The sequence below is a fragment of the Mercenaria mercenaria genome, chromosome 13 (assembly GCF_021730395.1).
Source record: "Mercenaria mercenaria strain notata chromosome 13, MADL_Memer_1, whole genome shotgun sequence".
In the NCBI taxonomy this organism is placed as follows: Eukaryota; Metazoa; Mollusca; class Bivalvia; order Venerida; family Veneridae; genus Mercenaria; species Mercenaria mercenaria.
In genome coordinates this window covers 31,203,814-31,262,292 of record NC_069373.1, presented here as the reverse complement: position 1 = coordinate 31,262,292, position 58,479 = coordinate 31,203,814, and the positions used below count along the sequence as shown (strand labels likewise).

The window sequence follows — 58,479 nt, the reverse complement described above, 5'->3', positions numbered from 1 at the left end:
ATAAGTAGATACAACTGATTATGAAGCAAGACAAATATTGGAGTAATTCGTCACTCCCGAGGAAGATTTAGAATGCACTCTTACACACAGGTCGCAACCAGTGTTTTTGCAAATTTCTGACTCCTGGGAGGAAATAACAATATGAGCCGTGCCATGGGAAAACCAACATAGTGGGTATGCGACCAGCATGGATCCAGACCAGCCTGCGCATCCGCGCAGTCTGGTCAGGCTCCATGCTGTTCGCTAATAGTTTCTCCAATGCCAATAGGCTTTAAAAGCGAACAGCATGGAGCCTGACCAGACTGCGCAGATGCGCAGGCTGGTCTGGATCCATGCTGGTCGCATACCCACTATGTTGGTTTTCTCATGGCACGGCTCATATGTTGTTGATCTAAACCTTAAATTAGCATATTATAGTGTGAACAGCAAGCACCTAAACAATACGTACGTACCCTCGCACGGACACAAACATCTATAAAGAACAAACAAGGAGATTGTGTGTCATCAAAGTGTTTTGCAAACACTACAAATTATTTTGAAACGTTTTTTTTTTTTATAAAGTTGCGACATAGTTTTACCATATTCTACTTCAACGTTTGCTGTTTGGTGTTCTACAAAAACCACACATTGTCTAATTCGAAATTGTTGTTATCTTTCAAGAACTTTTAATTTGTGGCGGTGCACTGTTATTTCGTTTTTCGCTTTATCTTTATCCGAATAAGAGAATTTTTATATTTGGGTGAGACCAGCAAATACTCCGTCTTTCCCCCCACCCCCACCCTCAACCAAAAAAAAAAACAAAAAAAAAACAAAAAACGTTTGAACGTAACTACATTTTGTACTATTGTTTATTCACTTTTATCAAATAAATTACTAACAATTGCTTTCAGGATTCTGATATAGTTATGTAACACTTTTCATGACGGCGGTAATTTTAACGGGAAAAGGAACTAATTTCTAATTCAAGGCTTTTTAAATCTTAACTGCATTTTGAGTTTTTTTACTGAAAATGATTTGATACCAGGCCGCAAAAAGATTAATACTGTACACTCAAAATTCACAGGGAATTACTGGGAAAACAATTATAAAACATTTCGTGTCCATGAAGCTTTAAACATTAGTTTAAATTAATTTGCATTTGTTTAGACTCTGCTATTGACTTTATAAATATAAATCCAAAATATTTGATTTTGAAACAGTTGGACTGAGACTTTCGTTTATCGTATACCGCATACCGTTCGTTTTTTTAATGATATGCCGTTGAACTGGTGTTTCTGTTCATTCAAGTATCGGATAAAAAAATGATCTCAACTTGGAAAATTCGGAAGATTCTGCTATGGGTATCAAATATGCATTGATTTAACCCTTATCATGCTGGACATGACTTTTTCTGCCTTTGCGACCAGTGTAAATCACGAATGTGCAGGCTGATCATGATCTGCACTGATCGCCATTCAGCCTGTATATTTTGGTAAGCACCCCTTTTAACAGTTAATGGTACTATCCAAATTGAAAGATGGACAAGTTCATAAAAGAAATTTAGCAAGATAAGGGTTAACATAGTCGATGAATATATATTTTTCTTTTTTATTAGTTTGTGTATTCTTATAGAAAGGATTGTGTATCATTTTTACAGTCATCAATCCTATACTCACAAAGTAGTTGCAAACAACAACTTTTTAAAATTTTGTTTCGACTGCAAAATAAATGTGTCATTCTGTCTTATCATTTCCTGTCAGCTTGTCTATCAATTTGTGCCTTCTAAATAAATCTCTTATATACATATTTACAATTATGTAATTAACTATCTCTTATTACATAATGATAACTGTGTCAGAAGATAACATCGCTTATAGTATTTGCTGACTTATTAACAGCCTAATGGGCTTATCAGACGCGATAAATCTGCCAAGATCTCCCCGAGGGATCCTTCAGTTTATTCGCGTTATAAGTGGCAGAAATGCAAACATCAAAGTGAAACAAGTCTAATTCTTCTACATATCCTAGAAAGAAATCTTCTAATTTTCTGAGGTTATGTGGTATAATTCTAAGCTAAAAAACCTATATAAATTGTCGGGTTTATTTCATGTTAGGTATATTTTAACTCGTATAATAATCATCACTATTATATTACATGGGAGTATATTATCTCCAAGATTTGAAATAGAATTAACCCTTCCAGTCCTCCAGCACTCTGTAATATAACAGTTTTGATTGATTAACGATATATAAATATTAGTGAAAGGTCTCTTAAAGAGATGAAAGTACATCGCAGTTTTATTTCAACAGACTCATGATAAATCATTATTAACAGTATAGTATGAAATTAAACAGAATATAATAATTTAGTGTAAAGTAGATTTAACAATACGTAGATTTGGTAAAGCAATTGGATGATTTTTATTTCAACAGATCATGACGAGTTACATAATAATCTACCTGTTTAATTGCGAAATGTAATCCATAGGAAACACGACACGAATAGTTCCAGTATATTCATTTTTATATAAATATCACAATTTTTTCCTTATAATACACTATACCGTTAAACCGGCTAAGACCAAATATTAAAAACTTTAAAAGTGAACTATTCAGTTGATTTCAAACCCAGCAGTCGCAACTGAAAGCGATTTTTAAACAAATTTGATATTAACACTATTTATATACATGTCGCCGCTCTGATGAACAATCCGCAAGATCACATGTTTCTCTATGACATAAATCTTATCCTATGTTAATTAAATGTGAATAATCTCTTGAAACAGGATCTAGTTCGCCAAGCCTCATGTATTTAATATTTATTTTAGGAATAAAATTTTATGATTCGTCTGTAAACAACGATGTCCCTGGATATAACTAAGAACAATTGGAAGAATACTCTGAAAAAGTCTGATAACGTTGTCTGGTGTATTCAGCGTGGTATGTCAACATCCGATGTAAGTCAAAACACATGAAAGTATAGGAGTTGTCAAGACCAGCAATGACCTTTGATATTGAGAATCATAGGTCAAAGGTCAACGGTCCGGCCCGGAATGTATAACCGTTCTGACGATAACTGAGTAATTCTTGCGTATGATCACGAAATTAATAGAGCTTAGATCATACAGCAATTACCTATGATTTGAGATAAATACGATCAAAGGTCAATTCATTGAACCAGGACAGTAAATTTTTGCCGAATAACTAAGAATGTTTAGTCTAAGATCACATTGATAACAACGGATGTCAAATAAACAATTAAATGACTCGGAAAGAATTATGATTCAAGTTGGTCGGTTGTTTCTGTGGATGGTAGTATGACATCATTTCGGATGATAAGCTGCAAAGAACTGATCATGAAGTTGATAGGAGGTTGGTCATGACCAGCAATGACCCCTATTGTATTGAGATCAGTAGGTCAAAGGTCAAGTCTCAGTGACCGGAACAGTTAAACCGTTTCTGGACGATAACTTGAGAATTCTTGGGCGTATGATCACGAAACTTAATAGATAGGTTGATCATAACCAGCAGATGACCCCTATTGATTTTGAGATCAGTAGGTCAAAGGTCAAGGTCAAATTAATCCAGAACAGTAGAATTGTTTTTGCCAAATAACTAGAGAATGCCTTTAGTCTAAGATCACATTTGATACGGAGGTCACTTATGACTGGTAAATGACCCATTATTGATTTGAGGTCAGTACGTTAGGTGGGTAAATACATTCCTTTGTTTTTGCAACCCATGCGCAAGCTAACTGGATTAAAATGGTTCCAAGCAGAATTAGCTCGTATTGTATAAATTCCGTGAGGCCGTTCCTCCCACTTTCTGTCATAAATTTCGCTACTGCTACGTAAGCATAGCTTGTATTTAGGACCAGTCACGGGAGAATTCAACAAAACATAAAATGTGGTTAAATGGTCATGAAACGACCTTGTTCATTTTTACATCAGAAAAGTAGAAAATCTTATAACATAATTATGTTTATTGTTTAAAAGAAACAGGTTTCTGAATATTTTTTTACAAAGCAAACTAAATTTATAAAAGTATATAAAGTGTGGAGGTTTCTTTAGAAATGGCGAAAAAAGATAGGACTTGAAAGAGAGAACTATCTTCCCCCACATTATCTCTAGATCGAATGGCAGTAATATCTCCGCTCCACTCCATGTTTTACAGTATACCAAAGAGAGCATGCCAAATGCTGGTTATAATCACAATGATAGACAATAAACAAATGAATGTAAATGTTGTAGGAAGTTAAATGGGTACAAAAAGAAATACATTAAATGTTGAAACAATTTATCTTTCATTCCTACTACAACTGAAACATATTAAAACATGGAAAATGATAAAGTACAAATTTAAGAGGAAATTACACCTTGTTTCAAATGGAAGTCATACCGGTGCACATCCCTTCGCGTATGAAGAAATTTAAACACTGTTTCATTATTCGGTGTTTTCCGGCTTCGATTTTATCTTTGTAAGCAGCTGTTCATCCAATTTACAGTCGATCCAACCATGTCTATATTAAAAATACAATATTTTCTTTTTAGATTTATGCATCCTGCCATAATATTTTTCACTTTTTTTTGTTATCGCATAATAGCCCTCATTTGATACGGTTCGCAAACCATAGACAACACAAATTTTGCTTTGACTTCCGGAAATTGTCCGTCTGTCGCAGGAAGGAATTTAAAATTTTGCACTAAAACAGTTAAAAACTGAAACAGTTCAATCCTTGCGATTGTTTCTCCTACACAAGAACGTGGCCCTTTGGAAAATGGCATAAACTCTCTTGGAACAGAAAGTTCAGTCTGGTCAGCGTTCAGAAATCTTTCAGGTTTGAATTCGTGTGGGTCTTTCCATACAGTCGGGTCTTTCATAAGCGACTCGATATTAACGAGGACAGTACAGTTTTTTGGAATAAGGTGACCGCGAAATTCAACGTCAGAAGTTACCGAGCGTGGTAATCCAAACGGGGCCACGTGAAGTATGCGGATACCTTCGTGGATTACCGCCTGGACGTATGGCAATTTCTTTCTGTCTCTAAGCATAGGTGGATCTTTGCCAATTAATTCAGATATTTCTGAGTACATTTTCTCTTGTATTTCTGGATTTCTGATGAGGTACAGTAGGATCACTTTCAGCGTTTCTGCAACTGTACTACTTCCGGCCGATACCAAATCCACTGCGGAACCTTTTAAATTACCTTCGCAAAATGTGCTTGTAACGTTGCCCTTGGCGCTCTGCTCAATTTTTCTGAGGTACATTCCAGTAAAAGTATCCCAGTAGCTTTCAGTACCCATACTGTACTTCTGTTTGATATTATTTATATATTGGGTAGGCCATTCAAACAGCCCGTGAAACGCTTTACGAGATTTAGAAATGCCCAATAAGTCCACAGGTAATTTTGTTAAAAATGGTAAACAGTTTACATATATCTCTTTTATGACAAATTCCTCCCCTGATCTCCTTACCAAATCTAAGAGAGCATGAGCTTTTTCGTCTTCAAACGCAAACCTGCAATCAAACAATATCGTTGAAACAATATTCGCCGATGATATGTTGAAAAGAGTTTCTATGTCAAAAGGCCTTTGAAACGTTTTTAGCTTATCTACAAGGTGAAGGATTTCGCGATTGAGAATTTCCTGTATGTGCATGCCATTGTTGTGGAAACAGAGTTGTCGTAGAGACGACTGGGTGAAATTTCGTTGTTCCTTCCACTGCCGACCATTGTGCATGAGAAAACCGTGATGTATAAAAGTCAACTCGTTCAGTCTCGAGACTGGTCTCCATGTAAAAAGTGACCCTCTCTTTACAAGTGCTTCATGTATAGCGTCATATCCATTTAAAAATACAGTTAGTTCACCACCAATGTATATGCCAAAAATGTCGCCATAAGCTTTTCTCAGATCACAAAGTTTCCCGATCACATCCTTTGTTGCCAAGCAGTGGAGGTTCCCAATCAACGGGAGCAGAGGTGGGCCCGGTGGGACACCTGTTCGGCGGCGGGTATTCCAATACACCAGAAGAAATGTGGAAAGAAACACAAGAAAGGATTTCACATCGATTTCATCAACATAATTTAACAGTGTCTGTAAAATGTCTAAAATCCTCCTCATACTTCTATAAATTTAATCCATTTTAATATGGCATACTGGTACAGTTGTTAACAAACGGTACACATATTTTATGTAGTTCAAGGACACTTAAATATATCAACGAAAATCGATATCAAAATTATGTAGCCTAACATTTTCTGCTTCACCGAACAATGCTCACTTGGGCTTCCAGTACCGGTAAGAGGACCACGAGAACATTTTTATACAATCTCGCCAGGCACACGTAGATCTATGTTTTTGACAACAGAAAGTAATGTCAGACGACCTTCAGCTTTTACCGGAAGTAAAAATGAAAATAAAAAATGAAAGTCGCAATCGTCGGTCACGCGCAGGGGTTAGCCCGTCTAAATGTATGCGCGTGGACCTTTTTTTTGCTAATGCGGAGTTAAATTTTCAGCACTTTCCAACAATTTGAAAATACCCGGGCTTTAGCACGACATGTCAGCTTTCAATCTACGAAAAAATATTCAGTGAACTCGGAATAAACACAAATTCCACAGGGGTCAGTAACGGAGCAAGGGTATATGGAGATTTTTGGAACTTCAAATCGTTCAAAAGGTCCTTTTTGATGTTTTATAAAAGTGTCAGTATATGCCTCGGATGTTAGATATTTCCGTATTTGAGACATTTTAAAAATACTTTCAAGACGAATTAAGTGTATTAAATGTTGACTCTATGGAAGCGTGAAGGGGCCACCAGACGCTAGTACGTTTTATTAAGTTACATGCGCGGAAAGGTGTTAAATGTTTGCATTAATCTCTTTCTGGGTTGGTACTCAACTTATAGATAGACCCTAAAATTTTCTGTGATAGAAATACAAGAAATAAAGTCTAGAAATTGATTTCCATGTCCTTGAAATAACAAAAATGATTTCACAAATGTGAAGTTTATGATAGTTTTATTAATATCAATAACAGAAGTTTTAATATTTAATTTAAAATTGTGATCCGCGAAGAATGACAACTCTTGCATTGGGCTAGCCTAGTACTTATAAGCAGAGATATCTGTTAGTTTACCTCCCTTGGCGTTGCAATATTACACAATTGAGTGGAAAATTGTTTAGGACACAGTATCATACATTTTTGCACAACAAAAACATTTAGAATTTATTCATATGTGTTTGATTTACCCCTCTAAACCTGCTTCGTATGATTTTGTCAACTTACTTATGGTAAAAAGCCGATAATAAAATGAAATACCAGTAAGAATTTTATAGTGCAGATAATACAGTTTTGCTTGTATCAAAATGTCACAATAGAAGCACTTTTGTAATACGCAACACCTGGTAGTATTATTAAAGGTGCAGTTATATTGATCTCTATTTCCTATGCCTACAACTTATTACATATATTATACTTATTAAGTAAAATCGACAGGGGTCACATGACTTGCCAGCTAAGTGATCTCAAACCCGGGTGTACACCTTGGTAGAACCACTGATCTCAAAATTCAGCTGGATGAGGCTGCCGTAGGGATCAAACCTATATAATGACGGGGGTCGAGCGATCCCAAGTCAGCCACTGAGGCCTTCTACCAGTTTAAAGGCCCTAATAATGGGGTAAGCCAGTTGCTATACTGTACACTTCCGGTGGACTGTTTTTATGGGTTTAATTTGACACCGACACAATCACAATGGAGTGTAACTTTTGGGAATTCATAATTATCGTATTTGGAGGTGTTTATACAGTGCATTATTCTTGGTAATAGGCATCGTAAGTTCGATCATATATTTTGTCTTTTTTCTTTCCACAGTTTTTAATGCAGTTACGGAACACCAAACCTCCGTTCAAGGCGTTTGATAGTCAGGAAAAAGAAATCGCTTCATGGAAATGAAATTTAGTGTTAAATTACAACTTATGCAGACTTTTAAAACAGTTGATAATTAAGCAGACAAGTATTGTAATGGTGTTTACATATATAAATAGATTTTACCATACATGGTCAAATGTACATAAACTTAATGCATTATTTTCTACGACAAAAAAGACTATACTCATGAAACTTGCAAAATTTGTTTATTTAGCTATGAAAAAAGAGAGAATCATGAGCCATTATCTTTGGCCAAATGTACATAAACTTAATGCATTATTTTCTACGACAAAAAAGACTATACTCATGAAACTTGCAAAATTTGTTTATTTAGCTATGAAAAAAGAGAGAATCATGAGCCATTATCTTTGAAATTCACTATAAATGTAATAATGTTAAATGTGTGTATAATTTACGTACTGTATGTAGACATTAATTTCTTTGTATTATGTATAATTTGCCACGTTATATTTATCATACTTTTCTGTAAATATTGAATCATTGTATTTGTTGTAAATGGCAAAAAACATGTATATGTTTATGCTAATAAACTTTTGAAACAAACTTGAAACTTGGTGATAATGAACAGAAAATTTGATTTCATTTGAAACACAGACGTACAAAATGACTTATTTTCATGATTTCAAAATGAATTTGTATACTAGTAATACTAGGATTTTTGGGCTGCTGAAACAATGAGAACACAATGCAAACAAGAGTCATCTGTAAAATATAGGCCCAACATGATGACCGGATTGACGAAATTGAGGCCCAACATGGTGGCCTGTTGGATGAAACTGAGTATGTAAAATTACCGTCTTGGACATGGTGTGGCCCCATGTGGTTCTGGGACGATCTATGTATGAAAAGAATTGGAACCACTGCCTTACCCTTGCATGATCGTAAGAGGCGACTAATAGGGTCTTAACACTTGGATTTGCTGTAACTCTGTGATTCCAGCAGGTATACAAATTTTGATTCCATACCTCATGTTTTCATTTCGATGTAAATGAGATGTGAAACCAAAATTTGTAGTCCTGTTTGGCGCCATATTTCATTTGAAACACAGACGTACAAAACGATTTATTTTCATGATTTCAAAATGAGTTTGTATACTAGTAATACTAGGATTTTTGGGCTACTGAAACAATGAGAACACAATACAAACAAGAGTCTTCTGTAAAATATAGGCCCAACATGATGACCGGATTGACGAAATTGAGGCCCAACATGATGGCCTGTTGGATGAAACCGAGTATGTAAAATTACCGTCTTGGACATGGTGTGGCCCCATGTGGTTCTGGGACGATCTATGTATGAATAGAATTGGAACCACTGCCTTACCCTTGCATGATCGTAAGAGGCGACTAATAGGGTCTTAACACTTGGTTTTGCTGTAACTCTGTGATTCCAGCAGGTATACAAATTTTGATTCCATACCTCATGTTTTCATTTCGATGTAAATGAGATGTGAAACCAAAATTTGTAGTCCTGTTTGGCGCCATATAACCTATACTGTGTTGGTGCGCCGTAAAACCCAAATAAATAAATGGACATGGTGTGACCTTGAACTTTGACAATATGACTACAGCGACAAAGCGGTAAACTACTGGCCATTGAAAATCCAGATAGAATATCCAAACCCATTCAATATCTAAAGGTCATCATGTCCTTTAGCATGCCGTCCATCAAAACATAATATCGTCTACTGATAACAGCATGCATGCATGGCGATCTATGTATGAATAGAATTGGAAACCACTGCCTTACCCTTGCATGATCGTAAGAGGCAATAATAGGGTCTTAACACTTGGTTTGCTGTAACTCTGTGATTCCAGCAGGTATACAAATTTTGATTCCATACCTCATGTTTTCATTTCGATGTAAATGAGATGTGAAACCAAAATTTGTAGTCCTGTTTGGCGCCATATAACCTATACTGTGTTGGTGCGCCGTAAAACCCAAATAAATAAATGGACATGGTGTGACCTTGAACTTTGACAATATGACTACAGCGACAAAAGCGGTAAACTACTGGCCATTGAAAATCCAGATAGAATATCCAAACCCATTCAATATCTAAAGGTCATCATGTCCTTTAGCATGCCGTCCATCAAAACATGAATAGTCGTCTACTGATAACAGACAATCATGCATGCTATGATAGTTAGTACAGCAGAGTTATAAAGTTAAGGAAATTGGAGACCATGGTTGATAATAAGCCAATACTTTGGCTTAATCAGGTACATTACCTATCTATTATACAGGATGTTATTAAATCCATTTCAATACTGACTAGAAACTTTTCTTCTTCATTTATTTGTGTTCATTTACACAATATCTGATCTCCACATAAACAACCATGCAAGAATAAGACTATTACAATATCTTGTCAATGTTGTGTGTAGATATATATATATAGCATATGTATAGAAATCTGGCAATATATGTATATATTAACTTAAAAATGCCACAAAATATCAAAGAAAAGCTGTTTAGGTAACAAAAATCTGGAGACAATAGACAGATAATCGAACTGCAGGCTCCAATAATTTGTAAAACGTATCAATACAAGGTAAAACTTAGCAGAATAGATTGATTATTTATATATACATTTTGTGAATAAATGTCTACTAACAGATTCAGTCACAAAAGAATAACAAATAGATATCATATTTCAACAATTTTGCAGTATTCTCCTATTTGTCTCCAGATTTCTGGACAGCAGTGTATACATTATACAAGATTTATATATATCAATTTTTCCATAACAAATACCTTCTTTTCTTTATACACAAAGCAATCTGATTACAGGGAGAAAGCAAGACTAATATGTCTGGTTAATTTAGCCTAGCTCTCTGCAAAAGGACAGCCTGGTTCTTTAATGTGCCTGGTATATAGTACCAATACATGCATAGCTCTGTTCTGTGGGAAACAGTACTGGCCTAAATCTGGTGGGAGACACACTAAGCATCACAAAAATTTCCAATGCCTGGCCTGGGATTTCAACCCTGGTCATTTGGAAGAACAGTCAAGTGTGCTACCATTAGATTTCAGAGAGTTTCTCAAAGTCTTTCACCTTAACTGATAGGCCAGTATTGGCTATTTGCAGTAAAGATGGCTTCATGTGTATCAGTGCTACATATTGGGCAGGTTAAATAACCAGATTGTAAATTTGCAAAGAGCTAGGCTAATTTAAGTTAGCTGGACAGGCTTGTATCTAATGGATTTCTAATGGGTTTCTCTCCCTCTGTCCCTCTTGTCAGATTGCTCTGTGTCTATGCTTGCAGATGATAAATTGACACCCTCTGTTGCTGTCTTTTTCTGTAAAGCTCCTTTTAACATGTTTATCATGACAATGGCACTATATAAATCTGGAAAAATATAATATATATAATATTATTATATATAAATATTGCATTATGTTGCAATTCTATTGCAACTGTTAAAGACAGAGAGCACAGCAAGACTGTGGCGAATTTTCTGTAGCAATATGATAGGTTTAGCTGGAACATGTCTTTACTAGAGAGCACACCAAAATCGAGGCAAATTTCTGTAGTAATATGATAGGTTTAGATGAAACATGTCTTTACTAGAATGCACACCAAAACTGAGCCAAATTTTCTGTAGTAATACGATAGGTTTAGCCGAAAAGTGTCTTTGTTAGAATGCACTCCAACACTGTGGCAAATTTTCAGTAGTAATATGATAGGTTTAGATGAAACATGTCTTTACTAGAATGCACACCAAAACTGAGCCAAATTTTCTGTAGTAATACGATAGGTTTAGCCGAAAAGTGTCTTTGTTAGAATGCACTCCAACACTGTGGCAAATTTTCAGTAGTAATATGATAGGTTTAGCCGAAATGTGTCTTTGTTAGAATGCACACCAAAATTGAGGCAAATTTTCTGTAGTAATACGATAGGTTTAGCTGAAATGTGTCTTTACTAGAATGCACACCAACACTGTGGCAAATTTTCAGTAGTAATATGATAGGTTTAGCCGAAACGTGTCTTTGTTAGAATGCACACCAACACTGTGGCAAATTTTCAGTAGTAATATGATAGGTTTAGCCGAAATGTGTCTTTACTAGAGAGCACACCAAAATTGTAGCGTATTTTCTGTAGTAATATGATAGGTTTAGCCGAAATGTGTCTTTACTAGAGAGCACACCAAAATTGTAGCGTATTTTCTGTAGTAATATGCTAGGTTTAGCAGAAACGTTCACTTATCAATAAATCCCTATATTTATGCCCATATTTCAGCCAGTTGTGTCAGTGCTGAAACCGACAGCAATAACATTCGAAAAACATGGATAACTGTCTTATTTCTAAATGAAACATAAGTGTGAGCACTGATTTTCTTAGTTAGATCATTTCCTATCTCATGATCATATATATAACGATTCACAATTTGATAAAAAAACATTCTTTTTCAAATTTTTGGCAGGGTGAGCAAATCATTAAAAAAAGAAGAAAAAAATCAGCAGGGTTCACACACACATCAATACTAAAACAAAATTGAATCCTATAATACAGCTGAACCTGCCTGAGCGGTCACCTCTATTAAGCAGCCACTTGCCTTAAGCAGCCAGTCAACTTATTTCAGCACTGACTTTCTTATTCCAACCTCTCTTAAGCAGCCACCTGCCTTAAGAAGCCAGATTATGCTGCTCCCTTGGCTGGCTGCTTAACACAGGTTTGACTGTATATATAAGCGCCTCTTCAAAATTGATTGTTGCAGTATTTTATCAATGCGAAAATACTGTATTACCCAATGGGAGATAGGAAAATTAATATCACACATGCAGAAAAACCAAAATAGTGCTGTTGCGCATGTGATATTAGATTTCGGATCATATCACATAATTATGCTGAAAAGAAAATGATGATTTTGTGCATGACATCTTACATGTAAATCACTGGGGAATATGAAATATCATTCAAGTTAAACTAACAGGAAATTTGTATTCGGCATTTATTTGAGGTTTAATAAATGTAATATATTATAAATACCATCATACCCTGTAAATAAACATAGTCAAAGATAACAGTCTTATTACTAAAGAAGTTTTACAACACAGATTGGTTATAATACTTGTAAAGGTATAAACAGTTTGGGGACCTGGTGAGTCACAGAAAACAGAGTGGCAACCAGTCTGTTTTAAGAATACATTCAAAATCAACCATTCAGATTCTGAAGTTTGTAGACTGGTCTGCAAACTTTGTTTTGTAACCTTGAACCCTGACCTTTGAATGTAGATCAAAGTACTAAGTAACAGTAACCTTTCTAGTAGAAACAGCCTACAACAGGAAAGAATGGTGGAATAATTCTTCCTTTTAGTTATTTTGCAAAACATTTCATATTCTCTGTAACATATATTTGAGCTGCGCCATGAGAAAACCAACATAGTGCATTTGCGTCCAGCATGGATCCAGACCAGCCTGCGCATCCGAGCAGTCTGGTCAGGATCCATGCTGTTTGCTAACGGTTTCTCTTATTGCAATAGGCTTTGAAAGCGAACAGCATGGATCCTGACCAGATTGCACGGATGCGCAGGCTGGTCTGGATCCATTCTGGTCGCAAATGCACTATGTTGGTTTTCTCATGGTGCGGCTCATTTTCATATTTTCACACTGACAATAACATACAGTTTCAAAACAACACAAATTCTTAATTAAGTGGCAAGTCTTTGGCACACAGAAATTTTACAAATTTTCTAAAATAAACAAGAGCTGTCTCCATAGGATGACATATGCCCCCGATGGCACTTTGAATGAGTAGTTATGGCCGATGTTAGAGTTAAGGACCTTTGACCTACGGAGCTGGGTCTTGCGCGCGACACGTCGTCTTACTGTGTCACACATTCATGCGTAGTTATTTTAAAATCCATGCATGAATGACAAAGATATGGACCGGACACGCCCATCAATGCACTATCATGAAAAATGACCTTTAACGTCTAAGTGTGACCTTGACCTTTGAGCTACGGACCTGGGTCTTGCGCGCGACACGTCGTCTTACTGTGGTACACATTAATGCCAAGTAATTTGAAAATCCATCCATGGTTGACAAAAATATGGACCGGACACGCCCATCAATGCACTATCCTTTAATGTCTAAGTGTGACCTTGACCTTTGAGCTACGGACCTGGGTCTTGCGCGCGACACGTCGTCTTACTGTGGTACACATTCATGCCAATTTATTTGAAAATCCATCCATCGATGACAAAGATATGGACCGGACACGCCCATCAATGCACTATCCTTTAATGTCTAAGTGTGACCTTGACCTTTGAGCTATGGACCTGGGTCTTGCGCGCGACACGTCGTCTTACTGTAGTACACATTCATGCCAAGTTATTTGAAAATCCATCCATCGATGACAAAGATATGGACTGGACACGCCCATCAATGCACTCTCCTTTAATGTCTAAGTGTGACCTTGACCTTTGAGCTACGGACCTGGGTCTTGCGCGCGACACGTCGTCTTACTGTGGTACACATTCATGCCAAGTTATTTGAAAATCCATCCATCGATGACAAAGATATGGACTGGACACGAAAATTGCGGACAGACTGACAGACCGACAGATGGACAGACGGTTCAAAAACTATATGCCTCCCTTCGGGGGCATAAAAAAGCATATATCTATATCCATAATAGATAGGTCATCTCACAACCAGGAGAAACAGACATATAACGTAGAACTGATCCTAGTATGTAATGCCTCTCCCTCCTAACTAAATAACATGTACCCTTAAGCAGACCAGGGTAAACTGGTGTTTGCATCCTAGTTTATCAAGTCCTGATCAGTTATCCATAAGGATTTCATCTTCAGAAATCCTTTTAATGATGCTAAAATCCTGCACATGTGTCCTGTGAAGATCCAATCCCTGGAACATTACCTGCACTGTTTGATTACCTGTTCGATAACAAGAGGTTTTGATCAACTTCTTTTTTTTTTAAATATTTGTTGAAAATATATTTTCCTTAGATATGGAAGTGTGGCAATGTACAGATTACTACTGAAATCAGTATCATTATCAAAAAACAGCTTTTTGATGTGCTATCTTACATTGTAAAAAACAATCATGTACTTAGTACATTAATTAGCATGCAAATGTAAAGAATTATAGCAAAAATGTTTTTCAAAGTCTTCATGGACCAAATCTGAAAAAATAAACTGGAGACTATCAAAATCACAGAATGAAAATTATCCTCAAAAGGTAAAAAAAAGTTCCAAATACCACTTCTATAAACTTTTGGCACTGTAGGCTATTTTGTTTTAAAAAAAATTTAAAGAATATTTAAAAAAAAACAAAACGTTTTATAAATGGAAGTGTAACATTTACATATAGCAGGTGGTTTATTTAGTAATGAAAGTAAATAATATTTCCTGCATGCTTTCTGTATTTCATAGGTTTACACATTTTGAAATTTTTCTGCATTATCATGCTGAACTTTTTATAGAGAAATTCATTTAAAGGAAATAATACCTCATTAAGTGCAGCTGCTTTGTGTGTTATGGATTCAATGCCATTTTTCAAAACGTTACTTAATATAACAATATTCCTAGATTCTGTACCAGTACCAACTCGTTCTCCCCAAGCAGTCAGTAACTTCCCCACATAAACCAGACGGAGAACAAACAAAATAAGAAATACTGTCTCCTGTAAAATTGTCATGGAAAACTTCTCTTGTGCTCAATATACATTTACTAAGCTAACGGGGCTGGAATCCTGCTACAACATATTCATAGAAAACCATCTCTTTGACTCCACATACTAAGCTACATTTGTAATAATGCCAGAATCCAGCTGCTAAATATTCATGGAGAACCATCTCTTTGGCTCCACATACTAAGCTGATGAGGCCGGTCTCCAGCTGCTGAATATTCATGGAGAACCATCTCTTTGGCTCCACATACTAAGCTGATGAGGCCGGTCTCCAGCTGCTGAATAGTCATGGAGAACCATCTCTTCGACTCTACACACTAAGCTGATGAGGATGGTCTCCAGCTGCTGAATATTCATGGAGAACCATCTCTTTGGCTCCACACACTAAGCTGATGAGGCCGGTCTCCAGCTGCTGAATAGTCATGGAGAACCATCTCTTTGGCTCCACATACTAAGCTGATGAGGCCGGTCTCTAGCTGCTGAATAGTCATGGAGAACCCTCTCTTTCACTCTACATACTAAGCTGATGAGGCCGGTCTCCAACTGCTGAATAGTCATGGAGAACCATCTCTTTGGCTCCACATACTAAGCTGATGAGGCTGGTCTCCAGCTGCTGAATAGTCATGGAGAACCATCTCTTTGACTCCACATACTAAGCTGATGAGGCCGGTCTCCAACTGCTGAATATTCATGGAGAACCATCTCTTTGGCTCCACATACTAAGCTGATGAGGCTGGTCTCCAGCTGCTGAATAGTCATGGAGAACCATCTCTTTGACTCTACATACTAAGCTGATGAGGCCGGTCTCCAACTGCTGAATATTCATGGAGAACTGTCTCTTTGACTACACATACTGAGCTGATGAGGCCGGTCTAAAGCTGCTGAATATTCATGGCGAACCCTCTCTTTCACTCTACATACTAAGCTGATGAGGCCGGTCTCCAGCTGCTGAATATTCATGCAGAACCATCTCTTTCACTCTACATACTAATCTCATATGGACTGAATCAAGCTGCTGAATATCCATACAGAACTGCCTCTTTGACTACATAATGAGCTATCTGTGCCAGCCTCAAGTGCTGCATATTCATGGAGAACCAACTATGACTCTACATGCTAAGCTAATTGTGTCGACTTTAGGCTTCTGAATATTATGGAGAACTGTCTCTTTGACTCTACATACTAAGCTAATTGTGCCACCCTCGGGCTTCTGAATATTCATAGAGAACCAACTCTTTGACTCTGCATACTAAGCTAGTTATGCCAGCCTCAAGCTGCTGAATATTCATGGAGAACCATCTCTTTGACTCTACATACTAAGCTGATTGTACCAGCCTCAGGCTTCTGAATATCCATAGAGAACCAACTCTTTGGCTCTACATACTAAGCTAATTGTGCCAGCCTCAGGCTTTGGAATATTCATGGAAAAACAACTCTTTGACTCTACATACTACGCTAATTATGCCAGCCTCAGGCTGCTGAATATTCATGGAGAACTATCTCTTTGACCCTACATACTAAGCTACCGGTAATTGTGCCGGCCTCAGGCTTCCGAATATTCATGGAGAACCAACTCTCTGACTCTACATACTATGTTAATTGTGCCAGCCTCAAGCTGCTGAATATTCATGGAGAACCATCTCTTTGACTCTACACATTCAGCTAATGAGGCTGGTCTCCAGCTGCTGAAATTTATAGTTATTACTATAATCTTCAAAAAGTTTCTTACCAGCTCAATTTCAAGCATGTTTTTCAAGCTAATACAGGTATCATGAAGTATTTTCTTTTTTTTTCCCACATATATTTAGTAAATACTGATATTGGAAAGCCTGTGCTTAAATGTATATGTAACACAAAATTAATATGCATGTTGCTATTTCTTTCTTGAAAGGATACAAGTATAGGTAGTTTTGTTCATCACTAAATTCATATACAAGTAACCTTCCATTAAAACAATGTTAAACTGTGTACTGCAACACTAAGTAAAAGCAAGATTACACTGTTTCTATCAAACATGCAACATAAAACTACTGGCATATACACAATACTATTACTACCTCTCTAACTGTATATTACATATTTCATTTTCAAATATATATACATAAAATTTGAAAGAACAAGCCTAATAATTCAAAAATGAAATAGGTGTAAACTGTAATATACATATATCATGTACATTTTTGTTCAAACATCTTTAAAGTCGGAAGATAAGAAGATCACTGACAACTCTTCTGTTAGTGCCTGCTGGAAGGCAATAAGCAAGAAAAGAGTTATGAACCCCAGCCTCCATATTCAATTCTTGATGATAAATAAATGTTTAAAGTTTAAAATCTATAGCTCTTATTCAAGGAAAGTGGACGAAAACAAAAGTTTAGCAAAGAAAGTCCAATACTCTTAGTATAAAAAGTGCCATACTTCTGAATTTCTGAGAAACAAGTTTTTGACTCTAGTACTACAAAAAAGATTAAATATTCTTGCATGCCAGACAGGATTTTTCAAAGATTTTGTTGGTACTAGGAAAACGAGTCTTACACCCCAGGGCTCTCGTGCTGCAATTTATGAATTATTTATGAATAAATGCGTCAATTTATATACTTCTATCATAAAGTAGTGCTCCAAAGAAAAGCATTCATTTTACTTCATTTATTCTATAAATTAAAGAATACAGCATGCAAGAAAAAGAATCCATCACTAGTTGAAGGTGCAGATGGAAATATCTGGCTCTCGGGGGTAACTGTTTTGTTGTAACTTGGCAGAGCCTCGTAACTGCCTATACAGTTACCCTCAAGCCAGATATTTCTATTCGCACCTTCAACCAATGAAAGACCCTTATAGTAAACAGACTGACAGAATATACCACAAAACACTGTAAATAGGTCTGTGCATAAACAAATCTAACAACAGATAAACTCTAGCACTTGTCTATAACTGTAGAAATATATAACGGTAAATAATGCTATAGAGATAAAATATTCTCAGTAATAGTAAATACAGTTTAACAATAGCACAAAATATAGTTTCTGTGAAACACTTAAGAAACAGTGCAAATAGTATCAAAATATCAAAAAAAGTATTTCAACAGAAACTAGAGGTGCTTTTTAGAAAAGCGCATGTCCCCCACAACTGCCTAATCATCTGAGTACTAGGTCTGTCTTTGTATACTGTTTGTGGCCTAATGGTATTCACATGTTGGAGTAATCAGTTTACAATGCTGTACTGGTAGTGTTGGAGTAACCGGTCTATAATGCTGCACCGGGCTCGGTCTACAATGCTGTATCGGTAGTGGTGTAACCGGCCTACAATGCTGCACCGGTAGTTGTTGGTAATTATGTTTAAGGGCCATAATTCTGAAGTTCCTTGGCCAATTTGGCTAGTTATCAAACTTAGCTGAGGTTTTATAGTCAAACACATTTTGTTCAAGTTTGGTGAAGATCCGATGAGAAATGTTCGACTTAGAGTGCAGACTAGCTTTGTGACAGACAGACACACAGACAGGAGTAAATCAATATGTCTCCCACACCACTGTGTGGTGGGAGACATAATTAATCCAATAAACATTTTGTACACATGAACACTTACATCACATACATTTATAAAGTGTCACATTTACATCACACGATACAAATTTTGAGACATTCACTCAATGAGAAAACAGAAGTGATGGCCATATCATAAAAAGTCTACCCTATAAACTTACACCAGAGGTGAAAATAAGGTAAGTTTATGTATTCAATCACATTATGCAGAGGAGAGATCACATGATACCAGTCAGTTCTAGCCAATCACATCAATACACACAGAAGAAGAGTAAGTATAGTCTGCAGATCTTAAGTTGGACAAAACAGAAGGTCAAAAATTTTGTGTTCAATCAAACAACAGACAAAGTCACAACTTTTATCAAATCCAATTATATCATGAGATGAAATAGGTATGTTCCGAGTATCACCCAGTGACTAAGATAGTTGAGAGAAGACCACTTGTCTAGCGTATGTTCCATACTGTAACCCTGAAAATAAAGGAAAACATCATTTCTGTATAAAATTTACTAGCAACATAAAAACTCTCTACCTTCCTTTAACATTAAGGACAACTATTCATTATATGAGCCGGGCCATGAGAAAATCAACATAGTGGGTTTGCGACCAGCATGGATCCAGACCAGCCTGCACATCCGCGCAGTCTGGTCAGGATCCATGCTGTTCACTAAAGGTTTCTCTAATTGCAATAGGCTTTAAAAGCGAACAGCATGGATCCTGACCAGACTGCGTAGATGCGCAGGCTGGTCTGGATCCATGCTGGTCACAAACCCACTATGTTGGTTTTCTCATGGCACGGCTCATATATAAAAATTCACTGCAAAAACAAACTTGACAATTCACATAGTCAATTTTGATTTCTAATATTATTTCTGACTCTTTAAGAGTATATCATCTGGAATTTTCTTCACGACTCAAAGACAAATTTTTATAGGTACACAACTCTTGCCTAAGGGCAACTTGTACAGGTACACAACTCTTGCCAAATGGCATCTTGTACAGATACACAACTCTTGCCTAAGGGCAACTTGTACAGATACACAACTCTTGCCTAATGGCAACTTGTATAGGTACATGACTCTTGCCAATTGGCATCTTGTACAGATACACAACTCTTGCCTAATGGCAACTTGTATAGGTACATGACTCTTGCCAAATGGCATCTTGTACAGATACACAACTCTTGCCTAATGGCATCTTGTACAGATACACAACTCTTGCCTAAGGGCAACTTGTACAGGTACACAACTCTTGCCTAAGGGCATCTTGTACAGGTACATGACTCTTGCCAAATGGCATCTTGTACAGATACACAACTCTTGCCTAATGGCAACTTGTATAGGTACATGACTCTTGCCAAATGGCATCTTGTACAGATACACAACTCTTGCCTAATGGCAACTTGTACAGATACACAACTCTTGCCTAAGGGCAACTTGTACAGGTACACAACTCTTGCCTAAGGGCATCTTGTACAGATACACAACTCTTGCCTAAGGGCAACTTGTACAGATACACAACTCTTGCTTAAGGGCATCTTGTACAGATACACAACTCTTGCCTAAGGGCAACTTGTACAGGTACACAACTCTTGCCTAAGGGCATCTTGTACAGATACACAACTCTTGCCTAATGGCAACTTGTATAGGTACATGACTCTTGCCAAATGGCAACTTGTACATGTACATGACTCTTTCCTCAGAGTAACTTGTATATAGGTACATGACTCTTGCCTAAGGGCAACTTGTATAGGTACATGACTTGCCCAAGGGCAACTTGTATAGATACATGACTCTTGCCTAAGGCCAACTTGCATATAGGAAAATGACTCTTTCCTCAGGGTGACTTGTATAGGAACATGCCTCTTTCATCAAGTCAACTTGTGTAGGTACATGACTCTTGCATCAGAGCAATTTGTATAGGTACACTTCTTTTGCACCAGGGCAACTTGTATAGGTACATGTCTCTTGAATCAAGATAACTTGTATATGTACATGACTCTAGCATCAGGGCAATTTGTGTAGGTACACTACTTTTGCATCAGGGCAACTCATATAGGTAAATGACTCGTGCTCAGGACAGCTTGCACAGGAGCATTACTCTTGCATCACAGTAACTTGTATACATACACATTTCTTGTCTTAGGACAACTTGCGCAGGTACAGGACTCTTTTATTACGATAATATGAATAGGTTCATGACTCTTGTCTCAGGACAACTTGTATACGTGCATGACTCTTGCATTTATTCTTGAATTCTAGCTCAGTCATTCTTTAAAAAGAGATCAAATGTGTCAACACTGACACAGAAAGGAACCATTTGTAACTACAGCTATCAATTAAGGTGATTAACCAAAAATGCCCCTTTGATACAAAGAAAGTAAAATGTTGTGATCATGACATTTGACATTAAGGACGTACGCTAGAACTTTGTGCGAAAATTTTCCCAATAACAGAATTTCTTCAAACTTTGGATATTGAAGGACAATCATCTAAGAAACAAAAAAATGCAATAAAAATCATAGGTCACCGATATCGAAAGAGTTATCTGCCCTTGAAAACGGCATTTCCTCTCTGCACATCGTTCTGATGTGGTAAATATGATATTAGTTTATGAAAATCTTCCAAATGATTTAGAACATACAGACTGGACACAATTTTAACTATTTAGATTCTGAGTTCCAAACAAGACCCTGACCTTAGATCCAGTGACGAGGGATGTATGCTTTGCATGATATCTTGATGAGGTAAACAATTCATGTGTTTTAATAAAATCTTCTAAGTGGTTAAGACAATATAGAGTGGACATGGAGTTAAGCTATTGACCTTTGACCTCCAAGTGTGACCTTGACCTTACTTCTAGTGTCCTGTACGCTCAACATTATCTAGATGAGGTTACTAACTGAAGCAAGTTTTATGAAAATCTTCACAGCGGCTAGGTAGATATGGAGCGAACACAACTACAGACTGATGGACAAACAAACAGACATGTGTGACACCAATACAGCACTCCCATACTTTGTGTCTGGGTTTAGGATATAACAAGTTCATTAAATATATTTTAAATTAATATATAGTAAAATCCTATAAATTAGGAATGAGATTGTGTATAAACAAGTACTTATACTTACAGTTTCTTCGCTAGAACTGTGGTCAAACATAAGGCCAAGATAGGCTAAATGAAAAACTGCAGCACTTCCAAATATTAAGTTAGCTGTGATTACATATGGATGACTCTGCAAAGAGAAAGAACAACCTCAAAATGTGCAGGAAATAACAAAAAGTTTTCATTCTGTAATATAAGGAATAAAAGGGTAGTTCTGAAGTGCCAAATGTGATCATTATAACCATCTTTGGTTACATTGCCCAGGTATCATGTGTTCTGTGTATCTATCATCTACCACTATAAAATATTTGTTCAGGCACATTTTATAAATGTATACAACATATTTTGCTGTATCAGGATCATTTTTTTTACTTCACATAAATAGTATATCAGAAAACATGAAATTAGAACTTATGAAATATAACTTTCATTTATAACATTTATCTTTCTTAACCCTTACCCTTGCAACCAGTGTAGATCATGATCAGCCTGCACATCCGTGCAGTCTGATCATGATCTGCACTGTTCGCCATTCAGTATCTTTTTGGTATGCACCCCTTTTAACAGTTAATGGTACTGTCCTAATTGAAAGATGGACAAGTTCATGATAGAAATTCAGCAGGGTCAGGGTAAAGAAATGCAGCAAACATTTTCAGTGAACATTTTATGATTGTATTCTTGTAGAAGTAGGAAAACAACTTACATATTTATATGCATGTCCACACCCTTCTTTACAACGTCTCGCTTTTATACATGCATCGAATATAACAGATAATTTATTTCTAAATACTGAAAAGGAAAGGTGCATACATTTTCAGTTTCCAAAGCAACCAGATAGTTATGGCAATGGTTAAAAATTCTATTTTCAGTCCACTTATCATCTGATATACCCGGGTTCAGCCATGGTTGTTAAATATCAAAGAATGTCAATGATGTACCATGGAATCAGACCACAAGCAGGCATTGATTATTTTTTATTTTAACATGCTCATAAAAATAGTACGATAAATAAGAGCTGTTCAAAAAAAGTGCACTCATCAAATATTAAGGCTTAACACATGAAAATATTCTGCAGCAAATCTCAGCACTTAACACACAACAACTTTACGTGTTGTTTTATTCATACTTCAACACAGTTTTTTTTTAATGTCAGACTGTCACAATTACAGATAATTCTATATTAAACTGCAATATGAGATATAAATGTACTTACCATATTCTACATAAGTATATACACCTAATGATAGTAAAACCGCTGCTAGTTGAAAATTTAAACCCTGAAAAGAAATAATTTAGAAGTTTTGTTAACTAATTTATGCCATGGACACATTCTGTGGTAGTTTTGTTAACTAATTTATGCCATGGACACATTCTGTGGTGGAAAATAAATTAACAAAAGCTCCACAAAGGAAGGCAATAAAGGCATGAAAGCCTAGATCGGAGGAGGAAGTAGAAATTTTTTTATGAGTGTGTGTGTCGAATGGGGGATGTAAAATGGTGGTCATGGGGTTGGGAAGAGGGTTTGGGGGGAGAGGGGGGATTAATATGTGTTGGAAGGAGTAGAATTGTTGCACTCCTCAAATCAACTCATCACCACCAAATAATAGAGATGAACTAAATTTGTGACCTTGACCTTTGACCTACCGACAAGTTTGCCACCTATCTATCAGCTAAGTTGGATGTCAATAGCTTGAATCTTTATTTAGCTATACTTTGGACACATAATATGATGGACAGATTTAACATGCTGTGACCTTGACATCTGTCTTACAGACCTGGTTCATGGGCTCTGCACTTTGTCTCATCTCCATCTACCTATATGCCAAGATTATAGTCAATACCTTGAATGTTTATTAAGTTATGATCCAGACACAAAATATTAAGGGCAAATCTGACCTTTGAGCTCCATCTGTGACCTTTACCTTCATCCTACCAACCAGTTTTATGCGCTCTGCATATTGTCTCATCACCACCTATCTATATGCAAGTTCAAAGTCAATACCTTGAACAGTTATTAAGTTATGTTCCGGACATGAAATACGAGCGCAAAATTTGACCTTTAAGCTCAATTTGTTACCTTAACCTTTCATCCCAAGACCTAGTTCATGCACTCTGCATATTGTCTCATCGCCACTTACCTATATGCCTAATTTAAAGTCAATGCCTTCGATGGTTATTGAGTTATGCTCCGGACACAAAATGTGATAGACCGGCAGACGCAGGCACCATCACTAATATGCCCATGTTCTTATTCAAAACGGGCATATAAAAATAGCACATAACTATATAATGAAGAAAGGCAGCCTGCTAGAAATTATAAGCTAAAAAAAAGAGGCCTTATCGAAAAAAATGTAAACAAGCAAAATAACAGCAGGTTTTATTGAAATGAATCTGTTCCTAACAGGTAAGAACTAGAAAATGTAAGACACTGAACTTACTTTGCATATTCCTGTCTACAAGTATATTAAAGATATCACAACAAGACAGATTTTTAGCTGAGCTAAAATGTGAAGAAAACAGAAAAAAAACGCTTGAAAAATCTTGTCTTATTGTTTACAAATTGAACATTAGTAAATATAACATTCTAACATGGCATGATTTGTTTTGTCTGTTAAACAAAAAGGGAAGTCAAGAATTGTATATTTTGTGATAAAAAACAGTTTACATGAGGACCGGTGAGAGAACGTTATGACATTTAATAGCCACATGACACCCTTTTTACTACTCAAGACATGATTTTCATGTTGAATGAGGACGTTAAATTGAAAATGAATAATGTCTTCTTGTGATTTATTGACTGATTTACCATGGTTTGTTATTAGATGCTTGGATATTTAACCACTCATGCTAACACCCTTGTGAATCAATTCCTGGGCATCTGAACTATGGTAATTCACATGAAGGCCTTGATTATTTTATAACTACTGACCATCTTGCTTTGGATTTAACTGAAAGACTCGTGGATGTCATTTCAAGCTGAGGCTGAGCCTAGCAGGCCAACCTGAACCTTATAAATTTACCTACTTACGAGCAAATATAAGCAAATCAAAGAATATAATAGTTCACTTACATGTAAAAGTGCACTTGCAATATATGTAAGAAAAACTGCTACAAAATTTCCTAGTGGACGAGCTGATTTAAAAACATCTGCAATGTAAAACAGTATTTACGTAAACATCTGCAATGTAAAACAGTATTTACATAAACATCTGCAATGTAAAACAGTATTTACGTAAACATCTGCAATGAAAAACAGTATTTACGTAAACATCTGCAATGTAAAACAGTATTTACATAAACATCTGCAATGTAAAACAGTATTTACATAAACATCTGCAATGAAAAACAGTATTTACGTAAACATCTGCAATGTAAAACAGTATTTACATAAACATCTGCAATGTAAAACAGTATTTACGTAAACATCTGCAATGAAAAACAGTATTTACGTAAACATCAGCAATGTAAAACAATATTTACGTGTAAAAAAGATAATAAGTAACTAAGTTACTACAAACTGTAAACCTAAATTCCGGTCATTAACACTCAAACGAACTTACAATGTCAGTAAAGAATATCCACATAACATTTAAAGGTTGTAGTCATTGAATGCTTACAGATATGAAGTACAGAACTGTCAACTGTCAAAAACAAAATCATAATTTCTAACACTGTTTAACCTTAATACCATACAAGAGAAAAATGCATTAAGAATCACGTCAACATTGTATGACACATGTCCACTGAGAATGCTTGATATAACAATAAATAAAATCCTCAAAAGGGCCACAAATCCTGAACAAATTATAGGACACGTAATTCCCTGTAATATGTGCATATCAACTTCATGTTCACAACTTGATGACGTATACAAAGTTTCATTTCAATTGGATGGAAACTGTAGGAATTGAGTACAGATTAAATGTTGATGGATGCATGAAATTGATGGCTGGACAGTTCAAGCGGGTGACTGACACTGGATGCATAAAATAACAAGAGCTGTCCGTAAGACAGCCAAGCTCGACTATTCGAAATATTGTCACAGAAGCAGGAAATTATTACCCAAAATGTTAAATATCAAAAGAGTTTTAAGTTCGAAAGGGGACATAATTTGACCAAAATGCATATCAGAGTTATGGGACTTGATGCTATCAACTAGTTTTATAACCCCGAAGAAACATGTTAAGTTTCAATTCCATATCTGCATTAGTTTTGGAGATAATAACTTACATGTAAAACTTTAACCAGAATTTTCTAAGTCCAAAAGGGGGCATAATTTGCCCAAAATGCATGTCACAGTTATGGGACTTGATTCTGTCAACTAGTTTTATAACCCCGAAGACCCATGTGATGTTTCAATTCAATATCTGCATTAGTTTTGGAGATAGTAACTTGCATGTAAAACTTTAACCAGAATTTTCTAAGTCCAAAAGGGGGCATAATTTGCCCAAAATACATGTCAGAGTTATGGGACTTGATTCTGTCAACTAGTTTTATAACCCCGAAGACACATGTGAAGTTTCAATTCAATATCTGCATTAGTTTTGGAGATAGTAACTTGCATGTAAAACTTTAACCAGAATTTTCTAAGTCCAAAAGGGGGCATAATTTGCCCAAAATACATGTCAGAGTTATGGGACTTGACCCAGTGAGGTAGGTAATTGATCTAGAAAAAGAAAAAATAAGTTTTAAATCCATATGCCTTTTAGTAATAGCTGTATGTACTTGCACGCAAAACTTTAACCAGAATTTTTAAGTCCAAAAGGGGGCATAATTTGGCCAAAATACATGTCAGAGTTATTGGACTTGACCTAGTGATGTAGGTAATTGATCTAGAAAAAGAAAAAATAAGTTTCAAATCTATATGCCTTTTGGTAATAGCTGTATGTACTTGCACGCAAAACTTTAACCAGAATTTTCTAAGTCCAAAAGGGGGCATAATTTGGCCAAAATGAAGGTCAGAGTTATTGGACTTGCTGCTATCAACTAGTTTTATAACCCCGAAGACACATGTGAAGTTTCAATTCAATATCTACATTAGTTTTGGAGATAGTAACTTGCATGTAAAACTTTAACCACAATTTTCTAAGTCCAAAAGGGGGCATAATTTGCTCAAAATACATGTTAGAGTTATGGAACTTGACCCAGTGAGGTTGGTAATTGACCTAGAAAAAGAATAAATAAGTTTCAAAGCTATATGCCTTTAAATGATAGCTGTATGTACTTGCATGCAAAAACTTAACCAAGGTGTGACGCCGACGCCGACACCGACGCCGACGCCAGGGTGAGTAGAATAGCTAGACTATTCTTCGAATAGTCGAGCTAAAAATTCTCAGAATAACATCATCTGTTGGTAAAAGCATTATGAAAGGTACAATTGTGAAATCATTCTTATTTGTGGGGACTAATTTTCATGGCTTTCAATCAGGCATCAATCAAAGAAATTAAACCCCAACAAACATATAATCAAAGGCCTGAATGGCCTGAGTCGGCTAATGATTGATGTACTGACAGTATAGTCTACCAGTTTCAGTTTGTTTTAAGTTTTTTTCTTAAAATTTCATAACACAGCTCGATATTTACCCAAAATATTATATCCGGATACGATTACACTTTTCTCCAGTTTGAACAATATATTTTACAAATTGTGATGATACGAAGACATTTAGCAGCAATTGGCAGTATCTGACATTGAAGTTTACGGTTAAATTACCTCTTATTTAAATCTTTTCATAAAAAAGTTGTTTCGTTTCGTGAAAGCAGCCAAACATAGACGATCTACTTTCGATTTCAAAAACTACAAGAAAATACAATTCAATGTTTCGCCGATTTGTTTATTTCTCGAAAAATAAGACTTAAAATCATTTTTAATATCAGTAGTAACTAAACAAACCAGTAAGAGCTTCTTCTTCCGATAATTTATCCGTTTACTGACTGCAAAATTCAACCCACGCAAAGTTTATAGAAATCATACGATGCGTGTTTACGTTCAATGTGGGAGAATTAAGGCTGATCGGCTATGTTACCTAACGCATCCAGACGATTCAGATTTTGTTTTTAAAAAAGCATTGTGTGCGTTTCTGTAATTTTATATACGTTTTTATACGCTTAGAAATTATTAGACATGCGTATTTGCATTATTTCTATACGTAATTTATGCTAATACGCATCTTAACTGGAGCCCTGTGGAACTATTTTTTGTCTTTCGCTGGATGTTACCCAAGCTTTGTAAGCCTGCGCAATTCTTAAAATGCACATTTATGCTTAATGAGTTACATTCGAGAATTGCACAATTACAAGTCATAAATATGACAGATTACATCGTATATTGGTCATAGCAAAGGGAATTGACACAACTTAACTTCATTCATGCAGTGAACTGTTTGAAGTTTGAGAAATCTAATGGAACTACATCCCTTCACTGTGTTATTTGGTCCATTTAGAGAATCGTTGGATAGCAAGGACTCGTCAAAAGGCTTTCAGCCTTTAGCCGACTCAAAAATTACATTATCTTCTAAAGTTGAATTCCACGAAGTCATTTCCCCATGAAATATTCTCAGCTACAACCATGAAAATTCGTACACATGAAATCAATTTCACGGAACAACTGACTTAAATTTTGCGTAGCACTACCAACATATCATAAGCCAGCTGGATAGATTCTTCACAGGAAATAATTCTACCTTCAAATAGTAGTTTTCACCCCATGTATCCAGTGACCTTACCCTTTCAACAGCAGAGGCCACTTTATCAAATGAGTAATGGTATACTTGTACGTACAAAAAAACAAACAGAATAAAATAGAAACAAATACGTACAATTTTTCAGCCAAGTATGCATTGGGAGATTCCAATTAGTGACAACCTCTACTAATGATCTTGGCACCTCTATATGATACGGCTTACTCACTCTCAGGTCCCTGAAATACAACAATCATTTACAGAAACTATTTTTATTCTCAAATATTTATGACTGGAAGAGCCATTTTTAGTCTCACTGTAAGCATAGCCTTCACCAACCCCGATAAAGTACATTTGAATATCGTTACCTCGATATCAGTTAGCTCGATACTCTGGTTAGCACGATGTGTTTTAGTCGGTCCCGACTTTTCTCTATATATTTTAATTGTATTATTTATCATTAGCTCGATATCATTAGCTTGATATTTTGTTTAGCTCGATGGGACTTTTCAGTCCCGTCAACTTACCTGTACTGTTTTTACACCTAGTTTTCGTCGATATCAAAGCGTGTCAAAAATATTGATGTTGTTTGTAAGGTGTGAAAATCAACATGTTGTTTGGCGATGTATTAATTATAATCAGGTTTGCGTGTTAGTCTTTTTGTTATTTAATCTTTTATCCAGTTAAAATGTTAGCAAGTTTGCATTTAATTTCTCAATAATTAGTCTAAAACAGCGGGCAAGTGGGCAATCTGTTTTCCAATATAACAATATTTCCATTGAGTAACAATATGCGTATTCAAATGGCAATTTTTCATTACCAAAACACATTAAAAATGATTTTTCCCTTCCAAACCCTCGTAAAGAAGCATGGGATGTATTGACCATATAGACGTCCTACACAGATACAAAATATAGTCCCAGATCGACGATATCATTATGTTGAATTTCAGATACGTCGATGAAAATCTTGTCCCTTGAATATAGAGGTAATGGTATTTGACTGTGTATGAAATTTTCTATCCCTGTGCAGTTCAATTAAATCATTAAAGTTCATTCCTTTATAATGAGAAAACTTTCTAAAGTTAAAGTAAATATCTTTCCCATGTAAGCAATATAGATAATAATGAGAAGACCTTATAAAAGAAACAGCAATTTAAAATTTTGAGCCGTGCCATGAGAAAACCAACATAGTGGGTTTGCGACCAGCATGGATCCAGACCAGCCCGCGCATCCGCGCAGTCTGGTCAGGATCCATGCTGTTCGCTAACAGTTTCTCTAATTCCAATAGGCTTTGATAGCGAACAGCATGGATCCTGACCAGACTGCGTGGATGCGCAGGCTGGTCTGGATCCATGCTGGTCGTAAACCCACTATGTTGGTTTTCTCATGGCACGGCTCAAATCTATATTATATAAAGAGTATCTTACCATCTTACATCATCATTTAGATGTGTAGCACCAAGGCCACACAGTATAACTGTGACTTCGGACAGAAAGCTGACAAAATAATGACTGAATCTGAACGACTGGGCATCTCTGTAAGCAACTATCCATCTGGAAAAAATAAGTAACTCATAAACTTACAATTCACCCGTTTCCTGTATACTAATTAAACCTTCCAATGTCTGTCTCTTACATCAAGCCACATGAGACAATGACTTTACTGGCAAGCTTATAAAAACAGATTTCCTCTCATCTACCAACTACAACACTATTAAATATTCAAATTACTTCCTGGTACTGATAATGTTACTGTAAAGTGTTTTCCTACACAGCAACTTTTCTGATCTTAGATTTTATCAATGGAAAGTGTGATGCTGCTTATTCTAACTATACATGTAGCTATTACTGAAGTTGACTAATACCCACAGACAAGGCAATAAAATTTTGCGATCATGACCTTTGACCTCAATATGTGACTTTGTCCTGTGACTTAGTGGCCTGGATTTTTCACTCTGCAAGTCATCTTGAGGAAGTCAACAAATGAAAATGGTTCTAGAGGTATACCAGAAATGAAGCACAAATGTTGTAGCTTATCAACATGCAAGTTTGACCTTGAACTTGGATCTGATAACCTGGATCAAGTATAATTTTCACCACATTACAATTGTGCAAATTCATATATAAATACTTAAAAAACAAAATAAAGCTACATGACCTTTGACTTCCAAGTGCGACTTTGCCTCATAACCTGGGTCATGCATGATCCTTATCATATTATCATGATGAACACTTAAGTGTAGCTATTTGAAAATAAATGAGCTAGTCTGAATAGATGTTACTTTTACAAAATCTAATCAATTGTTTAGATCTGGGAAGGACACATAGTTGACTGTGACTCAATGCAGACTTGGAGCCCCGGTATAAATTACAGACTCCGGTACATACCGGATTAACTAAATTTGAACGAAAATAACTTGAATGTATATATTTTGTAACCATGGTGATACTAACCCTAATCTTTAGTCAGTATTTTATGCATATTGTACACTAAATGCATGCGGACATGCAAAAATATGCATATTTTTGCCGTGCGCAACAATTGATAATCACTTTCGGGCATGCGCAGAAGACTGCTCCAAGTCTGCAATGAGTTACATCGCACATAGTTAAGCTTTGACCTTTGACCTCCAAAAGTGACCCTGATCCTGGACCCATTGACCTGAACTGTATGCTGTACAGTATATTTGATGCGGTATACAAATGATGCTTGTTTTATGAAAACTAGAAGATACACAATGACAACAAAGTTCAAATATTGGACCTTTGACCTCCAAGAGTGCCCTTGAGCTTGGAACAAGTGACTCTACACATTATCTTGATGAGGAACTATTGACACTAGTATTATGAACATCTTTTCAGCAGTTTAGAAGATACTGTGTAAGTGGATATTTGGGTCAAATATTTCAGACTAGTGGCCTAGGAGAATATTAGTAAATTCTTGATTTCCAAGTTGTGTAAAAATAACACGTCAGAAGAATCGCTAATTTGTCTTCTGTAAAAATTGCACTTTCGTAGACCAGGGCTCCAGATAAGATGCATATTAGCATAAATTATGCTTTAAAATAATGCATATATGCATGTTTGATAATTTTTAAACGTATATGAAATTACAGAAATGCACGCAATGCGTAAACAAAATCTGAATAGTCTGGATGCTTTAAAAAACAAAGCACAGTCAGCATTAATTCTATTTGACAGAGTTATGTACTCTTGCCAAAACACAGACACTGTTATAATAAACAAGTGATAAAAGTTTCAAAGCCATATGTCAAACACTTTGCACAAAATGTGAATTGGTATGAAAAACTTAACCAAGTTAAAAGGGGCCATAAGCTCAGCCAAAATCCTTGATGGAGTTACGCTTGCCTAAAACTAGACATGGTGATGATACACAAGTGTTGAAAGTTTCAAAGCTTTATCTCAAAAGACTTTGTCAAAATGTCGACTGGTACGAAAAATTAACCAAGGTGTGACACCGATGCAGATGCCGAGTAGGTGAGTAGGATAGCTCTACTTATTCTTCAAACAGTCAAGCTAAAAATCATAAAATTATCATTTCAATATTTATATTGTTTGAAAAATAATAATGATAATATTTTTTTAAGTACAAATATTACATATGATTGTAGTTATAAATTATCTGTGAACGTTCATTTATCAAACAACGAACTACACATTACTTGTTGTTTGTCTTTACTTTATAAAAAATAATTACTTGAAAACGTACTAGTATTTAATAGGGAAAGCAGTATACCCACACAAACAGGTAATTATAAAGCTGAAAAAGTGTGTTTAACAATATGTATTGAAATAAATCCTTTTGCTACATTTTGTACAGGGGTGAAATGCAATTATAAAAGTCAGTGCATTCTCTTGCCTACAGTAGTTTACAGTAATTAGCTAGTTTTGTTCCTGTCAACAAGTGGAAATGCAATCAAATTATGATAATTTGTACCTTTTAACAGCTCTGGCTATTTTTGACGTACCTGAAACCCACAGATGCGATGCATTACTGTATAACCTATGCCAAAATAACATCCGGTTTATCTTCTTTGCCCTCCCCATTTTGCATGGACCAAATTCAATCATCAGACGTTATCAAAAATTAATTTTTTAAAGATGAACTTATAAATGGTTTCCAGGCATATTCTGACAGTGTTGCCGAAAGAATAAAAAATAGTGGAAATTCACTGATATTGAATTTCACACTTCTGCTAATGAAATCACATGAAGCCATTTCCAGAAATGCAGAAGGGATTCAGTCTGCTTTCAGTAAATTTTGTCTACCTAGTAGGTTAAACTTGTTAAGTGTACAGACAAAGACAGAGTATAGATTTTTTCCATTTACTACCAGTGTTATGGTACATTTATTACGCCAGGTTGGTTGACTTATTTATGCTGGAGGAAATGTTAGCGAACTTTGTCAATTCGCAAAATTCGCCAATATTTCCACCTTGCTAACTTAACCACTTATACAGTATAAAATAGATACAAACTTATTATGAAAAGACACTCATGTAATATCCCCTATTTATTTTATGCTAACTGATGAAATACTGGATTCTATCAGTGAGATATAATCCATATCATTCACTGTTATCAATCACTGTTTTGCCGGTCCACTTGTACATTGTGTATGAATTTTAAATTATTTGCTTAAAATTGTAGTCGCACTTTGTTCTTTATAGTATATTTCTCGATTCAAATTATTTTTAAATTACTTAATGAGAATTTCATAACATTATGCAGCAAGAAATAAAGTAAAATGGAAATTTATGTTGTGTGCCCATTCTAATGTCACAGCACGTCTGACGCCATGTTCGTTTACGCGCGTCTGTTTCCCACGCTGAGATTAAAAATTGTTGCAAATGCATATCTCAACGTAATTAAGCATAAAATAAAAAGGAAATTTGTTTGTTTTTCGTGAATATGGAATATCTCTCACCTCGAAGTGAGAAAATTTCCAGATATTCCATATTCACGAAAAACAAACAAATATCCTCTATATATATTATTTATGGGTATAATAATTCCAAGAGCCAGGTAACAGGTCAGCAGTATATTATGTTAAATAGATCACTAGATCCTTAAGAATTATTGTCAAGTATAGCCAGTAAGGACAGAATAAGACAATAAAGTTACTGTCAACTGTAAGTTGTGAACAAAGCATAAGATACTGTGAACAACGCGTGAGATTCTTAAAGCTGTTAGTTATCAAGCATTAGCCGGTGGAAACGGCATAAGATATTTTAAATTACTAAAAGTTTCTGTCAGCTATAAGCTAATAGACAAAGCATAAGATACTGTGAGCATGGCATAAGATACTCACATTAAGTTGTTAGCAAGCATTAACCTGCGGAAATGGTATTAGATACTTACTACAAGTTAGTGTCAAGTACTTACTTTAGTAACTATCAAGTATAAGCCAGTAGATAAGGCATAAGATACTTACTTAGAGTAGCTATCAGGTATAAACCTGTGGACAAGAAAATAGATACTTACTCAAAGCAATTGTCAAGTATATGCGAGTGAACAATGCATATGACACTTACTTACCCATACTAACAAGTATAAACCAGGGAACAAGGCATAAGATAATTAAAGTTATTGTCAAGTTTTTGCCAGTGGACAAAACATGAAATACTGTGAACAAGACACTATATACTTACTTAAAGGTACAATGAAGTATAGGCCAGTGGACAAGGCATAAGCTACTTTCTTTGAGTAAATGTCAAGTATAGGCCAGTGGACAAGGCATAAGATACTTTCTTTGAGTAAATGTCAAGTATAGGCCAGTGGACAAGGCATTTATATAAGATACTTTCTTTGAGTAAATGTCAAGTATAGGCCAGTGGACAAGGCGTAAGATACTTTCTTTGAGTAAATGTCAAGTATAGGCCAGTGGACAAGGCATAAGATACTTTCTTTGTGTAAATGTCAAGTATAGGCCAGTGGACAAGGCATAAGATAATTTCTTTGTGTAAATGTCAAGTATAGGCCAGTGGACAAGGCATAAGCTACTTTCTTTGTGTAAATGTTAAGTATAGGCCAGTGGACAAGGCATAAGAAAGGTAAATGTCAAGTATAGGCCAGTGGACAAGGCATAAGAAAGGTAAATGTCAAGTATAGGCCAGTGGACAAGGCATAAGATACTTTCTTTGTGTAAATGTCAAGTATAGGCCAGTGGACAAGGCATAAGCTACTTTCTTTGTGTAAATGTTAAGTATAGGCCAGTGGACAAGGCATAAGAAAGGTAAATGTCAAGTATAGGCCAGTGGACAAGGCATAAGAAAGGTAAATGTCAAGTATAGGCCAGTGGACAAGGCATAAGCTACTTTCTTTGAGTAAATGTCAGGTATAGGCCAGTGGACAAGGCATAAGCTACTTTCTTTGAGTAAATGTCAAGTATAGGCCAGTGGACAAGGCATAAGCTACTTTCTTTGAGTAAATGTCAAGTATAGGCCAGCGGACAAGGCATAAGAAAGGTAAATGTCAAGTATGGGCCAGTGGACAAAGCATAAGCTACTTTCTTTGAGTAAATGTCAAGTATAGGCCAGTGGACAAGGCATAAGAAAGGTAAATGTCAAGTATAAGCCAGTGGACAAGACATAAGAACAGTAAATGTCAAACAAGAGGGCCATGAAGGCCCTGTATCGCTCACCTGACCTATTGACCTAAAGATCATCAAGATTAACATTCTGGCCAAGTTTCATTAAGATATAGTCATAAATGTGGCCTCTAAAGTGTTAACTAGCTTTTCCTTTGATTTGACCTGGTGACCTAGTTTTTGACAGGACATGACCCAGATTTAAACTTGACCTAAAGATCATCAAGTTTGACATTCTGACTAAGTTTCATGAAGATACAGTCATAAATGTGGCCTCTAGAGTGATAACAAATTTTTCCTTTAATTTGGCCTTTTGACCTAGTTTTTGACCCCACCTGACCCAGATTTGAGCTTGACCTATAGATCATCAAGATTAACATTTTGACCAAGTGTCATTAAGATATGGTCATAAATGTTGCCACTACAGTGAAAACTAGCTTTTCCTTTGATTTGACCTGGTGACCTAGTTTTTGATCCTACATGACCCAGATTCAAACTGGACCTTAAGATCATCAATATTAACATTCTGACCAAGTTTCATGAAGATACAGTCATAAATGCGTCCTCTACAGTGTTAACAAGCTTTTTCTTTGATCTGACATGGTGACCTAGTTTATGACCCCAGATGACCCAATATCAAACTCGTCCAAGACTTTATTTAGGGTAAAATTCTGACCAAGTTTCATTAAGATTGGGCTAAAAATGTGACCTCTAGAGTGTTAACAAGCTTTTCCTTTGATCTGACCTGGTGACCTAGTTTTTGATCCCAGATGACCTAATATCAAACTCGTCCAAGATTTTATTGAGGACAACATTTTGACCAAGTTTCATTAAGATCGGGCCAAAATGGTGACCTCTAGAGTGTTAACAGTCAAATTGTTGACGACGGACGGACGACGGACACAGGGTGATCACAAAAGCTCACCTTTGAGCACTTCGTGCTCAGGTGAGCTAAAAAAGCCAGTGGACAAGGCATATGATACTTACTTTGAGCAATTGTCAACTATAAGCCAGAGGGCTAGTCATATGGTACTTACTTGGAGTAACAGTTCATACTTGGTACTTACTTTGAGTAACAGTCAAGTATAAACCAGAGGACAAGTCATATGGTACTTACTTTGAGTAACAGTCAAGTATAAGCCAGAGGACAGGTCATATGATACTTACTTTGAGTAACAGTCAAGTATAAGCCAGAGGACAAGTCATATGGTACTTACTTTGAGTAACAGTCAAGTATAAGCCAGAGGACAGGTCATATGATACTTACTTTGAGTAACAGTCAAGTATAAGCCAGAGGACAAGTCATATGGTACTTACTTTGAGTAACAGTCAAGTATAAGCCAGAGGACAGGTCATATGATACTTACTTCGAGTAACAGTCAAGTATAAGCCAGAGGACAAGTCATATGGTACTTACTTTGAGTAACAGTCAAGTATAAGCCAGAGGACTAGTAAATGACATATGATACTTACTTCGAGTAACAGTCAAGTATAAGCCAGAGGACAGGTCATATGATACTTACTTTGAGTAACAGTCAAGTATAAGCCAGAGGACAGGTCATATGATACTTACTTTGAGTAACAGTCAAGTATAAGCCAGAGGACAGGTCATATGATACTTACTTTGAGTAACAGTCAAGTATAAGCCAGAGGACAGGTCATATGATACTTACTTCGAGTAACAGTCAAGTATAAGCCGGAGGACTAGTCATATACTTACTTTGAGTAACAGTCAACTATAAGCCAGAGGACAAGTCATATGATACTTACTTTGAGTAACAGTCAAGTATAAGCCAGAGGACTAGTCATATACTTACTTTGAGTAACAGTCAAGTATAAGCCGATGGACATGTCATATGATACTTACTTTGAGTAATTGTCAAGTATAAGCCAGTGGATAAGGCATGTAGAACACACAACACACAGAAGGGCACACACTAAACTAAATAGCACTTTTAGCATCCAAAATATTCTCTGAAAGAAAAATCCAGAAAGTGTTTTATCACATGCCATTGGAAATAATTTTCATACTTTTTTTATCAAGATTGTACTTTGACCTAACAGAAGTTAATCTATAAACTACTCAACAGCACGAACAACTATGGACTTGAAATTTACACAAGGTGTAATGTAATAATATACAAGAGCTCACAGAACACAAAATGCACCCTTGATGCATTTAGGAATTGCACAAGGAACGTGAATTATTTGGTCATTGTATACAAAAGTTCTACTGTTCTTGGTCAATGTGACCTTGACCTTTGACCTATTGACCTCAAAATCAACAGGGGTCATCTGCTGGTCATGATCAACCTCCCTATTAAGTTCCGTGATCCTAGGCCTAAGCGTTCTTGAGTTATCATCGGGAAACTGTTTTAACTGTTCAGGGTCTCTGTGACCTTGACCTCTGACCTACTGATCTCAAAATCAATAGGGGTCATCTGCTGGTTATAACCAACCTCCCTATCAACTTTCATGATCCTAGGCCCAAGTGTTCTTGAATTATCATCCGGAAACGGTTTAACTGTTCCGGGTCACTGTGACGTTGACCTTTGACCTACTAATCTCAAACTTAATAGGGGTCATCTGCTGGTCATGACCAACCTCCCTATCACCTTCCATGATCCTAGGCCCAAGTGTTCTTGAGTTATCATCCAGAAAGGGATTGGTCTACATACCGACCGACCGACCGACCGACATCTGCAAAACAATATACCCATCCTTTTTCGAAGGAAAGCATAATAAAGAGGGTGGTTCATGTTCTTTGCACATGGTCTCATCACTACCTACCTTCATGCTAAGTTTTATTTCAATCACTTGAATAGTTAATAAATTATGCTCCGGATACAAAATATGACAGCCAGATTTGACATTTGAGCTCAATCTGTGAACACATCCTTTGACCTACAGACCCGGTTCACGTCCTCTGCATGTCACATCATTGCCACCTATCTACATGCCAAATCTGAAGTCAATACTTTGCAAGGTTATTTAGTTATGCACCAGACACAAAATATGAGACAGTTTTGACCTTTTAGCTCAATTTGTGACCTTCACCTTCGAGCCTTCAAGCACTCTGCACATCAACTCATCGCCATTTACCTATATTTAAAGTCAATACCTCTAATGGTTATAAAGTTATGCTCTGGACATGAACTATGACGGATGGACAGACAGACTGATGCATGCACCATCTCAGATGTCCGTTACGGACATATAAAAATATTTCACCCCTAAAATTTTACTGTTTACAAAGGTAAAATGCAAAAATACATATTTCCAAAGCCTAAAATGTAAGAAAATACTAACCATAGGTCTTTTATGCTGTGACAGTATATGTTTATATTCAGTATAGCTAATCCATGGTCCAAATATCACTGTACCCACACAGAAATTGTATCCAAAATAGGCAAATACACTCGGAAACTCAATCATCGCTCCATTACTGAGGTCAAACGCAATTCCTATGATCTTCATAGACAAAATTATCTGCGCTCCTATAAAGACAGAAAGCAAAATTCAGGGAAAAAGATGCCACACATATAGGGAAACTGGCATTCATGTTCTCTGACAAAACAAATTAATATGAATAATCTTGGTAGACGGTCATCTGAAAAACGTAACTGCAAAAGATGTTTCGAACTTCTGATGTGAAGATTTTTTGAAATTTCCCACTCTATACATACATGTATTGGGAAAATAAATAATGCCTCCCAGCAGCCATGTTTTTTGACAAATCTGAATAATTTCAATATTCTCTGGAGAGGGTCGCCCAAGGAACGTTTGAGTGAAACCATTTTGAATTCAACCAACAGTTTAGAAGCCTTTACAAGGATGCTGTTTAAATATTTTTCTATTTATAGCTCTCTCTCTGACAGTCATGTTTTTTGACCAGCCTAAATAATTTGTACTCATTTCATAGAACACAGAACAATTTTGAACAATCTCAGATCAGAGTAACCCAAGAATCATTTCTAAGGAATTATTTTAGAATTGGATGAACATTTAAGCAGGAAATGACATTTGGAAGATTTTCCTATCTCTAGCTCTAGCAGCTAGTACAACACAGCTGACCTGCTTTAACATTTTTTTTTTGTTGTTGTTGGATTTAACGTCGCACCGACACATGATAGGTCATATGGTGACTTCCCAGCTTTACTGGTGGAGGAAGACCCCAGGTGCCCCTCCATGCATTATTTCATCACGAGCAGGCACCTGGGTAGAACCACCGACCTTCCGTAAGCCAGCTGGATGGCTTCCTCACATGAAGAATTCAATGCCCCGAGTAAGACTCAAACCATCGATGAGGGGCAAGTGATTTAAAGTCAGCGACATTAACCACTTGGCCACGAAGGCCCCTATACAAGAACGCCACCCAATGAACATTCAAAGCTTAATCCACTTCCAAGTAATGGTTTTAGATGTAATGCTGACTGAAGAAAGTATTGATTTACGAATGATGAAAGACAGATGGACAGATATGACAGACAGATGGAGTGATCACAACAGCTCACTTTCAGCATGTACTGGTCTTGCTACAACACTACAATGTAGTACTGACTTTCACACACTGTCCTTTTAAGTTCTTAACACTTATTTCTGAAAGCAATTATAAACAAGATTATTGTGCAGCAATAAAACCTCTTAATACTTTTTATTTTATTGCCGAATTCACAGTTTGTGTCATAATTTTTTACCTTCTGTTGCCTTGCAACACTTACACTTTGCTACTTTTCTGTCATATTTCTAGACTATTTGTCACCACAGTAACCATACTTTTTGCCACAGCAATGAAATAGAAGGACATGCAAATTTTCCAAGTTTTCAACTATCCATGCACCAAGATTCATGAAACAAGAGGACCATGATGGTCCTGAATCGCTCACCTCTTCCCACATGACCCAGTTTTGAGTATGAGGTCATTTTTTCTACTATTTGACATAGTGACCTAGTTTTTGAGCTCATGTGACCCAGTTTTGAATTTGACCTAGATATTATCAAGATAAAAATTCTGACCAATTTTCATGAAGATCAATTGAAAAATATGGTCTCTAGAGAGGTCACAAGGTTTTTCTATTATTTGACCTATTGACCTAGTTTTCGAAGGTATGTGTTTTGAATTTTACCTAGATATCATCAAGGTGAACATTCTCACTAACTTTCATGAAGATCTCATGAAAAATATGGCCTCTAGAGAGGTCACAAGGTTTTTCTATTTTTATACCTACTGGCCTAGTTTTTGATCGCACATGACCCAGTTTCAAAACTGACCTAGATATCATCAAGGTGAACATTCAGATCAATTTTCATGAAGATCCATTGAAAAATATGGCCTCTAGAGAGGTCAAAAGATTTTTCTAATTTTAGACCTACTGACCTAGTTTTTGACCACAGCTGACCCAGTTTCAAACTTGACCTAGATATCATCAAGATGAACATTCAGACCAACTTTCATACAGATCCCATGAAAAGTATGGTCTCTAGAGAGGTCACAAGGTTTTATTTATTATTTGACCTACTGACCTAGTTTTTTAAGGCACGTGACCCAGATTTAAACTTGACCTAGATATCATCAAAGTGAACACCAGTCGCACATGGCCCAGTTTCGAAACTGACCTAGATATCATCAAGGTGAACATTCAGATCAATTTTCATGAAGATCCATTCAAGGGTATGGCCTCTAGAGAGGTCACAAGGTTTTTCTATTTCAAGACCTACTGACCTAGTTTTTGATCGCAGTTGACCCAGTTTCAAACTTGACCTATATATTATCAAGATAAACATTCAGACCAACTTTCATACAGATCCCATGAAAAATATGGCCTCAAGAGAGGTCACAACGTTTTTTCATTATTTGACCTACTGACCTACTTTCTGACGGCACGTGACCCACTTTCGAAGTTGACCTAGATATCATCAAGATGAACATTCTGACCAATATTTATGGAGATCCATTCACAAGTATGGCCTCTAGAGAGGTCACAAGGTTTTTCTATTTTTAGACCTACTGACCGAGTTTTTGACCGCACATGACCCTGTTTCAAACTTGATATAGATATCATCAAGATGAACATTCAGACCAACGTTCATACAGATCCCATGAAAAATATGGCCTTTAGAGAGGTCACAATGTTTTTCTATTACTTGACATATTGACCTAGTTTTTGATGGCACGTGACCTACTTTCGAACTTGATCTAGATATCATCAAGATGAACATTCAGACCAACTTTCATACAGATCCCATGAAAAATACGGCCTCTAGAGGTCAAAAGGTTTTTCTATTATTTGACCTACTGACCTAGTTTTTGACGGAATGTGACCCACTTTCAAACTTGACCTAGATATCATCAAGATGAACATTCTGACCAATTTTCATGAAGATCTCATGAAATATATGGCCTCTAGAGAGGTCACAAAGTTTTTCTATTTTTACCTACTGACCTAGTTTTTGACCACACGTGACCCAGTTTCGATCTTGACCTAGATATCATCAAGATGAATATTCAGACCAACTTTCATACAGATCCCATGAAAAATATGGCCTTTAGAGAGGTTACAAGGTTTTTCTGTTATTTGACCTACTGACCTAGTTTTTGAAGGCACATTACCCAGTTTCAAACTTGACCTAGATATCATCAAGATGAACATTCTGACCAACTTTCATAAAGATCCCACAAAAAATGTGACCTCTAGAGTGGTTACAAGCAAAAGTTTACGGACGCACTGACGACGGACACCGCGCGATCACAAAAGCTCACCTTGTCACTTTGTGACAGGTGAGCTAAAAATATCCTGTACTTTTAAAGCTATCACAGTATGTGCGACTGATGGAGACTGGAGAGCGCAAGGAAATGGGAAGGAATCATCTATTATAATGAATCATAGTTATAGGTATGCTTTGTGGCAAAACTAAATTTCCTCAAATGCTGTGTAAGTCATTCATATGATTATTTCTGTAAAAGTAAACGTGTGAAGTTAACAAGATCCCAAATGTGAATGATGATAAAGGACTTCAGTATGTTTAACCTTTACCCTGCTAATTTTTAAAAATGGACTAGTCCATCATTCAATTTGGGCAGCACCACTTCTTATTCAGAGAGGTGTTCACTGAAAATTTACTGATTGAATAGCGAACAGTGCAGGCTGATCTTGGTCTGCACTGGTTGCAAAGGCAGAACCACTTGCCGCCAGAGGGCTAAAGTTTAACAATTTCTTTCAACTATATATCTAAAATCTTACCTCTTATACTGTGCCAGACACTTCTATCCATCAGAAACTCACTGAAACAAGCCATAAACATTCTACCAGTTTCTATTGTAAAGGTAAATTTAATTTTTGATTCATAATTGTAATTTGACATGTTGTTGTGTAAAGATAAGTTTGAATTTTATTTCATTACTTTAATTTGACATATTGTAGTATTTGAACCCTGTACATGGCACATGGCAGATATGTATTATGATGTCTGCATGTTGAAATTTAGAAGTCTTATGTTTCTGAGTCCTGGTGTGGCTACACACTGTGTGACACATTATGCTTGTAACTGCTTACTGTGCAAAGTACTCAAACTCCAGGATGAAATTCAACAAAACGTACAGAGTAGATATGTGTAAACAACCTCATTATTTTGTCAGAATAACACTGTAACCGCAGTCTACAGTCACAGATTAGAATCCTAGTATAATTTTCTCAGTCTGTGACAGGTGATCAGTGATTTGATCATTGATGTTCTATTACATGTAAATTTCATTACCATTTAACTGTAAAAAAAATGGTAACAAGCAAATTCAGTGAATTTACATCCTCCGCCAAATAGGTTGTTTTGTGAATGAGGGGACTATATTTTAAAAGACATAACAATTAAAGGGCAATAACTCTGCAGTTACTGAAGAGATCCTGATGAAAATTGCAAATGCAGCACTGCCCTATGGTGATCTTTACTTGTAAATTCCATGAAGATCCAGCAATGGATTTCTTTGTTATGTGGGAATTTGTGGATTGTAAAAAAAAATCTAAAGGGCAGTAACTCTGAAGTTACTGAAATGATCTTGACAAAAGTTGCACATGCATGCACTGCCATATAGTGATCTACATTTGCGTAGTTTCGTGATGGTCCATCTATAGTTTACTTAAATACAGTCAAAAACCCTTATTTTTCACAAAATCAAGGAGAAAACTCTGCTTATACTGGCTCAAGGTGGGTCATACTGTAAATGAGCAATGGTCATGAGCTAATTAATAATTATGTGATTCTAACCGAAATACTTTTTGAATCATAAACATTTTTAATTTCGGATGGATGCGTGCTCAGCACAGCTGGACAGACAGACATGCTCAGCACAGCTGGACAGACAAAGCCAAACCTATATCCTCCCACCTTTGGCTGGGTATAAAAGATTGTTTGTTACTGGATTCAAACTGGAAAGGAATAAAACTTACCATGCAACTATATAAACAATAATGAATATTGAGAGTGAGATGCCGCAATAATCTCTGTTCCTCCAATTGGTTATAACAAGAACGGCAAATGCGAGGGCACTACACAGTAACAGATAGAAGAGATTACGTTGAAAAAACATGTGGAGAGCAAGTAGTCCAAACATCAAGCTTGATAAATGGATCAACCATGGAGGAATATCTTGGTCATCAGATCCTACAAAACATAATGTGGCAGTAAAAAAAAATAAGAATTTATCAAACATGTATGTTATCTGTTAAAAAGAAATAAATTGAAACACTGGTCAAAATTGTCATACAATTTAAGTACTATATATGACAGATATTTAAAAACACTCATCTTTTCATGATTTGCTAACCTTTATTACACAGGCTCATTAAAAGAAGTCATATAGTGTATCAGTCATTCTTACAACTTATCTTAGGTACATGTATTCCTTAACAAGTTTCATGAGCAATTCCAGTAAAATGTAATATGCGCTCTCACAGAGAGATATATATACCAATAGTATTTACAAGCACACTGACCATGAGCTGTTAGAACTTCGAGGACAGCACTGATGACTATGCCACTAAATAAAATTAATTACTTGATTACCAAGTAAAAACAAGAGCACCGCCTTGCGGGTGCTGACGCTCATCTGATTTTTTTTTTTGTATAATAGAAAAATTGTCCTACCCATGATTTTCTAAGTCCAAAAAGGGCAATAATTCTTGCAAAAAGCAGGATGGAGTTATGTTTCTTGATGTACATAGTCAGCTTATGATGGTGAACAACTGTAGCAAGTTTCAAAGTAATAGCCTGAATAGTTTAGGAGAAAAGCTGACCTAAACATAAAACTTAACCAATAAATCTGATATTTTCTAAGTCCAAAAGGGGCCATAAGTCTTGCAAAAAGCAGGACAAGTTATGTTTCTTGCTGAACATGTCAGCTTTGATGGTGACAGTGTTACAGTTTTACAGCAATACTTTGATGTTATGATAAAGTGACTTAAACATTACTCAACCAAGAAAACTGATTTCTAAGTCCAAAGGGAATAATTCTTGAAAAAAACAGATGGACTTATGTTTCTTGTTGTACAGGGTCAGCTTATGAGGTGACCAAGTGTTGCAAGTTCAAAGCATAGCTTTGATGATTAAGAGCAAAAGTTGAACCTAGACATAAAACTTAACCAAGAAATCTGATATTTTTCTAAGTCCAAAAGGGGCCATAAATTCTTGCAAAAAGCAGGATGGAGTTAAGTTTCTTGCTGTACAGGGTCAGCTTATGATGGTGAACAAGTGTTGCAAGTTTTAAAGCAATAGCTTTGATAGTTTAGGAGAAAAGCTGACCTAAACATAAAACTTAACCAAGAAAACTGATTTTCTAAGTCCAAAAGGGGCCATAATTCTTGCAAAAAGCAGGATGGAGTTATGTTTCTTGCTGTACAGGGTCAGCTTATGATGGTGAACAAGTGTTCCAAGTTTCAAAGTAATAGTTTTGATAGTTTAGGAGAAAAGCTGACCTAAACATAAAACTTAACCAGGCAACGCCGACACCGACACCAACGCTGACACTGATCAAGTAATCACAATAACTCATCATTTTTTTTTAAAAATCAGATGAGCTAAAAACGTTGCACAACTTTGTGAAGAAGCAACTTCAGTTACAAATCTGAGTTTTGCATGTCAGATAATCAAAGTGAAGAAGTATGTGAAATTTCAATCCACTCAAACAAGTGGGTACTGGGATATCCACTTATATAATTAAAACTTAACCAAAATTTACCATGTATGAAAAGGAGCATAACACTGAAACTAGCATGTTGATGCCCAAATGCCAACAATGCTGTGCTTGAATTTGTTGATATGCCACCTCTGTGACTCAATTATTTCAGTTAATAATAAATGCTTAATACAAGTCATTGACAAAGTTCCAGAATAGACAAGACCTGTCGATGATCTGTAACCCCTTGGTGTGACCTGGATCTGATTCCTATGACAATTATCTGTTTCACTGAGCCAAATATTTCTGGTAAACAAAAGTCAAAAAGGCCTCTCCATATTTATCTAAGGAATAGCATGGAAAAGCTTTAAAATGAAGTACAACAAAGACTGTTAAGAATGACCTTTGACCCCTTAGTGTGATCTTGACCTTTGTGTTAGGGACTGGCATTTACATGCAACACTCTGTCTTATTAATTAAGGCATACAATTATGTAAAATGTAAGGAAGATTGCTCCATGCCTTTTAAAGTTATGGGACTGGACAAGCCCTAAATGATCTTTGACCCCAAGTGTTACCTTGACCTTTGAGATAGAAGTCTGGAATATATTAAGCATGACACTTCCCATGGAGGCAAATACTTCTGGTGAATGAAAAAAGATTACACCATGCACATCATAGTTATTCCCTGGACAAGATCTGACAATTTTTGAGACCCAAGGGTGACCTTGACATTTCTGACAGGTACCTGGCTTGGGTTTGGGTACTATTTTCTGTCTCACTGAGCTTAACACTTATGCCAAATGCTCCAAGCATGTCAATGTTATTTTCCAGACAAAATCAGATGAATGCACCGATATAAAGATACACTAATGAAGAGCCATTTTGCGACTATGTTAAGCTAACCACAAGCAAGCCTGATAAAAATGCAAAGTTCAGTTATACAGCCTCTGCACAGCAGGGCTACAGAAAACAAGTGTGTAAAGTTTCAATTCATTCCAAATAGTGGTTACTTAGATACCAGCTCAAATACATTTGTACTAAACTTTTTGAATAAAAAAAGTAGCTAGGAAAAAAGAGGCATATCTTTGTTAAAGTGCAAAATATGGATGAATATATGGCAAATCTATTCCCACAAACTGTTACTGAGAAAACTGCTTACACATACAAAACTTCACCAAACCGAGACTCTGAAGCTATTAAATACAGCTGAATTAGTGAGTGCAACATCTCTACATATTCTTCGAATAATTGAGCTGAAAACTAGCAATTACAAACCTGATTTAGAGAATGAGCAGATCAGTTTAAAGACAAAACAGAGCAGAAGAAGTGGTAAGAGATTCTCAACAGTCTGGAAAAATGTTGGCGACAGACAATTCTCCCATAATTCCTTCACAGTAACACGGGACAATGCCTCTGGAGTTTCTTGGCCATATGCTGAAAAAAAAAAGGTAAAACATGTGTACATATTGTAAACTAAGCTACATTACATAATTTTCACAGTCTGTCACTGTCAGTGTATTCAAAGTAGGACCTGAGACTCAATATTTATTCTATTGCAACCTGTGTGACATTGTTTGTGATATTACTTCAATAAGTGTCATCTTGTTAAAATGTTGTTTAATGGCAATCTTTCCTATTTCAGTCTTGCTAAATTAAAATGTATGTAAATGCAATAACAACATCATAAGCTTTGAATCATGGAATATGCACCAGGGGTTTCTGCAAAATAATACTGCAATGCTGAAGTCACACAATATCTTCCCTGCAGAACTAGTGCATATTGCTTGATACAAAACTAATGACCTATATTACAAGAAAAATACAACTTGAAAATTGTTTTTTGGACAAAATTTAAAGCGGGACTGTCATTTTTTTTTATGTACAGAAAATGCTCTCGAAATATTTTTTATCAAAAAGAGCTACCCAAATGAATTTAAAAGGAACAAAACAATCAGCAAGGTAAAACTTAGTGTTATACTATTAGGGTGCAGTGATTTAAAGTCACTTGTAAATAAAGAAGGAAGCAGATCAAAATAATGCTTGTGAAAATTATCTTCATTAAAAACCTTGATATTTCTTTGTATTTTCTGTTGTGAATTTTCATTTATTTTCATAGTTTAACTGTATATGTAACTGCATTCCTAAATTCTATATTTATAAGTATCATTGTAAAAACTAACTTTACCTACATACACTAACTTTACCTACATACACATGATCAGTTTTTCATATTTTAAATCAGCTTGAGATTAAGCCAATCTTTCACTGAGTACATTGTAATTACATTCTGTTGCTGCATGAAACAAATTCATATCATAATAATGCCATCACAATAGCTTAACTGGAAATGGAGTGTTATGTTAACTATGACTGTTAACAACAGCTGTCAGTGGACAGCGCGCTCGACTATTCTCAGTGCTTGATAGTATAATATAAGCTATGAGTAAAACTTTAACATTACAATAAGCATATTCTAAGTCGAAACGGGGCCATAATTCAGTCAAAATGCTTGACAGAGTTGCCTCCTCCTTTTTACAGACTGGGGTCATGATGGTAAACAAGTATGCAAAATATCAAAGCAATATCTCAATGGACTTTGAAAATATTTGGGGTGGTACGCAAACTTTATCATTTGTGTGACGCTCATGCTCAAGGTAACGCTCATGCTTGCGCCGACGCCGGGGCAAGTAGGATAGCTCCCCTACTCTTCGAATAGTCGAGCTAAAAATCTACATGTATTTGTTAATAAATTTCCTATATCCAAGTTTTAATGTACAGTATGCAAAGATGCAATATGACCTAGAATTGTTTTGTTGTGACATTAAATCCAACAAAACCTAATTTACTGTACAAATATTTTGTCCCTATTGGCAGGGACATAAAATTTTGTGATGGCCTAATAATATATAGGTATCTGCTTATACTCGTAATATTTACAGGAAAGGACAAAAAAAACTTAAAAAGTTTGTTTTATCAATTTGTTATTAGTTATATTCTCATAATATAATCTAGAATTTAAAGTTCTGAACATACGTGTCAAGCTAGGAATATTCTTTTTAACAGAAGTGTTCTAAACTATCACTTTTCACAATAAGAAAACTGGATCCTAACCCTTATCATGCTGGACACAACTGATTCTGCCTTTGCAACCAGTGCAGATCATCCCTGCAGTCTGATCATGATCTGCACTGTTCGCCATTCAATCAGTATCTTTTTGGTAAGCACCCCTTTTAACATTCAATGGTACTGTCCAAATTAAAAGATGGACAAGTTCATTACAGAAATTTAGTAGGGTAGGGCTAATATATCCAGAATTTTACTGTAATCAATTCTGCTTTATGTCAATTCTCATAAAAGAGCAAATTCATACATAAGTTACCTTTAAGGAGCTCTTCAATTTCTGGGTTAACTTCATTTCCCTCGAGATATGCCCTTAGGAGATCCTCATCAATATCGGCCATATCTGAAAATCCATCTCCGTAATATAGATCATCCTCCATGATGCTGCAGTGACAAACACCTCACTGTAAGCTGACAGAAATCACTTAGCCATTACCTGAAAACAGAGCTAGATTATTTCAAATGTACATATATATCACTTTTCCGAGGATTTTGAATCTTCACATCACAATCACGATGCACTAAAGTACTCTTGTTGTACATGTATGTTTGCACGGCTTTCCCTCCCCTCATCCCCTAAAGTTACCTCTGGTAAACACAGGCTCTGAAAGGTAGAGGAGCACCAAAGGAATGATTGTGGAAAATCATTTAGAAGTCAAAATTGTAGGAAATTATTTAGAAGTTTCAGGCAAGATAATTTTCAAACTACATTGTATCTTCTATATATACTTAAAAGCCCAGCAGATGGCCTCCATAGTTTTGAGCAATCAGGACACTCACACTTGTTAGAACATCACCTAAGGAACACTATAGCCTACATTAATAGAAACTGACTGCAATTTTGGCACTGTTCAATTAATTTTACTGCTTGAGTTAATAAGTAATGGTGACTACTGGAAATCGCTGTTAAAATTTCATATTCAGTATGCTTGGAACCCAAGTGAGAGTTAATTATAAATCAAATATTTACAAAACAAATATAATAACAGCAACATTACGACAACTAATCATATCTATTACCAGCAGTTACCTTATACACTGGAAACACATAATAGTACACGTATATTGATTACCAGACCTCTAGACCTGGGTTTAGAGGTCCAGTTACCGGACCCCTAGCCACTTCCCTTAAAATTTGTCCAATTTGATCATGTACAATACAATAGCACAATCATGATAGTCTGCGACATAATTTTGGTACATACCATTTTTGCAGGCCTATAAAACAAATGCTGAAGATAAAATTTGCTTTTCTTTAGTGAATTGCAGAAAGTGTATAAATTGCAGCAGTATTTACAGAAAATGATAAACAGCTGGCCAACACTTTGGTCTGAAAAAAATTGACATTTTAAATCAAACATTCAATATTCTGACATTTTACATTTTCACTACCCAGACTTTATTTCAACATATTACTTAAAAATTTATCAAGACAACAGTGTAAATTATCAATTATGACCACTAAAAGATATGTAAGGTCTTATATTAAGGTTCATCAAGTGTTTGGAGACCACCCTTTTGGGGAAATACTTTATACAAAGGTAAGCTTGTTTGAGAATATATATTTTGCATAAGTCAATGTTCTATTTTGTAGAAATGATCAAACTCCTTTTTTGAAAGTGTTTATTCTTTAACTTTGTTTTGGTTGTGTGTGACTGTGTGTAACATATTTATCTAGGTACATTTGTACTCCCAGTAATAAAATATGGTTAATGTATGTATTTTCTTAAACATAGCAGTATTTTGTCATTTTGGCAGCTCTACTTTCACTTTCGTCTTGCCAGTTTTGCAATGTATTTGTTTTATAACATTTTAAACATTGGGAGTACCCAGAGAAATATGTTTATCACAAAATGATTGTAGATATAATGTAAAAATATTTTTGGACAAGAGCTGTCACCATTGGTGACAAATGCCCCCGAAGCATGCCCAAGAATGCTACAGTTGTCTGCGCAAAAATCACACATCATTTCATGACCTTGACCCAAGAGACCCAGGTCATAAGCATGACACACCTTCTCAATATGATTAACATTTGAGTCAAATTATTTTCAAATCCCTTTATAAATGGCAGAGTTATTGACCAGACAAGAAACATGTTTGACTTCTAAGTGTGACCTTAACTTTGGAGCTTGGGGTCTGGGTCTTGCGCATGACAAGTCCAGGGGTGTAAAATTATTTTTCACACCACTCGCCCTGCAGGACTAGTAGCTAGTAAAACCAACTTGCCCTTAGTGGACAGTCACTCACCCTAACAATTGACAGGAGTATTATGTACAACACAACAAGCAAATTTCAAACATAACACATAGCTCGTACACTACATTTCCTTTTTGATTATTCATTTTTGTTTCTTTTTATTTTTTTATTTTTAACCCCTACCGTAGTTTCTCAAAGTGTCAAGAAAGTATTAAACATCAGTTATTTTCATTTTCTCAAAACTTATTTCCCGAAAAATAATTATTTTGAAAAGTGCCCTAAAAATATGGACACAATAATCATCATCCACCTACCCGTCTTGAAAGCGAAAAAAAAAAGTTGACGATCATCGGTAATTATTCTGTTGATAAACTAAGTAATTGGCCTGTTTTTATCATCAATTAACATCCTCTCAAAGCGCTAAAAGAAGTGTGTCGGTATCATGACCTCTAAAGTGGAGATCAAAGCGGTATTGTTGCACGAGATTGTCATAGCATTACGTCATATTACAGTTTTCGCGTCATGTGACCTATTTGCCAAAAAGGAATTTACATTATCGTTTAAGAAGAATATTTTATAAAAAAAAATACATGTACAAAGATTCATTTAAAACTTACTAAAAACCGCAACAACATCATTTTGTTTTATTTTAAAACCACATTTCTATTTACGTCCATGAGATCACGTACCCTATTCTGCCGCACTTACAGAAACCTTTTTACCAAAAAAATTGTTTTACTCAATGTCTTTAAATTACTGCCGCTTTTTCATTATTTAAGATTTTTTAATTCTGTTTTTTTTTGTTTTTTCTGGTCAAAAGTCTGAATTTTATGCCCATAGTATATATCACTTATTTTTTCTTAGAAAGAAATCAGTAATTAAGATCGCGCTGTTTGAAATTTAACAAAAGATTATATGAAAATTCGACCGTTTTCATACAATTTTGCTTACGTTTCCGTCGATATTCTATTTAAATCTTATTAGAATTCAAATTGTATTACTTCTCACGCGATGTTGAAAAACTGAAGCGATAATGTTAAACAAGAGCACCGCCTTGCGGGTGCTGACGCTCATCTGATTTTTTTTGTGTAATAGAAATATTGTCCTACCCATGATTTTCTAAGTCTAAAAAGGGCCATCATTCTCGCAAAAAGCAGGATAGAGTTATGTTTCTTGATGTACAGTGTCCACTTATGATGGTGAAAAACTGTTGCAAGTTTTAAAGCAATAGCTTTGATAGTTTATGAGAAAAGTTGACTTAAACATAATACTCAACCAAGAAAATGATTTTCTAAGTCCAAAAGGGGCAATAATTATTGCAAAAAGCAGGATGGAGTTATGTTGCTTGCTGTACAGGGTCAGCTTATGATGGTGAACAAGTGTTGCAAGTTTCAAAGCAATAGCTTTGATAGTTTAAGAGAAAAAGTTGACGTAAACATAAAACTTAACCAAGAAATCTGATATTTTCTAAGTCCAAAAGGGGCCATAAATCTTGCAAAAAGCAGGACGGAGTTATGTTTCTTGCTATACAGGGTCAACTTATGATGGTGAACAAGTGTTGCAAGTTTTAAAGCAATAGCTTTGATAGTTTAGGATAAAAGCTGACCTAAACATAAAACTTAACCAAGAAAACTGATTTTCTAAGTCCAAAAGGGGCAATAAATCTTGCAAAAAGCAAGATGGAGTTATGTTTCTTGATGTACAGGGTCTGCTTATGATGGTGAACAAGTATTCCAAGTTTCAAAGCAATAGCTTTGATAGTTTAGGAGAAAAGTTGACCTAAACATAAAACTTAACCAAGAAATCTGATATTTTCTAAGTACAAAAGGGGCCATTAATCTTGCAAAAAGCAAGATGGAGTTATGTTTCTTGCTATACAGGGTCAGCTTATGATGGTGAACAAGTATTCCAAGTTTCAAAGCAATAGCTTTGATAGTTTAGGATAAAAGCTGACCTAAACATAAAACTTAACCAGGCAACGCCGACGCAGACGCCGACGCCGACAACCGCTCAAGTGATGACAATAACTCATCATTTTTTTTCAAAAAATCAGATGAGCTAAAAAATGAATGCACTACGCACGTTTTTTGTGTACATGTCGATAAACTAAAGTAACGGAGATGTAAATCTGATATTACGATAGGTCGCACGTGCTCTCGGAATGGAAAATTACCGGCATGACGTTTTGATATCTTTACGATTCGCGGTTAAATTTCAGTCAATCAAAGTAGCAACTGAACTATCTCAAAGTTTGTTGAGGTTTTTCAAGATGTAATTTCTGAATTTCATTAAAGCTACGACGTAAAAACCACTCGCCCAACCGGTCCACTCCTCCTACCAAGACTTTAACTCGCCAATGCGAGCGGGCGAGTGGAATTTTACACCCCTGAAGTCACCTCAATATGGGGAACATTTATGACAGGTAATTTTAAAATCCCTTCATCAATGGCAGAAATATGGACTGGATAAAAAACGGACCATGTTAACCTTTAACCTCTAAGTGTGACCTTCATCCTAGAGCTAGGGGTCTGGATCTTGCGCATGACACGTTGTCTCATTGTGGGAAACATTTATGCCAAATAATTTCATAATCATAATACCTTCATCAATGGCAGAGTTATGGACAGGACACAAAACAACCCTGTTAACCCTTAACTTCTAAGTGTGACCTTGAACTTTGAGATAGGGGTCTGGGTCTTACGTACGATACATTGCCTCATTATGGTAAACATTTATGCCAAGTTATTTCAAAATCCCTTCATGGATGGCAGAGTTATGGACCGGACATGAAACAGACCCTGTTAACCTTTGACCTCTAAGTGTGACCTTGACCTTGGAGCTAGGGATCTGGGTCTTGCGCAAGACATGTCATCTCATTATAGTGAACATTTATGTTAAGTTATTTCAAAATCCCTTTATGGATGGCAGAGTTACAGCCCGGACAAGAATTTACACGGAGGCAAGCACAGATGCACGCACACATGGGCATAAAAAGAAGTTTGATATTTTCTACAAAAATTAATGTTGACAGCCAAAGTACAGTTAAGTACCTGTGATTCAAGAGAAAATTTATTATTCCAAACAGAACAACCTCTCTTCAAAGACACTTCCACTTATTCTAAACAATTTGGTATCCATTTTATGAAAAACAAAGGCAAAAACATAAACCAACAAGGGTGCCATAGTCACAAAATACGCCTGTTGAGAGCTTGTTAAGTGGTCATTCTTGTATCTGACCTTTGACCTCTAAGTGTGACCTTGACCTTAGACCTAGAGACCTGGTTCTTGCATAAGACATTCTGTCTCATGATGGTGAAAATTTGTGTCAAGTTACATCAAAATCCCTCCATGCATGAAGAATAAATGCTCCGAACAAAGTTTGCTGATGCCGCCCTCCCATCTGCCCACCAAGGGCGTTTCCATAATACATCAAATTTACCAAAGGGGATGTTTCAAAACACTTTAATCTTTACGTGAACCATAATGGCAAGCAGGACAACTTATTTCCAAAGAAGTTAACAGGCTGTTAAGTTGTAACATTGCCCGATCGGGCTTTCGACATAAAAACTAATATTTCTTGAAAAATAATGAAGATATATCTTTCAAACTTGGTCCATTTATTAAGCATAACATAAGATGCATATCAAGATAGAAATAACTTTGTTGCCTTCAGTTTTTTTAGAATTACTTCCCTTTTTTCAGATTTTTATGATGCATAATTTTTGAAGTCCAAAAAAATTATGTTTTAATGCAATGTTTAAAACAGAAAAGGGTTCAATGGCTTTCTATTGCTCCACTTGTGTGCCAATACCTTTATTCTATATATTTAGGGTTAATACTTTGTTTCTAGTGCAGATATATGAGCAATTTTTTTACAACTAACATTTCTCCATAATGTTGTAAGTGAAAGCACAGAAAAATGTATACATTCATGTACTAGCGCAATAATTTAGAGCATTAGAAAGTCATTGAACCCTTTTTTGTTTTAAACTTAGCATTAGAACATATTTTTTTGGACTTCAAAAATTATGCATCATAAAAATCTGAAAAGGGGAAATAATTCTATCAAAACTGGAAGCAACCAAGTTATCTTTATTTTAATTCATATCATATGTAATGCTTAATACATGGACCAAGTTTGAAAGAAATATCTTCATTATTTTTCAAGAAATATGCTGCTTTCTCCTTGATTCGAGCCTTTTAAATCTTTCAGCGTTGTGCATATTTTTGTAAACCTGTTCAATTAAATAATTTTTGTTTTTTGTTACAAAAATATTTGCATTTAACAATGGGCAATAAGAATTACAATGTTATCATCTTTTATATATACTTTTTTGGACGAGACTGAATGAGGTCAAACTCCACATCATTTTAAAACTTTCTCATCGATTCGAGCCCTTTGTTTGGAAGGTCATTAAGTGTAAATGTTTGCATATTCTATTTCCATAAAGCAAATTTCTATCAAGATTGACTTCTTGTTCACTCGTTACAACAGTTGAAATATGCACAGGATACTTTTAATTTGAAATTTGGTCTCACAATATTACCCAGTATGTAATTTCCTTTTGCAATAAGGAATTTTTGATGCAAAATATTAAAACTGGCATTTACTCAATTTTTCTTTGGTTTCATGACTAATATTTTCCAAGGCATTTTAAAATGTAAATGACACAAGTTTCTGATGGAAGAACATACTACATGAGCATGAATTTTACTAAAACACAAGGGCTCAAATCGATGAGAAACAGGCATACTAGTTTTTCTGTTGAAAGCCCGATTGGGCAATTTTACCAGCCTGTTTAAGAAACCAACATGTTCCATTTTTGTATATAATACTGATTTATAATAATAGCATATCCCTTCCCCTCTATATTGATGTATTCATAATTTTAACAGGTCTAAAACATTGTGGAATAATACTATTTTCACTTGGGTATTGATTACATTTTACTCGGACTTTATCATAGACTCCCTGTGTAAAATCTCAAATTTTAAACTAAAATAAAGGTATTAAATCCATATAATATTTCAATGAAACTTCAAAGTTTTGTTGTTTGTAGCATCATCAGGGGCATGTGCAGTGAAAAATCTAAATTTGATTTCTAAAATAGTGTGATATTTACTTCTAAACTCACTATATGTTCATTGTAAATGTACTTCGATATACCCAAGTGGAAACTGGCAGGTACTTGAAAATGCAGCTCTCTGATTGGTCAGTTAGAACCCCTAATGAACAGTGATGTCATGGTAAAGTTATGAATAAAAATATAATGTCCATTCTTCTCTAAATGGAGAATAAGCCGTGATACTATCATTGTAAGAACTGACAACAGACGAAATAGTTTCATCCGAATCACAATCAACAATGACCACGCCCATAAGAAGAGTATACCATCACTACTTGTTAATTGCATCGATGAAGTCACCTCAGCAATGAAGCAAATTATCATACACATAAGAACGGATATGCCTACCTATTTCTTTGTGGGGATAATTGAAAAAGAATTATGCAAATTTCCCCTTTGTTGTCAATAACGAAGATGAAAGAGATATTCCGAAATCGTCGGCGGGAATGATACCACCAAATTTTGGTGAACTTGCCTTCTGGTTAGTCTGTTTCACTGATCTGTCTAGCAGATACAGAGTACAAGTACGAAAGTTGCTGCAAGATACAGCAAAAGCAAAGTCCGCACCAAACAAAGCAGTATGCATAGTACTTATAGAACTGGAGATGATCTAATGATACTTGTGTTTTTGTTGGGTATCAAGTCAAATCGTCACCCAGTCAACTCGTCCCCGATTTGGTCATTTCGTCCCCTAAAATTGGTCATTTCGTTTCCACCATAATAAAATGTGGTCAACTTACCCCCTTTTGGTCAACTCGTCCCCCTTTTGGTAGTGTTGTTCCCTAAATATATTAGGCATTTTTTATGATATCTTTGACTTTGAAAATTGGTATTTAAAATTGTAAGTTTTGACGGAGTTATACTGGAAATGGTTAACTTTAGATAATTAGGTTTGGTAAAATGGTTAACTTTAAATAATTAGGTTGGTTAAAATGATGGAAAAAATACTGATAATATAAGACAGTTAACTGAAATAAATTAAAAAATAAATACAATATCTTTAGCAATAAAAATATAATATAACAATTAACTTTTTTAAGAATCATAGTAAGAAAAGAGAGAACAATTTAAATCCTTATATCCGTTCTTGATAAAAGAAAGTTTTAAATAGAAATACAATAAAAAATAAAAAACTGATATCTGTCACAGACTACTAATTGTTAAGGTTACACACTACTAAATTCTTTAGGTTACAGACAACTAAATCCTTACAGTTAGAGACTACTAATTTTGTAAGGTTACATACTACTATTTTTAGTTTACCGACTACTTATTTCATAAGGTTACAGACTACTTATATTGTAAGGTTACATACTACTATTTTTTAATTTACACACTACTAAATTCATAAGGTAACATACTACTAATTTTGTAAGTTTAAACACTAATTATGTTTTTGGGTTACACACTACTAAATTCTAAAGGTTACAGACTACTGATTTTGTAAGGTTACAGACTACTTGTTTTTTAGGTAACAGACTCCTAAATTCTGTAGGTTACAGACTACTATTTTTTTAGGTTACACACTGCTCAATTCATGGGGTTACCGACAACTAATTTTGTAAGGTTTCAGATTACTAACTTTTTAGGTTACACAAAACTAAATTTTCTTAAGGTTACAGACTACTAAGTTCATGAGGGTACAGACTACAAATTTTGTAAGGTTATGTTCTACTATTTTTTATGTTACACACTACTAAATTCAGAAGGTTACAGACTACTGATTTTGTAAGTTTAAACACTAATTATGGTTTTCGGTAACACATTATTAAAATTCTAAAGGTTACAGACTACTAAATTCATAAGGGTACAGACTACTGATTTTGTAAGGTTACAGACTACTTGTTTTTTTAGATAACAGATTCCTAAATTTTGTAGGTTACAGACTACTCTTTTTTTAGGTTACACGATACAAAATTCATAAGGTTACCGACAACTAATTTTGTAGGGTTTCAGACTACTAACTTTTTAGGTTACACACTACTAAATTCTTAAGGTTACAGACTACTAGATTCATGAGGGTAAAGACTACTATTTTTTTAGGTTACAGAAATCTAAAATGCTGTAGGTCACAGACAACTATTTTTAGGTTACACACTACTAAATTCATAAGGTTACCGACATTTAATTCTGTAAGGTTACAGAATAATTATTTTGTAAAGTAACAGACTACTAATTTATTTAACCACCTTGGTAGCTTAGTGGTAGAGCATCCGCTTTGAGGTTGTGGGTTCAATCCCCGGCTGTGTCATACCAAAGACATAAAAAATGGTACTTGCAGCTTCCTCGCTTGGTGCTCAGCATTAAGAGGGTAGTGCTATGACTGGTCAACCCGGTGTCAGTATAAT

General features: G+C 35.7%; 2 protein-coding genes across 3 annotated transcripts; both read right to left on the bottom strand.

The window, feature by feature from the left end:
• Window positions 1-4,258: 4,258 nt before the first annotated feature.
• Window positions 4,259-6,394, bottom strand: LOC128547865 (cytochrome P450 2H1-like). Its single transcript, XM_053521429.1, has one exon. It carries the CDS (start codon window positions 6,096-6,098, stop codon window positions 4,569-4,571), a length of 1,530 nt encoding a protein of 509 aa, XP_053377404.1. The 5' UTR covers window positions 6,099-6,394; the 3' UTR covers window positions 4,259-4,568.
• An 11,420-nt stretch (window positions 6,395-17,814) lies between these two features.
• Window positions 17,815-56,563, bottom strand: LOC128547864 (protein-serine O-palmitoleoyltransferase porcupine-like). Of its 2 annotated transcripts, XM_053521427.1 has the most exons (15): window positions 56,480-56,563; window positions 49,066-49,242; window positions 46,962-47,120; window positions 43,961-44,174; window positions 42,761-42,801; window positions 38,829-39,016; window positions 37,387-37,493; window positions 34,365-34,388; window positions 30,338-30,463; window positions 29,047-29,147; window positions 25,299-25,375; window positions 23,442-23,505; window positions 22,932-23,017; window positions 22,254-22,358; window positions 17,815-19,593 (listed from the first exon to the last, which is right to left on the bottom strand). In XM_053521427.1, exons 2-15 carry the CDS (start codon window positions 49,184-49,186, stop codon window positions 19,495-19,497), a joined length of 1,512 nt encoding a protein of 503 aa, XP_053377402.1. In that variant the 5' UTR covers window positions 49,187-49,242; window positions 56,480-56,563; the 3' UTR covers window positions 17,815-19,494. The 2 variants fall into 2 exon arrangements, with proteins under 2 accessions (XP_053377402.1, XP_053377403.1); XM_053521428.1 differs by lacking the exon at window positions 34,365-34,388.
• Window positions 56,564-58,479: the final 1,916 nt, after the last annotated feature.

What these genes read in the sequence shown, in the direction of transcription:
- LOC128547865 (XM_053521429.1), bottom strand. Translation starts at nt 6,098, where the DNA reads ATGAGGAGGATTTTAGACATTTTACAGACACTGTTAAATTATGTTGAT.
- LOC128547864 (XM_053521427.1), bottom strand. Translation starts at nt 49,186, where the DNA reads ATGGAGGATGATCTATATTACGGAGATGGATTTTCAGATATGGCCGAT. An exon ending in CACAGCATAAAAGACCTATG is followed by an intron (nt 37,494 to 38,828) that starts GTTAGTATTTTC and finishes TTTTTCTTTCAG; the next exon opens with AGAATATTTTGGATGCTAAA. An exon ending in CTAAATGATGATGTAAGATG is followed by an intron (nt 29,148 to 30,337) that starts GTAAGATACTCT and finishes GTTGTATTTCAG; the next exon opens with GGACCTGAGAGTGAGTAAGC.